The 72089-nt window shown below is 38.2% G+C and overlaps 4 protein-coding genes across 5 annotated transcripts in view; 2 read left to right on the forward strand and 2 right to left on the reverse strand.

Annotated features, from left to right (window-relative positions):
* Positions 1 to 15024: 15024 nt before the first annotated feature.
* Positions 15025 to 27958, forward strand: tspan1 (tetraspanin 1). The gene is made up of 7 exons (XM_028443853.1): positions 15025 to 15070; positions 16338 to 16544; positions 19696 to 19770; positions 25906 to 26004; positions 26783 to 26923; positions 27719 to 27802; positions 27878 to 27958. The coding sequence occupies exons 1-7, from the start codon at positions 15044 to 15046 to the stop codon at positions 27956 to 27958; spliced, it is 714 nt and encodes a 237-aa protein (XP_028299654.1). The 5' UTR covers positions 15025 to 15043.
* Positions 27959 to 31522: 3564 nt separating this feature from the next.
* On the reverse strand, positions 31523 to 53615 carry pomgnt1 (protein O-linked mannose N-acetylglucosaminyltransferase 1 (beta 1,2-)). Of its 2 annotated transcripts, XM_028445116.1 has the most exons (21): positions 53368 to 53615; positions 51380 to 51482; positions 51113 to 51228; positions 50958 to 51023; positions 46096 to 46209; positions 45473 to 45590; positions 44907 to 45005; positions 44679 to 44806; positions 44540 to 44610; positions 42873 to 42948; positions 42693 to 42776; positions 42474 to 42515; positions 42209 to 42267; positions 39805 to 39877; positions 38889 to 39017; positions 36549 to 36674; positions 36109 to 36173; positions 35902 to 35946; positions 35700 to 35835; positions 33787 to 33896; positions 31523 to 32235 (listed from the first exon to the last, which is right to left on the reverse strand). In XM_028445116.1, the coding sequence occupies exons 1-21, from the start codon at positions 53485 to 53487 to the stop codon at positions 32154 to 32156; spliced, it is 1962 nt and encodes a 653-aa protein (XP_028300917.1). In that variant the 5' UTR covers positions 53488 to 53615; the 3' UTR covers positions 31523 to 32153. The 2 variants fall into 2 exon arrangements, with proteins under 2 accessions (XP_028300917.1, XP_028300918.1); XM_028445117.1 differs by lacking the exon at positions 36549 to 36674.
* Positions 53616 to 55999: 2384 nt separating this feature from the next.
* On the forward strand, positions 56000 to 59204 carry LOC114462095 (interferon-induced protein with tetratricopeptide repeats 2-like). The gene is made up of 2 exons (XM_028444711.1): positions 56000 to 56057; positions 57390 to 59204. Exons 1-2 carry the CDS (start codon positions 56020 to 56022, stop codon positions 58642 to 58644), a joined length of 1293 nt encoding a protein of 430 aa, XP_028300512.1. The 5' UTR covers positions 56000 to 56019; the 3' UTR covers positions 58645 to 59204.
* An 11714-nt stretch (positions 59205 to 70918) lies between these two features.
* LOC114461622 (uncharacterized PE-PGRS family protein PE_PGRS3-like) overlaps positions 70919 to 72089 on the reverse strand; it is a 4997-nt gene continuing 3826 nt past the window's right edge. Inside the window, exon 5 of the mRNA XM_028443854.1 lies at positions 70919 to 71532. Within this exon, the coding sequence (XP_028299655.1) occupies positions 70919 to 71532 (614 nt within the window). The remainder of the gene's footprint in view (positions 71533 to 72089) is intronic.

Consider the following 72089-nt stretch of genomic DNA (forward strand, 5'->3'; position numbering starts at 1 on the left):
GGTATCACCCCACTGCTACATCTGAGGGGGGATTCTGTGGGAAATGTGCCTCTGGGCTTCTCTGCTGAGGATCTAACCACCGACCACGACCAGCAGCGCCCCGTGACCTCCTGATCTAGGCTCAGCGGTAGAACTCGTTTACGTTTGGTAAAAATCAGAAATTTAGCATCTCGTTCTTCATTTATAGTTTCTTTTTTTTTTTTTTTTAGCTCAAAACATAAAAAAGTGAAAAAGGTGGAGATAAAATCATTTTTCCAACCTTTACCTTTTCATTTCCGTTCCTTTTCTCCCTCACGTGCTGGTTTCCTTCCAGTCTGCTGTGGTTTGATCAGTGTGAGGCCCAGCGTTTCTCGCCCTGAAACTGCTCCGCTGGGTTTCAACTTCTCCTCTTCATACTTTCATCTGCTTTTTGGGTCCAGGACCTCCTGCTGTGCCTTTGATCTCTGATCCACTCCATCACTGACTCAGGCTTCTTCACAGCAGCTCCACCACTGAGGCTCCAGTAGTGCTAAACATCTGTTCAAACGGTTACAGTCATCTTAAAGATGGAAATCATGGTTTTAATCACAAATAAAATGAGCTCAAAGTGACCAAAAATGCATATTTATTTTAGACAGATTTTATCATTTGTTTATTTTATTAATTTGTTTTCGACGTAAAAGTGTCATTAATTAGTTTTAGACAGACTTTTTATTTTATTTAATTATTATGTTTTCATATTTATTGATTTAATTCTTATGAAAATGTTTGATTTACTTTAGATGTATTTTTATTTGTATATTTATTTATTTATTTTTTAAATATTCACTTTCTTTTGGTAAGTTTTTTTTTTTTTTATCATTTAGAATATTTTATCTATTTAATTAAAAAATATGTATTTGATTTATGTTTAGATGGATTTTTGAAATATGTATTCATTCTAGATTGATTAACTTTTTATCTATTAGATTTCTATCACAGTGACATTTATAAAATATTTATTTTTTTTCTAGAAAGATTTATTTTAGACAGATTTTACAATTTGTTTATTTTATTAATTTATTTTAGACTTAAAAATGCTTCAGTTTTGGACAGAAATTATCATTTTTTGAAAACCTTTTATTTATGCAATATTTATGTATTTCTTATCTTGCACTGCTAATGAGCCAGATGTTGAGCATCATTTTGCTCCGTCCACAGCAGTTGTTTGTGGCGCTGATTGCTGAGTCAGCAGATGAAGTGATGGGTTCCTTATGGTTCTCATTAGATGCACAGATGATGCACGTGAGCAGCGTGGGAAGATGTTTGTTAAGCAGATCTTTTAAATTAAAATAATAATACAATAATACGCAAATAATATGCTAACAAAAAATGTAACGTGGATCTAGTGTAAAAATAATGATTTACGTTTTCAATATCTCACTTTAAAAATTAATATGTGATTTTTTTTCTTAATGCACATGTTCGCTCTCGGGCAGACCAGACCTTTCCGCTGACACCTCGTTTGACCAGATCCAAGCATTTTTTGATTATATAATAAAAATGGCCGCCATTTTGAATTTTTTAGTGGGCCACGCTTTTTTCCAAAATAGTGTCAGTGAGAGAATATCTGTGCCAAATGTCATGCTTTTATACCAAAGTCAGCGGTTATTTTACTAATCTGCTGCACTATTATAAATTATGTTATTTACTGTTAGTTCATAAACATTGAAAATGTGTTATTTGTCAGAATTATCAGTATTTTATTTATCCCAGGGGGAAATTACAGACATTACAGACGCTCAAATAAAAGAATAAACACTAAACAAGGAGAAAAAAAGAGAAGAAACATTTGCATAATTAAGTAAAAGACTGTTAATTAAATAATGACTAAATAGCGCACACATTACAGTTGTAAAAAACAAAAAATAAGATAAATAATAATAATAATACAAAAACAATCAGTTATTTGAGGGACAATGGGTGCAGATAAATGTTCATCTTCGTCCAAAGTTTGAGACCCACTGACATGAACAGAAATGTTTATAGAACAGATGAAGTGAAACCACAACAAAGGAAGAATGAACAGAATCAGAGAATTACACGTCCTTTAAATATTAAATATATGTGTGATATTTATTGAACACACAGAGACAGATGAGGGCTGTATATATCTATATCTATATATAGCTGCCATACATAGAGCCATAGATGTGAAATATGAAGGCCATAAAAAAGGATGTAAGACTTATGGGAGCACGAGAACAACAGGGAGGGAGGAGGAGGAGGAGGAGGAGGGAGGAGAGAGGAGGAGGAGGAGGGAGGAGAGAGGAGGAGGGAGGAGGAGGAGGGAGGAGGAGGAGGGAGGAGAGAGGAGGAGGAGGGAGGAGAGAGGAGGAGGAGGAGGGAGGAGAGAGGAGGAGGGAGGAGGAGGAGGGAGGAGGAGGAGGGAGGAGAGAGGAGGAGGAGGAGGGAGGAGAGAGGAGGAGGAGGAGGGAGGAGAGAGGAGGAGGAGGGGTCTTTGTCTGCTCGCTGTGTGTTTCCTCCTGTGTGAGCTCCTCCACAGATGGAGACCGCCTCATTAGTTTAAATAAATCCAACATCAATTAAATCAGGTGATTGGAAGCTAGCAGCTGCTAATGAACGAGGGTCATATAGAACACTAACGGAACCAGTGGAACCAGAGCTGACCTTCATGGATTCATACGTTCATCTGGGACGTCACACACGCACACGCACAAAGTTCCTCATACATCTATAACATACATCTATAACATACATCTATAACATACATCTATAACATACATCTATAACATACATCTATAACATACATCTATAACATACATCTACTACATACAGCTATAACATATATCTATTACATATCTATTACATATATCTATAACATTCTTCTTGCTTCTCTCGACGAGGACAGTCGCACTCTCTGTTTCTCCCTCCCTTCCATTCTTATCTCTCTCCCAGCTGCTGCCTTGTCTGGAGTTGTTTGACTGTGTCATGCTTACATTATGTTTGCAGAGGCAGTTTTTTTTCCTGGTTTCACACTTCTTTCTCTGTTTAAGGAAATCAGTTTCAAACTGGCAGTTTTTTTTCCCCTCACCCCTCCTCTCCTCCTGTTATTGATCCCTTCTTCACCTAAATATGTGGGCGCCGCAAATGGCTGCTCCGGTGTGTTGATGTGTCTTCTCTCACTGTAACTACCAAGTCAAATTCCTCATATTGTTCTAAACTGTACCTGGTCAATAAAGCTGATTCTGAACACATCTATTACATATATCTATTAACATAGCTGACACAGATAAGTCACCATGGTCTGGATGTGAGGCTGCTTTAATCATCGTCATTATTTTATGAATTACTTTCTACTCTTTACATTTTGTAAACATTAATGTAATTAACTATGAGAGAAATGTAATGTGACCTGAAGTAAATACTAATTATTAATTTTTGCTGTATTTTGAACCATTTTAGGTAAAACTATAAAACTGTATCTATGTGTGAGTTTCTACAGAAACACAGAGGGTTCATGTAGCGCTCCACGTTAGCTTAGCGTGTTTGAAATGCTTTGATAGCTTCATTAGCACAGGCTACGTAGCCTAGCTAAATGTTTTGCTGTGTCGACAGAATCACATTTGATTGTTCACGTGAAGGATTAAAAACCTCAGAGTTGTTCTAGTGACGTTCATGTGTTTGTTCTGCAGCACTGATCATTGATCTGATTATTGTTCTCTGTATAACTACTGAAGCTCATTTATTTACAGAAGCCTGACAAACACCAAAATAAATCCAAAGTGTTTATGAAACACGTCACACAAGATGAAATTAACGAGTCATCAGAATCTCAGACCCACATGTTTATTAGATCATTTGGGACAGCACGTGTGAGTGAGTTGTGTAGCGTTGGACATAGGAACTGATTTTTAGCAATTTGTAACACAAACCTGTCATCTGTGTCTAACAACCAAAATAAACCACATAAAATGACTCTGAAACCACAAAAACACACAAAATAACTTCAAAAATACACTAAACGAGAACAAAACTACAACAAAATTACACAAAAAGACAAAAACACACAGCAAACAGTAAATATACAAAATGACTCCACACAAAAACTCACTAACACAACAAAAACAAACAAAACAAGGACAAAAATACACAAAATTTGGACAAAGCTATACAACAAAATTACATAAAAAAAACTACAAAAACATATTTGTATAAAATGACAACACAAAAAAACAAAAACATACCAAACGATGAAATAATACAAAATGGCTCAGAAAGCACAAAAAACCAAACAAAAACATACAAACACAAAAAATGACAAAATTCAATACTTTTTAAGACTTGAATTTCAACTTCACCGTTAACACAATGGGGGAAAAAATGCCACATTAATTACACAGGGTTACAGAATGTTTTTTTAGTGTCTAGCAACTGGCAGCGACCAAAGTAAACACACAAATACACAAAATGAGTGTAAAATACACACAAAAAACCACACACTAAAATAATCAAAATCTCTCCAAAAAACACTCGACAAAAAATAGCTAGAAATCTATAAAACAACAAAAATGTACATTATCCCATGTTGTTTAAACATTTTAAAAAACAAATGTTACCATTTATTTTGAAATGTGAGACTAATTACAATCATAAAATCATACTTATTATGTGTGAAAATGTAAGACTTTTGAAACAATGATTTAAGACATTTTAATGAAAATTAAGGCTTTATTTTTAGATTTATAAATTTTGTCGCCTTTTAAGACTTTTTAAGGATCCGTGGGAACCCTGGTAATTGAACATGGATAATTGAAGATGTAATTGTAATTGACCTCAACCCTGATATAGGAAACCAACCGTCTGGATGGGAGTGTGGTGTGATAGTTGAAGGATAAGTAGGTGTTAAGCTGGAACGATAAGAGAAAACTAACCCTGCGGTGAAACGGCCTCATTGTTCACAGACGACACGTGGACGCTGGGCTTCACGACAACCACGCGAGCACATGCTACGTCAGGCTGTTCAAAGCGATTCCTCCCACGCTGTAAATTGTGGTCAAAGGTACAAAGACTAAAAGAGGCGATATTGTCTCTAATGCGTGACAAAGACGGGCTGAGGGAGGAAGAAATGAAGATAAGGTGAGGAGAGGGAAAGAGGACAACAAAGAGAGGAAATGGAAATAAGAGTGATTGAGGGAGGTGACTGAGAGACGCCAACAATCACATTTTATGCTCGAGTTCTTCCTTTCACTGCGGCTGGAAACAGCCAAACAATTTACAATCACCAGCAGCATTAACCTTTGTCCACCATCACAGCCTCACACACTTTGAATGGCTGATGAAATAACTCATCCAGCAGAATAAACAAAGAGCCACAACGTACGAACACAGCAGAGCAGAAATAATGCGTGGAGATAGTTTTACCTTCACCATAAATGAAGTGCACGCTGCGCTTCCTTCAGACAAAGACGTCTGTCACATCAGAAATGTCCAATAGCATTAAGAAAGAAACATTCAGTAAATCAATATGTTGTCATTGGTCGAATGGCCACAATTAAATGTTTATTGGAAAGAAAAACATCCAACATGTAAAAAACAACCGCTACGTGAGAAACGTTTACTACATAAAACAATGTTTGCTACGTAAAAAACATTTGCTACGTAAAAAACATTTGCTACATGAAACACATTTTCTACGTTAAAAACATTTGCTACGTGAAACACATTTGCTACGTGAAACATATTCTCTACGTGAAACACTTTCTACGATAAAAAACATTTGCCATGTAAAAAACTTCCGCTGTGTGAGAAACGTTTGCTACATAAAAAATATTTGCTCTGTGAAAAACATCCAATATGTGAAAAATGTCCACTTCACGAAAAACATTTTCCACGAGAAAAATTTTTGCTACGTGAAAAACATCCAATATGTGAAAAATATCTGCTAGGTTAAAAACATCCGCTACATGAAAAACATTTTCTACGTGAAAAACGTTTGCTACATAAACATTTTTTACGTGATTGACATGTTTAATGTGATAAATGTTTGCTACATTCAAAAACATTTTTTACGTGATAAACATTTTTCATGAAAAAAAACGTTTGCTTTGTGAAAAACATCCTATATTTGATGGCAGGATTTTAAAACAACGTTTGCCGGCAACTCGCTCAGAGATCATTTAGTGTGTGAATGGTATTTGAACAAGAAACGCAAAAACTCAATCATTTTTGATGAAAATAACCATAAATGTTTTTATGCTATGTTGAAAATGAATAAGCTAGTGGACAAACATCATATTTGTTTCTTATCGCCATGGTGAGAAGTGGGTTGGGCTACAAATATCAGAGGTGGGAGGAGGAGGATTGAGGAAGAGGTAAAGGAAAAGGAAAACCCTAGATTCCCATCTCGTGGCAGGGAGACGATGTCCAGCCTATTTACTGCATGACAGCTTCTCCAATCTCCATCAATCCACGACACAAGCCAGAGACAGGAGGTAGAGGAAGGAAAGGAAGTGTGTGTGTGTGTGTGTGTGCAAAAAAGGCAGAGAAACAAAGGAATATTTTTATAATTCAAGGAACACAAAATAAATCATACCAGTTATGACAACTATACAGTAACTACTATGGGAAAGAAAAGAAATGTCCTTTTGATAAATTAAAGTTTGTTAGATAAAAGAATTATACATTACAGCAAAAATTGGAAAATATGTCCATGGTATAGGAAATAATGTCAGTTTGACAAAACTGAGAAAGTGGGAAAATTGTCCAAGAGGACAAAAACGTTCTTCACAATAAAAGGTTCTTTACGATGTTAAAAATAAAAGTGTAAAACAATTTTGTTATGATGTGGTAAAAAAAGGTCCTTTATGAAAAAAGGGTCACGGGGGTCTGCCGGTGCCTACCTCACGCTGGGCCTTAGAGAGGGGGTACACCCTGGACAGGGCACCACAGACACCCACACCCACACCTAATGTAGAAACTCCAATCAACCATACAGTCATGTTTTTGGATTGTGGGAGAAAGTCGGAGTACCAGAGGAAACCCAGGCAGCACAAGGAGAACATGCAAACTCCACAGTGTCTACCCCAGGGCTTGAACCCTGGACCTTCGTGCTGTGAGGCAGACGTGCAAACCATGAAGCCACTGTTCGCCGCAAAAAGTTCCCTTTTACCGTATTTTTCGGTATATATAAGGCGCACCAGTTTATTATTATTATTATTATTATTATTATTAAGACGCATTAAGAGAAACAAAATAGTCTGATAAGTCAAACTTTATTCAACTCATTAACAATAACTCAACATTGTTCAGGTTTAACACATAAAATACAGAACATTACACTGACTTTTTCAGGTCAGTATGTTGAAGCACAGTACAGGTAAATATCACTCCACGAGGCGTCTGACTACAGTAGCCCTGAAGTGCCAAAAATCCATCAAGCAGTGCAGCTTCATAGTTTACTAAAGTTGTACTAAAACATTTTGACATATTAATTTCATACATAAGACGCACTGTTGATTTTTGAGAAAACAAAAGGATTTTAAGCGCGCCTTATAGTCCGAAAAATACGGTACAACAAATCCTCCACCATAGAAAAATGTTATAACAATAAGGTCCATGATTCTGATTCCAACATGACAAAGTGCCAAAGAAATCTACAAAAATGTCTCTCAATGGAAAATGTCTTCTTACAGTGTTGTGGAAAAACATCTGTTATGAGGGACAGATGTGGGAATATTTCAAAATGATAAGTTATTTTTTTTAAAACACAATTTGTTTTAGCTTTCTTCCTGTTTCCCCTCAGGTGTTCCCAATCTTCCTGAATACAGACGTTAGCTATCATTGTATATAAATCCTAGAAAGAAGGAAATGTGAATGCGTTCGAGGGAATGAAAGTTTGTGAACTGGAATCACTTACAGCCAACGGTGGAATTATTAGACCAGAGTGGTGCTAATTCTTATTAGAACAGATACGATTACCCAGGCAGAGACTAATGGAGATAAGGACAAGAGGGATACCAGTTTACAACAGAGAGAGACAGAGAAGGAGCAGCATACAAATGAGGCCTTTAGCTAATTAGCCGCGGCGCTCTGGTCCCCGTGAGGATTGGCTGGTGCGTATGTGTATGTGCTGCTATAGGTGGAAGGATCGCTCACGCCCGTGGCCACAGCGAGAGAAGTGTGTCACCACCAGTCAGAGAACAAAGGAGGAAACGCAGGTCACGATTCCTCCTCCAGACAAAGAGTCACGTCCAAAAACCAGAGAAAATGTTCTGTGAGACTGAAGGAGATTATATTATAGAACATTTTATATATATATATATAAAAAACATTAGGATGTTAAATATGTAACGGAAGACAAAGAGAAAAATAATAATTATAATGTCAGTTTTACATCAAGGACGATTTTTAGAAACTTCAAAATGAGTCTTTACTGTTGTTTGTTTCCTTTGACGAATGTCCATCATAACATAAATAATAAACATTACAACTGTCTGAAAGATCTGTTGCAACTAAATCTGTGCACTGCAAAAGTATTTTAAAAATGTCAGTTACGAAAAGAATGTTGTGTATGACAAAATGATCCTTTACAATTATAATTAGTATGACAAAAATATCCTTAATGGGAAAAATGCAATTAACGCAAAACATTTATGTTTAGATAAAATAATGCCAAAGTCAAACAACAACAAAAATACCAATATACCATGATAAAACCTCAGTTACAACAAAAATACCTGTTGTGAATGACCCTATGTACAAGAAAAATACCAAAAGTTGTCAGGGACGAGAAAAATGTTTATTTCTACAAAAATGTCTGTGACAGAAAAAAAATGACCATTACTGGCAAAATTCCAGCTAGGATCAAATTTACATCACAATAAAAAGGGGAAAAATGCCCACTAATACCCCAAAAATGTCCGTTATTTAAAAAAATTCCATTACGGAATAAAAAGTTTGTTACAACAAAAACGTCTGTTATGGGAAAAATGTAAACAAAAGAGTAAATTACAAAATGTAAAAATAGTTCTAGTAATAATTATTTATTTGAATAAATAAATAATAAAAATAAATGCTCTGAATGTCAAATGAATTTCTGTGAATGCGACCATGTCGGAAATGAACTGAATAAATAAATAATAGGAATAAACGTCCACTCCATGAAGGATATTGGCAGAGCAAAATGTTGGCCACGTTAAAAACATTTTGTACGTTAAAAACAGTTGCTACGTGATAAAATGTACATCACAATAAAAAGGGAAAAATACTCTGTCAAAAATGTTTGCTACGCTAAAAACTGTTGGTTCGTTACAGAGTAAAACGTTTGTTACAAAAAAAAGTAAATTCCGAAAATTTTTAAAAAGTCCTTGTGTTTTTCTCGTGTTCTTACTTTAAACTCCGTCTTGCAAGAGTCTTTGCTACTTGAAAACATCCAACATGTGAAAAAAAGCTACATGAAGAATACTTGCATCGTTAAAAACACTTGCATCGTGATAAAATGTACATCATAATAAAAAGGTGGAAAAATGCCCCCTTTGTCAAAAATGTCAGTTACAGCTGGAAAAAATGTCATGTAATTAAAAAAAAATATATTTTACAGAATAAACCAGCTGTTGCAACAAAAACGTCTGTTTCGTGAAAAATGAAGATAAAAAAGTTAATTCCAAAAATGTAAAAAGAAAAAGGTATTTTATGGTAATAAATGTTCTGTTAATAGCCTGAGACTTAATTTATTTTTCTTACTTTAAACTCTAAGAATATTACTCTCCTGATGAGTGTCTCGCACTTCCTCATCCTTCGGTTTACCTCCCATTAACCCTTTCTTCCCGTCCTCTCCACAGTCCTGCGCTCCCTTCGTGCGAGGGTCAATTAGCTGGCCCTTTAGTTTTGATTTATTGAGTGCGAGCCTCCTGTGGCCTAATGGATTGCTATGAATTAATATGCAGTGCTTATGTGTGTGTGTGTGTGTGTGTGTGTGTGTGTGTGTGTGTGTGTGTGTGTGTGTGTGTGATAAATGAAAGAGTAGTAGACACAATAGAGGTCACAGAGGTAACACTTCCTACACCCTCCGCCCTTAAAACGCAGCTGATTTTCCTCTGTCGCTGGAAAAGAAAATGATCAATTCATAACGTCGTGCTAATGGATGATGAAGAATAACAGAGTGAAGATCTCCTGCCATGTGGAAATAATTAGGAGCTTCATAAAGATCGTTGGGTGCGATTGCTGTCGTGTGAACAAAAGATGTTATTGGATGTCAGTGGGACACGTTCACAGGCCATTCATCAGCTGGGATTTTTCATCGCTCCGTTAAAAGGAGCAGCAGAGATTAGAAAGACAAGGAAGGCCGGGGGCGGCCGTACAGATGAGAGGTCAGGATAGGTGCGAGGATACATCATCATCATCATCATCATCATCATCTGATTCTCCTGAAGCCCACAGGCCTCACCACGAGCCTCATATTTTCTGTGATCAAACAATGCTTATAAACAAAGAGATTAATAATTAATAATCTAATAATGGAGCTGAAGGGGATTCCAATAATAATTTCCACTAAAGAACAGATTTTAATGAGCATTAGGACCATTGAACGCATCACATGGAGCTTAAACTGTGTGAGGAGGAGCCAACATATAATATATAGAAGCATATATAGCTGTATAATATATAGAAACATATCTAGATGTATAATATATAGAACCTCATTAGGACACCTTCTCCATCTCACCCCAGATCTGGGCGACCCGTCACGGTTTCCATCAGAGGTGATGAAAAAGCACCAGGATCATCATTTCTGTGCACGTGCATGCCGTGTGTGAGTGTGTGTGTGTGCGTGTGTGTGTGTGTGTATGTGGGCAGAGATTATTAAGGCTTTAATGGCTAACGAAGCCTGACAGGTGTTTCTCTGGCCATGATTGAGGAGCGAAGGGTTAATGACGACGTGGGTGAGATTGTCATAACTCACAAAAAGGCCATTAAAGAGATATTACAGAGAAAAGACTTCAGCAACAGGACGGGAAACTTTCACTGTCATTTCTCATCGTTTTACCTCCTGCAGCGTCACTAACATCCAGAGGACAAACCTTGGCTCTTTGTTTGATCAAAAACTTTATTTGTTATCTGTTATTTTAGTCTCATGCAAACTCTATAAAAACAGAGGCTTTGACATAAAACTTCATTTTTAGACCGAGCTACCGAACTCTAAACGCCTTCAGGTTGTTTTTGTTGTTGTTGTTGTGTACACTAGTTAAAATCACTCCTCTGTTATTCGTGAACGGATCGGGCTGAAAGTTAGTAGCTATAATCTATGGATGTGTACGCATCGACACTCAGAGCCTGATTTTCGATTTGGGACCCAGGGGGCCCCCAATAGGCCCCAAAAGTAAAAAGTACAAAAATCTATTTCTCAATTATTTGTGAGTCAAATATTACGACAGTTAGTGGTACGGAATCATTGGCACATACCAATATAGAAATAGGGCAAATTACCCCGTACGTGTCACGGTGACCCCATTTTTCAAATGACTACTCCTTAGATCAGAATGCAGTTTGGTAAGAACACTCTATGAATGAATATGATGAGACGCTCTGAGCCCTTTTTTTGAAATGGGGCTCGGGGGCCGATCCCCGATTTCTGGTCATTTCCAAATTCATGGCAACATAGTCGCGTGATATATCATTTCAAAGGTAATTTAACGTAGATTACGATTATGTCTTGCACAATTTGATTAGGAGCCTCCTTTTTTTTGCAATTTCCATTAAAGTAGTTTTCTCTTGTGAGACAAATATTGCGACAGTTGGTGGCACCAAATCATTGACACATACCAATATATGAATGGGGCCCATTACTCCGTATGTGTGTATCCACGGGGGCACCTCTCTGACACCTTTTTGAAAGAGGGGGGGAATGTGGAATGTGCTATTCGGCACGGAGACGTTTTACGGGTGCGTCCAAAGTTCATCAGAACTTGTTTATCAAGCACATTCTTTCTTTGTCGCAAAAGCAGATTTTTGATGCAAAGTAATTTTTATTTGTAAAGTACAATGTGTCATAAAATTATTTTTTGTCAAAAAAGTACATTTTAGTCTTCATGCAAACTTAATTTCGCTTTGGTCGTAAAACTACATATTTGATTGGAAATACATTGTAACCGGAATTGCATATTTTGTTGTAACAGAAGTTTTATTTTATCGTAACAAATTTTTGTTGTACTTCTTTTCTTTTTTTATTAAAGACACATGTTTGTTGTAAATGATATGATTATTGTAATGCATACTTTTAGTGGTTACGCACACTTTGACATTATGCACATTTTTTGTCGTAAAGTAAATTTTTGGCGTACAGTACTTTTTGTTATGACAGATACTTTTTGTTGCAATGTAAATTCTTTATTGTATCTGAAGCTTTTGCTGTATCACACACTTTTTGTGCACAGACACTTAACGTATACATTTGTACTACTACACACTAGTTGTATTGCACATTTTCTGTCCTAAAATAATCAATAAGTTTATTGATTAATATTTACCTGATCATTATGTCACGTTTGTTTTATTAGACGCTATTTTTACCTCCTCACTTGCTCTAATAATTCTACTATTATGTGAATATTATTGACTATATTATATTATTATGATCACTTGTTGATTTGTGTAATAATAATAATAATAATAATAATTAAAGCTGCGAGCGGTGTCGTAGGGTCCGAAGGAGTGGCCAGGGTCGGTAACCCGTGTGTATCAAATATGAGACTGTTTGAACTTTGTATATGAGAGTTATTGTGGGTTTCTATTATGCCGTGCAAAATGGCGCCAGTTGAAGAACCCAGTATGAAAGAGAAAACAGTTAAAAAACACTTTCAGTGAATTTGATGAAAATCCATTGAAAAATAGCCAAGATACAGCATTTACAATGTGATGGCAAACATTTTCCGGTGACATTATAGGCCCCTCCCACTGATCACAGAATGTTTCGTCTTCATAAGCGACCTGCTCCCATCTTATAAGATTCATCAACACTATTTTGAAATCAACACAACATCTCGTCTTTCCGCTAAAGCTTCAGAAATTAGCATTTCAACTTTGCAGCGGCGCCACGACCAAACCGTTGGAGATACACAAACTCTTTGAATGATTTTTAATCTTCAGTGGGTTCTAAGTGTTCTGGTTGAGTTTGAAGTGAATGGGATGAAGCCCCTCAGACTAGTTCATGCAAATGCCTTTTGCCTTTTTAAGACCTTTGAATCAAGATGGCTGACTTCCTGTTTGGTTTTGGGCGTGGGTCATCTGTAACTTTATGTTCATCTAGGGGTCAAGAATACATGTGGTGAATTTTGTATGAATTGGGTAAACCTGCCAGTCGTGCGGTTCCATCGTATGTTTGGAGTCTATAATTTTTTTTTTTTTTTAGCAATTTTGTTCATTGCACCAAAATATGTAATTGTTCAGCAGGCCTGAGGTGTGTGAACATTTTGGTGAGACTTTGGGAATTCTAAGGGGAAAAACCAAAAAATCATAAGAAAAGCAAGAACAATAGGTTCCTCCTACCAGTATGGCCTTAGAACCCTAATAATACATATATTCATAAACACAGGTGACGAGACACAGAAAGGCAGAGGCTGTAATTACAGATTATTTCACAGCCTTTGGGGGGGGGGGGGGGGGTGGGGTCTAATTGACCTCTGGGGGTAAAAGCTGAGCATGAAAAGCACAGCGAGGACAAAGAGACTCTCATCACATTCCTCCACACATGGAACCACAGAGAGAACAATAAAGTGAGGAGGACTCTGAACCACTAGCTCCCTCTGGTGGTAAAGATGAGGTACAGCAGCAGTGAGAGGGACAAAGAGAACAATAGAGGAAAAGATGCTCGTGAAGGACTTTACACAACATAACATCTAATCATCTGCTTTATATCACAGCTCTGATCATCCATATCCTAAAGAAGTGAACTTTACATTGTTAAAGTCCTGATGTCAGCTTTTTTCCTCCTTAACATACGTTTAGCATTTAGATTAAAGATATCACACTTTTAAAATGATCACATATGGATTGTGAGCAGGCTTCAATTCCTACTGTATTTAGCTTCTTACATTTATCTTATTACAGTCAGCTTTTTACATTTAACATTTAGCATCTTACATTTAGTATTTAGCATCTTACATTTAGCAGCTTACATTTAGTATTTAGCAGCTTACATTTAGCTTCTTACAACAACCACGTGCACGTCACAGTGGCAGATGAAGCTGATTAGGTTCCAGGTTCCAACGTTTTTCAACGTTTCAAATACAATAATGTGACATGTTATCAAACATCCTGACCTGATTCCTCCATGTTTCTGGACATTCCCTCTGAGTCCTGATTGGGTTGTCCTGCTGCAGAGGCCACGCCCCCTCACCTGTGCACTGTCTCACACACACGCACGCACGCACACAGAGCGACGGATGCTTTAGTTTTTTCGCTTTCTTTAAAAGCACAAACAGGAGGTAAGAGGCAGTGTGCGCTTTATTTTGAAAATCTCAGAAATAATTTTCTTTAAAAAACTGAAAAACAAAATTCTTTACATTGGGTTGCCAATGTTGAGGAAATCTTGGGAATATTGAATATTGAAAATTAATTTTTTAATGGTAATTTTTTATTGAAATTAACCAGAAATGTTAAATAACTGATGCTGATATTAAAATATATTTTCCCAACAATATTTAATGTTGTTGTTCAGGTCCAACCTTCACTTTTGAAAATTTGCCATTATTTCCCATAGAAATATTCTGATTTTATAAATTTCTGAAATTTTGCAACCCTAGTGTAAATGTGATGTTTTTAATGGTTTTACTTAATATTAATTCTGCCTCTCAGTGCAGAGGCTGTGGGTTCAATTCCCACTTGTTGTTCACAATATCATTTTTAAAGCCAAACAGTTCTGTGGGAATATTCGATGTTCTAATCCAGGATTTAATTAACCTAAGCCTAATTGTGTGTAATGATGATGACGATGATGAAGAAAAGCTGTAAATGTGCTGCTTTGTTCCAGAATAAAATGGGCTGCTTCCCATTGGTCAGAGTGACGATGCTTGTGTCCAACGTGCTGATCGCGGTGAGTGCGTACGTAGATATTTGTTCGTAACCGATAATGTTTTAGTTAATGAAATTGCTGTTCTAATGAACAGAAGATGATTAGGATCAACTTTGATGGATAAATAATTTTGGGCAAATGAAGAATAATGTTTAAATGTCTAAAAGAACTCAAAATAGAATATTGTGATAAAAGTCGAAAGTTCTATTCAACTTTAATCTCAACATTTTGACTTTAATCTTGATTTGTCCAAAATTATTTTCTCCATCAAAATTGGCCCTAATCCTCTTCCTATTGGACCTTTGTTGCATTATAGACATTATTATGATGGACATTATATTCTACCCAATGTTTCCCCCAATTAAGATTTTTTTCTTGTAACTGTTTTTTTCTTGTGAACAGGGAGTTTTTCCCGTAGGAGACTTTACAGTTGTACTGGACACATTGTTGTAAAGGGCCTTTTTGAAATCGTAATGTAAAGTTTTTCCTCATATCCAACAAATTATTTGTCACTTTTGTTGTGAAATGACAGTTTAGGGGCTTTTTTTGTTATATTGTAATGTATCGTTTTTCAATTTTGTCACGACAAACATTTTTTCTCCCTGGGAGTTTTTTCTTTAATGTGTGATGGAGATCCATGGATTCTCACTGGGTCAAAGAACAGGAGGAATAATGTGAGCAGGAGGAAAGGGTTGCCAGGCGTGATTAGTCGTGCTGAGGGATGATGGAGGCACACTTTGAGTTAGAGGGAGAGCGTGCACGTCCAATCACATTTCACCATGCGAGTGTGATGACGGTACGAGACGGGGAAATAAACCCTGCAGCCAAAAGGTGAAAGATGGAGGAAGGAGAGAAAGAGGGAATAAAAGATTGATATCAGGGACGTTAAAGGAGAGTTAAAGGTCGTGACAGGTGAGCTCAGCTTTACACGCTACAATCAGCAGAAACACTATTTCAATATTTGTTTTTTTTTTTCTGTTTGGGGCTGTTTTCAGTTTGTCATAATAGTCTTTATATCATTTTCATGGAGTCATTTTGTGTTTTTGTGTTGATATTTTGTGTCTATTTAGAATTTGTGTGTGTGTGTGTGTGTGGGGGGCACTGGGAACGTTGGGAACACTGGGAACGAAGGATGAAGTTGGAGTGTTTATTATGATTGTGATGTAACGTCCTCTTATTTCCAAAAGCTCTTATTGTTTAACGAGCGGTGGACGTGACCCCGTGAGGGCGGCTGACAGTCTGACAGCTACACAAACTGTATGTGTGTGTTTGTGTGTGTGTTCCTCAGCTGGCCGGTCTGGCCCTGATGGCCGTGGGAATCTGGGTGAGCGTGGATAGCGGGTCCTTCCTGACCCTCCTGGGGCCGTTCTCTAAACAGGGGGTGCAGTTTGTTAACGTGGGCTACCTGTGCATCGCGCTGGGGGCTGTGCTGGTTCTACTGGGTCTGCTGGGGTCCTGTGGGGCCCACGGGGAGAACAAGTGTCTGCTGCTCTCAGTAAGTGGTCCACTCTACCTTTACACTCTCCCAGCATGCTAATGGTTTCAAACTGGTGGAAAGAATACGGTTAGAACAAACGTTTAAAACTATTTTGGAAGAAATTCACAACTTAGTGCGACTTATATAATAATGACACTTGTTTCGCACTTATTTTGCAATGAAACCTCTGAAACACCATTTATTGCATTTTGATGCCACATTTTGTGAAGTAAAGCTAAAGTTTGTTTAGATGATGAAGCACACTGTAGCTGCAGGGGTCCTCAGGGATAGACGGGAGCATCAGAGCAGATCGCCTGTAGTAAATATACGGTGAGGCTGATGTATGTGTTTCTGGGTTATTCAGATTAAAATGAGTTAAAACAACCTATGAACACATGGAAGTCCCTTTGAGTGTGCAACAATTATTACAACGATACCAATTAAAGAAGGAAAAAGCAACAGAAAAGCTCCCTACGCTGGTTGGAACACAGCGTATGGGGCTAAAATCACAGCGTATGGGGTTAAAATCACAGCGTATGGGGTTAAAATCACAGCGTATGGGGTTAAAATCACAAGGAGTTAAAATCACAGCGTAGGAGGCTAAAATGACAGCGTAGAAGGTTAAAATCACACTGTAGGGGGTTAAAATCACAGGATGGGGTTAAAATTTCAGCGTAGGGGGTTAAAATCACAGCGTAGGGGGTTAAAATCACAAGGGGTTAAAATCACAGCGTAGGAGGCTAAAATGACAGCGTAGAAGGTTAAAATCACAGCGTAGGAGGTTAAAATCACACTGTAGGGGGTTAAAATCACAGCATAGGGGGTTAAAATCACAGCGTAGGAGGTTAAAATCACAGCATAGGGGGTTAAAATCACAGCGTAGGGGGTTAAAATCACACTGTAGGGGGTTAAAATCACACTGTAGGGGGTTAAAATCACAGGATAGGGGTTAAAATTTCAGCGTAGGGGGTTAAAATCACAGCGTAGGGGGTTAAAATCACAAGGGGTTAAAATCACAGCGTAGGAGGCTAAAATGACAGCGTAGAAGGTTAAAATGACAGCGTAGGAGGTTAAAATCACACTGTAGGGGGTTAAAATCACACTGTAGGGGGTTAAAATCACAGCGTAGGGGGTTAAAATCACAGCGTAGAGGGTTAAAATCACAGTGTGGGGGGTTAAAATCACAGTTTAGGGGGTCCTACGCTCAACCTTGCTGGTGAGAACCCTGGATAGAGCTAATGAGTTTGAGTAGATTCTACAGCTAGTTTTTTACAGTGTAAAGATGGCTTTTATGTCACATGCTGTTAAATCAGCTTCTTCTTAATTTAAACGTAAGTGTGGATTATGAAAGGGCCTGATTGCTCAGGTTGGTTTTCTGACGTGTATTGAAGCATTTCCATCTCCCAGCTGGTCCACACAGTGAGCATTAGCATGCTCATTAACCAGGGCTAACGACAGCACAGCGTTTAATGGACTGAGGACAAATAACGGACAAAGCGTGGGAACTGTATCTGTGTGAAGCTAACGTAGCTTTAGCTCAACACGTGGACAACAGAAGGATTTCTCCTGAAAATCGTAGAGGGACATTGAGATGGACAGATAGATATATAGAGATAGAGAGATATCAGGTTATATAATGATAATGAGATGTAGAGCGGGGGTGCTCAATCTTTTTAGCCCACGTCCCCCAAAATAAAGGAGAGAAGTTTTTGGGTTAATATGGTTAAATCTGATGAAAAGAGGTTAAAAGTGACAATAATGGTCAACATATGTGACATTAGGTGTAAAAGTGACATTAAAAGACATTAAAATGTGATGTAGATGTGTCAGAAATGGGAGAAATGTAGCAAAAATACATTAAAAGGAGCCAAAATATGGCAAGAAAAAGTGATGAAAATTTGTTAAAATATGGTGAGTTTGGTTTATTTGTAAAAAAAATGGTTAAAATAAGAGAAAATGAGCTCAAGGTGTTAAAAAATAAATATCCTGGGGTCCTGACCCCAAAGTTGAGAACTCCTGATGTAGACAAGATATAGGGAGATAAGGAGAGATTTATAGAAATATCAAAGTTAAGTTCAAAGCTTTTCTCTTCTGCTTATGACTGAGATGCAGATTTTTCATTTCATGTTTTAATTACTGCTGGGACTTGAATGCGTTTATTGCTATTATTTACAATTAATTAATTACAGAAAAATAACACACTGAAAAAAAAAAATAACACGCAGAACCTCTCATTTCCAGAATTCCCGGTACACCCATAATACTGATGCACAGAGCACAACACGAGAAACAGGAGAACCAGAGCAGAAGTTGTTGCTCTGTCGTACGAAAATTCATTTAAAGTAGAAAAACATCACTTTTCATGTCAAACATTGTTATTCCATTCATTTAGATTCATTAATTACAAATTAGATTTAATGTTTTTATGAATTTTTAAACGGTTTAATTTTCCATTGTGTAAAAACAATAAATTGCCTTGTGAATTAAATGTGTTTTGATAAATGTTTAAATCAGTGGTTCTTTAGTTCCTCTTTGTCTGACGACGACATTTTACTGTAAATACTGTGAAAAACATCTATAGATCATAATGATGGAATGAATGAGTGATAACAACACATTTTAAAGAATCTTATTTTGTAAATAAGTGAATGAAACAGTATTTATTTCCTCCTGAATAGATTTATTTATATAGATCTTACCATTTACAGTCATCTCCCTCCTGATGTGGAACCAACACTGATCCTTGTATTTTCAGTTAATGTTCTAATAAACATAATTTCTATCATCATTTTGTGTATTTTGTTGGTTTGTCTGTTTTTTTATTGTTCAGTATATTTTTCTCTTTTTTTTGTAGTTTTGTGAGTTGCTGGAAATAATTATCATTTTTAATTAAAGATAAATATTATAAAACCCCATATTTTTAATGCTTTCATTTGTTAATTTTCCTCTCTCTCTCAAGTACCCCCTGTAGTGCCACCGCGTACCCCCATTTGAGAAACACTGGTTTAAAGAACTAGTGTGATATAGAAATATAGAGACATATAGAGACAATAAGATATGAAATAGTGAGATACAGTGACTGTGTGACTATCACCAGATACTTTGATATTTGCATGTTTTCTAGGATGTAATTGTGTATTTTCATGTGTAAATGTTTGTGTTTCTGCAGTTTTTCTCCATCATTCTGGTGATATATGTGGCTGAGGTGGCGGCTGCAGTGGTGGCGTTGGCCTACTCTTATTTTGTAAGTCCTGAACCCTTCTATCATTGAATGATCTGCTTTGTGTCCTCCTCACCACACAGAGCTAAAGCATTTTATATGCAAAACAGCCTATTTACATATGTGTCCTCCTCTGTCTCACACACACACGCACAGGCACACACACACGTAATAATTATAAAGGCTTCCAATGAGCTCAAAGCGAGCTGGCCTCATAAAGGAAGTGGAGCTTTAGTATTTTGTGAGCAGAGCTGCAGGTTTAATGCACATTAGCATTAGCTTGGGTTAGCTTTACGACGACTGACGGCCAGGTTGGATGGAGGGAAAAGTGTTCCAACAGAGGCTGGTTTCTGCGGAAAAGGATGTAATCACACACCATGGTGGGAAAGGTTGGACATTAAAGGGGCAGCATTATGAAAAAAATCACTTTCTAATGGTGTAGCTACAGTGATATACATTCATTTAGCCTCATTCAGAGGGACAAAGTGTAAAAAGTTCTGTTTCCTCCCTTGTTATTCCACATTTTGTTAAAAGTCAGCTTTAAAATGGACATTTGGATTTTTCTCACGTTATGACGTCACATTGCAGAAACTCCTCCTCCTGACAATGCTGACTCCTCCCAACCCATAAGAACGTAAGCTCCTCCCCCTCAAACTACCTCACAAGTTAAACAAACATAGCGACGTCAGATTAATATCACAGTTAATATCTTATTACGTTGAGTTTATAGATAATGCAGTATATAGATAAACCGAAGAGAGCTCACGATCAGTTCCACTTTTAGTATCCGTTACACCACCTTTATGGGATGATCTGACCAATGCAACACGGCGGTCGGACAAACAATGGACTAACATCTTAAATGTAATATTACTGTGGTCAGATGAGGAGAAGAAAAACTGTTAATGATTTACTGCTGCTGAAGCAGCGTGTGTTTACTTCTATCTATAAAAATATTTAAAGTATGTCAGACACCAACAACATGCAACAATAAATGACAGATATTGTGACCTATTTTTTTTTAATTTGGGGGAATTTGTGGGGGAACAATTTGAGGATAATTGCAGGATTTTAGAAAATGACTGCCAACATGTGATATAATCATGGAAAACATGTGTAGTTTCATTGAAACATGTGTATTTGGAGGTACTGATATATCTAAACCTGAATTAGTTTGTGATTTACACAGTCATTTTTTTTTCTCCACTTTTTCCTGCGGGCCGATATGGGAGCTTTAAAGGGCTAGATTTGGGCCCCCGGGCCTTTAGTTTGACAAGTGTGGTTTAAAGGAAACACCGTCTAGTTTGAAATAAATAATGACGTTTGCAGGAAATGAGGCGCTGCACGTTTCACGAAGAGAAATCAAGGTAATAACGATGCTACATTACAGCAACGTTATGATTTCCTCCATCAGCACCAGCATTTTGTCTGTTTATTTATTATTATTATTGTTTGTTTATGGAAAGGTCAGAGCACAATGTCCTCAGAAAATGATTAATGTAGCAAAAATGAATTAAAAGGATCAAAAATATGGCAGAAAGAGTGATGAAAATATGGAAAGTTTGGTGTAGTTGCAGAAAAATGATTTAAAAAAAATGAGCAAAAATTGACTCAAATTGTTAAAAAAAAATCCACAGATAGGTCACTTTAGACTATAAGTCACTGAATTTCAAGTTTGGAATTTATGTTAAATTTAAAAAGGACGAAGGCAATGTACATAGAGTGAAAACTAGTGCCCGCCATCGTCTCCGTTCTACAGACGAGAAACAGAACGCTGCTAGTTTTTATCTGTAGAAACCTGATGCATTTGTTTAGTTGGATTGATTTCTGAGCACGTTTGTTAGCGTTAGCTTCATCTGCTCATTACAAACACAGAGATATGAGCGTCTCTCCCCCTCTCTGATCATAACAGTAAACACAATGAATGTGGCTAATGCTAACACTCATATGCATTTATATAGTCAATAAGTAAGAGGCGTATCGCTGACATAAATCTGCTCCAGGCCCGTGAGTCGCGTCTAATCAAAGAGCCAATAACTTTCTGCTTGGTCCCAGTAACGGAGATGAAATCAGCGATTCCAGCAGGCGTTACGGCGGTCGTCAGTGAGCACGCTGGAGATTTATGAAGCGTGGATTAATGAACTGAGCTGTAATGATCCAACATCAGTGGTTGAAGTCCAGTCCACACGGCATCTTCAACCTCTGATCAACAGAGAAAGGGATTAGAACCAAGTCTGAAAGGTAACATCGATCTGGCCTCGTTGGAGCCGATCAATAAGTTCACATCAGCAACGGCGGGAAAATGACTTCATGTCTTAGAGCGAGTGCACAGCAAAGAGGAGCCGGCTCACGTTTACAGAGCATTAAACACCAGATGGAACGAGTTGAGTCTAATGAGTCAGGACTCATGGATCCTCTGAAAAAACTTAATTAACCACCAGGAACACTCAGAACTCAAACGAGCCGGTTAAAGGACTCAGGACTCACAGTGAGGATTCAAACCCTTCAGCTAGAACAGCGTTTCTCAAATGGGGGTACGTGTACCCCTAGGGGTACGTGATGATACTACAGTGGGTACTAGAGACTGCTTTTTGCAGATGATGTGATTCTGTTGGTTCCATCAGACCGAGACCTTCAACACTCTGCTGTGAACTGATCCAGTGAGTGGTCAGGATAAGAATCAGCACCTCCACATCTGGGTTGGGGGTGAGATCCTGACCCAAGTGGAGGAGTTCTAGTACCTCAGAGTCTGGTTCACGAGTGATGGAAGGATGGAGCGAGAGGTGGATTGGTGTGGAGTATGTACCGATGTGTTGTGGTGAAGAAGGAGCTGAGCTGAAAGGCAAAGCTCTGGATCTATGTTCCTACCCTCACATATGGTCATGAGCTTTGGGTCATGAACCAAGGAACCAAATCATCAGGTACAAACGGCTGAAATGAGTTTCCTCCGTAGCGTGGCTGGACTCTTCCTTAGAGATAGCGTGAGAAGCTCAGTCATCAGGGAGGAGCTCAGAGTAGAGCTGACACGTGAAACTGCCAGACTCACAACATCACCAACAAAAATCAATGGAGGCCAAATGTTTCCTCTGTGTGTGAGTTGATGACTACGCTGTGATGATTCTCTGAACCAATCGGTGTCTGCTTTGAGCTTACGTCACATTTTCAGACCAGGGCTGTTTTTTATGGAACCTCAACAAAGGAGGAACTAAAAAAAGCAGCACCAGGAACCACGGAGGAGGAACTTTTTCCCAGTGGAAACACACAAAAAGAGAGTAAAGCCGATACTGCCAGTGGAGACTCAACTGGTCTGGGAACGCCGCAGGAAGAGCTGGAAGAAGTGGGCGGGGCTATGGAAGGTTCCCACAACACCACTATGGATAAGTGGAAGAAGATGGATGGCTGGATGGATGGATGGATGGATAGACTTTCAAGAACCAATGAGGACACAAAAGGTCTGTTCATAAAACCAAGAGAATAATTCAGTTACAGGAGTCGCTCAGAGGCTCCATGTGAAGGTTCAGAAAACCAGACCTTGAACCATATAGTTGTCATTGTTTCATCATATTAAGTCCTAAACTAATGAGTGACTCAGATTAACCTGAATGCATTAAATTAATTAAAACTAGCAGATATATGAAGGACACATTTCCATGTCATCATGTCGTGTTTGTTGACACATTTATGTTAAGTTTCCATTTCCTCGTCTTTCTCTAATCAGACTTAACTTCCTGGAATCATTCACGTTTAATACGGTTGATAGAGTTAGCTAATAAATGATTCATTTCATAGTTAAAACACAGAAATGAACTAAAACACTGAGATTGAGCAGTTAGCTACACATGCTAAGGCTAACATTAGCCCACCTGTTTTACAGTTAAAAAAATGGAGGAAACGTGTGATATTGTCCCAAAACATGTCATAGAGATATTTACATAGAAGGTCAAGTTTTGCTTTATATTACGTCAGAAATTTGCAATGGATGTAGCCCTAGTTAATTACACTACGGGAACACCTAAAGCTAAAATATCGGTTACACTGTGGTCCTCATAAGTCCCTAAAACCTGACACCGTAAAAAGCCACAGAGAATCCTGGTGCTACCTGTGTGTGTGTGTGTGTGTGTGTGTGTGTGTGTGTGGTGACATTGATGAATTAGCTATGTGGTAATTACCCATGCGGTTGCTCTCTCTTTGCTTGTTGGGGGCACTTTTAATTGTGGCGTGTACCCCAGCATTCCCTGAGGCGCCACCGATCCACCCACACACACACACACACACCACATCAAACTGGTCTGTGTGTGAACGTTCACAACGGGACTATTAATCAAAGCAGAGAAAAGAAGGAGTGCCAGAGGAAGAAAAGCAGAGCGATGCCAAAAATTCCTTCTTTCGTTCTTTCTTTGGATAAAAATATGAATATGAGACAAAACGTGAGCGTCCACAGACGTCAGAAACGTCAATATATATGGAAATGCCTCTGAGTTTACGGACACAGGAAGGAGAAAAGCAGCGCAGAATAATGGGGCGCCCACTTTCTGATTTATTCCCATTTTCTGCAGGCACGGTGGTGCCTCTTTATTTCCCAGGTGCTTTGTGTGTGTGTGTGTGTGTGTGTGTGTGTGTAGATTTATTTAATTTGTGATGAGCGGGTGACTCCCACTGAATTATAATCCCCTGCCTGTGTTTTAACTCTAGAGCTGTGGACGCAGCCAATAGGAGGCCTCGCTGGTGCTTTTTCCACACAAACACATTTCCATACAAAGGCCTGACATTTACATAAAGAGCTGATCCAGCACTTTACATCATTAAAATGCAACTTCATATTTATTTTTAAAACACAAATGTAGAGTTTTATAATAAATAATTCATGAATGTCATTTTAGAAAATGTTTAGAATTAATTTACAACAAATGATATATATGTATTTCTTTTAAATTGTTTAACAAAGGTAGATATAAAGGTTTAATGGTGCGTCAACGAGGGTTTTAAAATCTATTAAATAGTCCAAGGTGACATCATTAGTTTATGAATACTTTTTAATTAATCTTGAAGCTTTATTTTACATTGTTACCAACATTTTTTCATATGCAGACGACATGTGACTATACACTCAACAATAACACAGACAGTTTTACATAGTGCATACTGTATGTGTAGTTATTAAAATTTATAGGTGCATATATGTTGTTATTACACGATTATTGTGGCTCAGATTTTACAGAAACTGATGCAAATATAAAATTGACTTCCTAAGAAAGGAAATGGTAATATTGATATTGTTATTATTATTATTATTATTATAAATTAAAACAAAACAAACAAAAAAAAAAACAATCTGACACTGAACGTAGCCTCACATGCATGTTTTGGTAAAATTTCACACATTCACACACAATTCTCTTGGTAAACATGAGGACAGGGAGACGGAAATATGAGCCCTAACCCTAACCCTAAAAGCAAACAAAACAAAGATGTGTAAACAGAGACAAAAATGACGAGAAAATATTAAACTGAAACAGAATTGGGAACATTAAGAAAGGGAGAATCACACGTTAATCCCAAATACCTGCTTTAGGTACTACCATTCACTCATTCCCCCTGTTCACAGCCACCACCATTACAGCTAAGCTTCACACTTGTCACCATACTGGCTGGATTACACAACATAATAAACACAATATAATCTACAACTTCACATCTCACCCTCACTGTAAAATAATCTATTCTTCCTCACCCTTTTTATTTCCTATCTTCAGTCTCTCCTCCCTGCTCCCTTTCCCCTCCCCTTCCCCCTCCCCCTCCACTTAGGTGTAACACTGCTCTCCCTTTTTATATCCTCCCTATAATAAAATATTTCTTACCCTTCCTTAGGGAGGGCTGGTGATGGTCACAATCAAGCAATAAAATAAATAAATTTATTTTATTGCAATAACAAAACATGCATTGCTGTCTCATAATGATTGCACTTCCTGTGGTGTTGACCTTTGACAGCATGTGCAGACATGGAAGAAAAAAAAAAAAAGGGAGAATCTTTACTCGTCTCTATTTCACAGATACAGTATGTGTTACGGTCACAATAATAAAGAGTGAGTCGTTGAGATTAGAGTGACAGACTGTCAGAACTAACCGTGTGTGTGTGTGTGTGTGTGTGTGTTCCAACAGGCTGAAGACATCCTCAAAGCGTGGGCAACTGAAAGCTTACAAAACGGGTACAGCAGCGATGTGGTGGCGACTACGACCTGGAACAGCACAATGACTGAGGTGCGACATTGTTTCAGTTAATACTTCATTTAATTTGATCAGCAAAAATAAAAATAAAAATACTTTATAAATCACTGATTGTTGAAGGACTCCCACCCTAAAGTCCCTCTATCCTCAGGGTTTGTGTCTTCAACAGTCTGTGATTTACTCTCTAACTTCACCAGAGCGCGTCAGCGCACTGTTTAAGGGAGAGTAAAGGTCCCTTAGGAGAGCTCTTCTTCTCTGCTTTATTGTCTACTACCAAACCTCAGAGTTGGAACTTTCGCTCCTTGTGGTCATAGACAATTTTTCAGGTCACAACTGTTTTTATCCTCTTTCTATAAACAAGAGGTTTATATCGACTTCTTTAACTTTCCCTGATTATTTAGATCAACTAACAGCAACATAAGTTGACATTGGAACTGAAAAAGTTGCTAAATGATCTAAAAATCTACTAAATAATCTATAAAGCTGCTAAATGATCTATAAATCAGGCTGAATGTTTCACTCCAATAGAAAACAATGGGATGTTTACAGTCAGTGTGACATCATCAATCACATGGTTTCAAGATGGAGGAACACAGGCTCTAAAACTGTAAAGTAGTCCAGTTTTTAAAATGTCATTAAATAAATATGTAGCATAATGTTTTTTGTTAGCAGCTCAGACACAAGGTCACGGGAACAAAGCAAAGCAGGCGATTCATCTGAATATTTTAGGTCACAGTGACGTGCTAGCTAACGCGCTAACGGAGGCCGACAACCTTCAGCGAGAATAAACATTGTTTCCTTTGTGTTTCAGCTGAAATGCTGTGGTTTCTCCAACTACACTGACTTATTGGGCTCTAAGTTTGAGGAGAACGAAGGAAGTCTGCCTGTGGTTTGTTGTTGGACCAACATCGCCCCCTGTAGCCCGGCGGAGGCAGAACGCAGTGCCGTGCAGGTCAGTACCAACACATATGCTAACATGTTACATTTTATACGTAAGGCTGACATTACACTGTCATTAACATGAATAAGGTGTTATGAAGGCTGTCATTAAGTGTCATTCACTACATTATGACACCTTTGGAGCTATGTTGGCATTTTTTGGGTTAGGTGGAGGGATCGAGTGGGGTTTGGTAGGGTGTTTGTGTGTATGTGCAGTGTTTGTGTGTGCGTTTGCACGAGTGTTCGTGTGTGACTTACGTGCACGTTGTGCATGAGAGACACTTTCATTTCAGTTTCATCAGCTTGAGCAGGGTTTAAATCTGCTTTATAGATAAACTGTCTGTTTAAAAAAAATCTCATTCATTGATTAATGTATTATAAAAATAATCGTTAGTTGCAGCTCAACATTAAAATAACAATCAGAGCATTAACACAGGAAACAACAAAACTGTTTTTCTGTAATTTTATTCATTTAGGTGTTTGTGTGTTATTTGCATTTGCTGTGTGTTTCGATAGTGTTTTTGTGCATTTTAATTGCTATTTTGTATTTTTTTGCTCATTTTGTGTATTTCTGTCTTTTTAAACAATTTAGTGTATTTTTGTTTTCCCTTAGTGCAATTTATGTAATTGTGTTTTCTGTTATTTGTGTGTTTTGATCATAATTTTGTGTATTTATGTAATGTTAGTTATATTTTTTAACTCATATTTTGTGTATCTTTGTGTGATTTTTGGATTTATAAATCATTTAGTGTATTTTTATTGTCATTTTTTGTGCTTTGATATCTGCGTCTCACACTGACCTCCCCAGGGCTGTTCCCGACACATCCTGGAGTCGCTCCGTAAACACGCCTACATCCTGGGGGCCATCACCACCGCCATCGGAGCACTGGAGGTAAGATGGAGGGGGCGGAGCTCCCTGTGGTTGGTTGATTGGTTGGTTGTGAATACTGTTGTGCTGCTCCTTCAGGTCGTCGCCATGACGGTGTCCATGTACCTGTACTGTCGCCTTGACAACGAGACCAGCCGAGTCATCTCTGAGAAACATTGATGTTCACTTTTCTCTATGAATTTAAAAATATCACGTCAATAAATCATTCTCACACAATCAGTGATACCCACACTTATGTATCCATCTGAATAATATCCACTGCAGGAAGTTTACTATTATTATTATAGTCATGTTAAAGATGGAAATCCTGGTTTTAATCAGAAACAATAAGACAGTCATCAACATCCCCCACCAGATTGGTTGTCTTTATAACTCCCAACGTTTTCCTAAATGTCCGAAATCTAACTTACACATAAGAAAATATTATCACATCAAAATATAAAATGACTCTCTTAAACAGTTTCTAATGAAAGCTGTCTCCTTTGAAGATACATCAAACAGAGCAAAAAAAAACCCGTAACAAGGGCAATAACTGATTGCACACTTTTGATTTTCAAACTCCAACAAGGTATCAATACCCTGAAGCCACACACCACATGTAGTTGTTGTATCTTAAACAGTTTCTGAGAAAAGCTATAACAGTTAACTCAAACCTATGTCCTCCTTCACACTTTGTGGTGGGGAAAATAAAATGGGTTCAAAGTCAAAGTTGAAATAGGATTTTAAAAACCACAGATATGAGTTAAAAGTTGTAAATTAGAGTGAGCAAAAACAGACATAAAAAGTGCTAAAAAGGTTCAAAGTGTCAATATTGGAACAATTAGTTTAAACTGGTAAATAACGGACATGACTAATAGTGACTAATGGAGAATGTGGTTGAATTGTCAACATATGTGACATTAGGTGTAAAATGATTATAATAGAGCTGCAACTAACGATTATTTTCATAATCAATTATCAGTCAATAAATTAAACGATTAATCACATTTTTTTTAAACAGTTAATCTATAAAGCACATTAAAACCCTGCTTAAACTGAAATAAAAGTGTCTCACACAAACACACACACGAACACTCGCGCACACACAGGTTGTTGTTATTGTACCTTCTCCATCGTGGACAGACCATTCAGAGGTTCAGTGACGTATCTTATTACGTGTTTGCAGATGACGTACAGCTCTACTGCTCGTTTAACATCTCGTACCTGTTTAATGTAAAGCAGTGGCTGAGTGAGAACAGACTAATTCAACTCAGTGTCATCACTGGTTTTAAGCAACACCTGGAGATCTGAGCATGTCAGTCAAAATCTCAGAGTTCTCTTTGATGAAGACATGTCTCAAGTGCAATATTTAAGACAGTATAAAAGACTGAATAATATCTCCAAGCTGAGTCAGATGGTCTCACAAAAAAAGCTAGAGATTATTATTATTCATGCTTTTGTGACGTTGTCGTTGGACTGTAACCACCTGTTGACCTGCCTAAATAGGAAGGAGCTGACCCGCCTACAGTAGGTTCTAAACCCTGCAGTGAGGTTCCTGACCCCCACCAACAGCACAGACCATATTACTGCTGGTCTGAAGCCTCTCCATTGACTTCCTGTTGCCTTCAGAGTGAACTTTCATGGAGCTTCGTGGACAGGCTCCACATGATATCAAAGATCTGATCCAGCTCTACACTAAAGCTCAGAGTCTGAGGTCTTCAGACCAAAACCTGCTAATGGTTCCTGGAACCAGTCACAAAACCAGAGGAGACGGATCTTTAAAGCTGTTGTGCCTCATCTCTGGAATAAACTTCCTCTGTCCTTTTGCTCCATTGACTCTGTGGAGACTTAAAAAAAATAAGTCTTTAGCTGTTTTTAAACAGGTTTTCCAGAGTCAATAGATATTTACACACAAACACTCTATACACGCGCGCGCGCACACACACACAAAGACTCTATACGCGCGCGCACACACACACACAAACACTCTATACGCGCGCGCGCGCACACACACACAAACACTCTATACGCGTGCGCACACACACACACAAACACTCTATCCGCGCGCGCACGCGCACACACACAAACACTCTATACGCGCGCGCGCACACACACAAACACTCTATACGCGCGCGCACACACACACAAACACACTATATATACGCGCGCGCACACACACACAAACACTCTATACGCGCGTGCACACACACACACAAACACTCTATACGCGCGCGCGCACACACACACAAACTCTCTATACGCGCGCGCGCACACACACAAACACTCTATACGCGCGCGCACACACACAAACACTCTATACGCGCGCGCGCACACACAAACACTCTATACGCGCGCGCGCACACACAAACACTCTATACGCGCACACACGCAAACGCACTATACGCGCACACACACAAACAGTATACGCGCACACACACACAGTATACGCGCACACACACACAGTATACGCGCACACACACAAACACTATACGCGCACACACACAAACACACTATACGCGCACACACACAAACACACTATACGCGCACACACACAAACACTCTATACGCGCACACACACAAACACACTATACGCGCACACACACAAACACTCTATACGTGCACACACACAAACTTGTGCACGCACACACAATTCTCTGCAGGTGAATCAAATATCTCTGCGTCACGGCCAGTGACATAAATCCCAATGAAGATGCAACGAATCAATAATTACATTTGTTGCACACGCTTTTAATAGTCAATTTTTATCGATTTGTTGTTGCCTTAATTTATAAATACTGAAAATACATTGAAATGTGACGAAGTGTCAGAAAAAACAGGTGAGTTTGGTGTCGTTGCAGAAAAAAGGTAAAAAATAAATTGTTACGAAAATATTCTTTGTATTTCGCAACCGCAAATGGGGTCCTGACCCCAAGGTTGAGAACATCTGAAAGCCCAAGCTGAGCAGAGTGGAGTACTGTGGCTTCTCTGCTCTCACGCGTTTCCCACAAACAAACAAAACAAGGGTGAGAGACGAACCACAGGAGGAGGAAGTGGATGCAAACGTCTGTAACCGAGGGCGACCGTGGTTTCCTGTCCTTTAGGGGTCACGCTCAGGGAAACACCGAGTAAAAAGTTCCCGCTGTGACACCGACACGGAGGAGAAAGTCTGTTCACTGGGTGATAAAAGCATGACATCATCAGCATAAAAATCAACAACATCAAAGGAAGAGAAGGAATGGCAGTAAAAAACTTTTATTTCATTTTCATAATAAAAGATCAAAGGACACACACACACACACACAATCAAAATAACACAAAATAAATTATTTTGTGTTCCCTTCGTTCTTTAGTCATTTTATTTCAAAACCAAATTAAGAAAAATAAACATTTTCCTTATTATAACGTGCAAAATTAATATTTTTAATTTACATCTATTGTTCCTCACAGTAAACAGTCAGTCACTAGTTTATCTGGATACTGTTTGGACCGTAACACCACTAAACTAAACATAAGCGTGAGCTGCTTTTTACTAAAACATTCACAGACTGAATGAAAACATGATCAGAAAACTGATGAAATACTGTAAATGCTAAACAGTCCTACAGTGTGAGTAGACCTGGACAAGGACCTGTGGAGGGAAACCAGGTGTAGTGGACTTCAGTCTCGCTCTAATTTCCCCGTAAATATCCAAATATCTCTCAAACAGAACAAGATTTTTTCTAAAACAGAAAAACGCTGCTCATCTGGTTTTTTATTTTTCTGTATTTCTGTTTAGGTTTTAAGTCACTAAAACAAAATAACCACAGTGTTTATTTGTTATTTTGATTTAGTTTTGAAACAGAATAACCAAAGAACAAAGGGTACACGGATTTATCACTGACAGTCCTGCTCATCATTTCTAATGTTCACTAATCAGCACCGTCTGATATAAAGCACTCACTCACATCTCAACTATTTACTTCTATATTCTCATTTTTTATTCTTTATTTTTAACTCATTGTACATTTCAAAATATATTTTATCGTCATATTATTGTGTAGTTTTCCCCCTTTATCTATTTATTTTTTATAATATATTTATTAGCCATTTCTCAGATTTCAGGCTTGCAGTGTGTGTGAGCTCAGATGTCTGACTGTCCCTGAATGCATCACACATCTCATATCCAGTGGTTTTTCCACAGCAGGTTCACTTCATTCTTTAAAACCTACTTTTGTTTCCAAAAATATAAACGTGCTCATGAGGAGCTGTTAGAAAAGTAGTGGATAAAAATAAAAACCGCTGCGTGTCTAAATAAATACTTTAAATATATTCTGTACAGGCAGTCACAGTTGGTAGCACATACTGGTGCTTTAAGGCCTGCGTGTGTCGGACCAAGTTAAATGGGCTCCACCGGCGCCGCTTCGTCTCTGGGCGGAGCCTCCAGGTGGATGGGGGTCACGCCCACTGGTTTCCTCCCCCTGTGGGAAACACACACACACTTTGGATCAGACACAGACACACACAACAACAACATACAACAAAAACACACTAAATGACAACAAGTACACGAAATGGCACAAAAATACACAAAACAACAAATGAAAGACATCAAATTCCCTGAGTTCATGCTCAGATCAGACGACCACATGTTTGTAGCATCGCTGGGAATAAAAGCTGCTGCTCTGCTTTAAATGAACTTTATGAACTGTAGCTTCACCTGTAGATCAATGGCTCAAATCCCGATTTTTTTCTTACTTTTGGATCCAAGAACCCCCTTTGTACGACTAGACAACACAGTCTCACTCCAAACTCGTCACATATTGACGATCCGTCAGAAACCTTTAGCGTTAGTATTCGTTGCACGGGGAACCACTTTGATGTTCATTTTTGATGCTGAGGGTCCGTAAGATGCTTTTTAACGAGCTGACGTCAGATCACGTGATCGCTGACTCCTCAATGAAAAATATGATGGACATTTTCTATATTTTAGTGGAAAATTGCTTTATTTCAAGATAGATTGTGGCTTTAGAAATGTTTTGATGACATTTCTCATGAGAAATGTACCCTTAAATTTAATAGTATCCATTCGGTTTATGTAAACAATCTGTATTTTTTCTGGTACAACGGACATTCTTCTGTGGTTGCTAAGACAACCTATGGATGCCATATGAGACTGTGACCGGCCAATCAAGCTCGTAGTAGCCTGATGATTGATACGGAAAAAGAAAACAAGATAAAATTGTAAGCCTTTATTCTTCAGTGAGTTGAGATGTGATTTCATTTTATTCTATTTATAATTATCATTATAATCTATAAAATGCCCGTCTGTGTGTCTTCACCACTAACCAGCTGAGCGGTGTCCAGGGAGGCGTAGTGGACCGATATGTATGCTGTCAGACTCTAAAAGCTGTGCAGAAATAACAGGTGGAGCTTTTTCTATGTTTTTGTTTGTTTATCAAAGACCTGGCAACAAGACGCGCATGCGCACTTGGGTGGGCTACCATACACGTTCCAACAAAATGCAATGAAAAATACTACGTTGACTGTATCAGATACGTTATTTTATCTATAGATTTACCATTTTACAACTCAATATAACCCCAATAATCCCACTTTGAAAAACACAACATCTCCCTACCAATGTTCCCCTTTCTAGAATAACAGTGAAAATATATGAAATGACCCTCTATTTTTAATTTATTTTAACGTTGATCAGAACATTGTTATTCATCAGCTGATAATTAACAACTATGCAACTATGACGTCATATTTAAGCTGGATGATGCCTCCAGAGAAATGTAGTTCATTATAAACTTTTAGTCTTAAGTTATAGATTTATTTGATTTATCATTATTCTTGTTTAAAGCTTTTATTTTGAACTCTAAACTGTTCACATATTGTTTGTTAAAAGCAGTCAAATAAAAACACAGATATTTTCACTGACAGGATGAATATAAAAATATTGATCCCAAATAATGGTAATTATCATGTTGGCCATAATCGTGCAGCCCTACTATGTAGTGACTTACGAGTACGGTGAGATGGGGACAGCCACCACCAGGATGTGGTTCTTCCTCCTGAAGAGGCGCCACAGGCCTTTGTGGTTCCCACGGACGTCCAGATCCCACACGTGTAGACACTGAGTGACAGGACAGAGGGAGGAGTCAGTTTAGCTGAGCTCCAAAAAGATCAGAGCACACACTAAGGCCCCGCCCACACGGAGACAACACAAAAACGTTTTCCCCTAAAATAGGTAATTATGTGTGCGTCCACACAAAAAAGCAGAAAATGCTGTAGTTACCATACCAGGCCTCTACATGGCGCTGTAATGCTGGGCAGTAATACGCCTTTTGGCGTCCACTCTGCCGTAGAAGAAACGAGGAGGAGAAGAAAAAGAAAAAGGAGGAGATTTGATTGTGGACTGACAACGAGGTTGAGCTTATGCTTTGTTGCCATGGTTACTGTTGTTGAGTGGGCGTTGCGCAGGTGGCGTTCTCAGACTTTCACACTATAAAAAACAGGCCCGTTTAGATCAGTGGTTCTTAGAAGTTCTAGGCTCTAATCCCCTTATGTCTGACTGCAACAATTTACTATTTAACATCTATAGATCATAATGATGGAATGAATGATTAATAACAGAATCTAATTTTGTAAATAAGTGAATGAAACAGTATTTAATGCTTCCTGAATAGATTTATGTATATAGACATACTCATGTCATCTCCCTCCTGATGTGGGACCAGAGGAATATTCCATAAAGTAGGTTATGTTCAAACTCTGAGTATCTCATTCCTAAACGCAAGGTATGTTCTTCTGAGTGTTACCATGGCAACATTGTCCGTGAACTAGACCTGGTCGCTGGCAGGTTTTATCAAAGAAACCCTGGGTTTCTACCTGGCTCCGCCCACCTGAACACCGTTTCTCATGGAACACTTTTTTTTTACTTTATCTTGACACTTTTCTCTGAAATACATTGCTTTATGTTTTTTTTTTTTGTGCAAAGAGTAGTTTTCTTTATAACACTTTAGATGTAAATCATTAAGTGAAAGACACAGAGGTTGATCTACATTAAAACATCTACTGACGTCTGTAGTAAAGTTCTCTAGATACAAACCTGTGGATAATATAAAGGAGATGATAATTTAAATTAATGCACTTTTGAGGCTCGATTGCTGTTTTATATTGTTATACAGTCACTGAATCAATAAAGTGACAAAGTGACCAAAAAGTGTGACTAATTATGGGTGATTTAAGCCACTATAATCACTGAAGACTGAACACACCTTTAGAACAGGATCATATTCCTCAAACACCGGCTTATTTCACCATCAGGGTGAATAAATCGCTCTCTTCTTGATGATTACCATGGTAGTTTGTGTAACCTTAGATCCATTGATGATGGCTTTCTATCGTGCACGTAAGTAACCCAAGGTTTACATACTCAGGGTTGATTGATCCACTTCATATAAGCTGTAATGAATCAGATACCCAGAGTTTGTTAACCCTCCATTATGGAATACACCTCAAGACTGACTTTTAGTATTTTTAGTTCATTTTTTCATTTCAATCATCATTTTGTGTGTTGTTGGTATTATTTAAATTATTCTCTGTCAGTGTGTGTGTTTGGTTGTTTCTTGTGTCTATTTTGTAGTGATCTATGTGTTTGTTGTGTTTTGTGTGTTGCTGGTAATGGCAAGGATTTTTCTCTTGTGTTTTCATGTCATTTTGTGTATTTTGTTGTTGTTTGTCTATTATTTATTATTCGGTATATGTGTCTCTTGTTTGGTGTTTTTGTTGATCATTTTTAACTAAAACATGACAAAACCCTGAATTTTTAATGCTTTCATTTGTTAATTTCCTCTCTCTCTCTCTAGTACCCCCATTTGAGAAACACTGGTTTAGACTACAACCCGTTTCTGTGTGGGCGGGGCCTAAGGCTAACCTTAGCTAGCTCCGTCCACGTGGACGTGTCCGTCTCCGTTTCCATCCTGATGAACATCACGTAGCTTTTTCCCTCAGAGTCTGGAACGAAGGAGTCCTCACACGGGTTCTTAGAGTGATCCAGAACCTCTGCCTCCCTGACGCACATGCACACGCACACGTTAGACATTAGACGTGTAAAGGTCTTTGGTTCTTTCCCTCACCTCAGCAGGTTCTGGATCTGAGCCTCGTACGCGTCTCTCTTCAGGCTGTAAACACACACACATCAGGATGGTCACACGGCGTCATGTGACCACAAACACACACTAACTCTGTGATGTATATCTGCTGCAGAGGGCTTGGCATGAATCAGCAGTTACACAGCTGTGCTGCAGCGGTTAGGCATGCGGTAGATATTGGAGGACACACACCTGTCCACGTTCCTCAGCTGCACGTTGGGCACCGTGTTGAACTTGTGCTTCTTGAAATAAACCTCCTGTGTAGAGAAGAACAGATAACAGAACACAAGGAAAGGTGCTCAGTGTCGTCTCTCCTCGTCCCAAAGTCACTACTTTTTAGGCGGGGCTACTGGACTCACTTTGCTCTTCTTCTTCTTGCTGTGTACACTAGTTAAAATCACTCCTCTGTTATTCGTGAATGGATCAGGCTGAAATTTGGTAACTATAATCTATGGATGTGTACTTATCGACGCTCGGAGCCTGATTGTAAATTTGGGGCCCAGGGGGCATATGTCAAATTGACCATTGTGGTCGCAGTCTCGAGCCCTGTAAAGTGGTTCAAGGCCCCAGTGGACACATGAGGCATTGCAGCTGGTTTTCATTCACTGATAATAATCAGAGACGAGGCTTACGTGGAAGTATCCGTTCATGTTGAGGCCAATGATCCCAAAGTGGTACGATCGAGACACGTCGGGAATGATACACTCTCTGCCTTTCCTCTGCTCCGGCATCCTCATCCACATGTCCCAGTCCCACAGCTGGAACACACACAGTCCTATGAGACAGATGCACGCACGCATGCACGCACGCACGCACGCACGCACACACAGGGTGTACTCTCACTGTTAACCAGGGCCGTTCCTAACCAGTTCTGTGCATGTGTGAAACCATGGGGGGCCATTGTCTGGCCTGCGTAGGTGTGAACTCCACCACAGGGGGGGTAACGGCCCTATGGTCCTGCTGGAAGAGGTGGTCCAAACAACGGTCGGCCGCGCATGCGCACACACAACTCGACCCGCGCGCAAAACATGATGATGTTGGTACCGCGTGACACTTTACGGCACATAAACATCAGCATTCCGTAACGATAGCAGTGTCAGAAGTGCTTGTTTGCCGATGAAAAGGTCAGAGATGGCGTTACCTGAGGATATATGAACAACACCACAGAGAACTCATGAAGGCAGAGGACAACGTGACCGTCAGCACTTCTCTTTGATCAGAGTGTAGCAGCTCATCAACAGGTTCGGGTATTTCTGAGGATATAAATACATATTAATGGTATATTAACCAATATATGTCCTGTTCTGAAAACACCAGTATTATGTTTGCAGCAGTAAAATGTCCCATTTCCATATTTTTTGGTTTATAGGGGTTAATATACCAGTAATATGTGTTTATATGTATATTTGTACTCTCGGAAATACCTCGGAATTCTGGGTTTTACTCAAACCCCTCATCATCACGTCTCTGCAGAAGAAGAACCTCTGCTGCACCTCAGCACTTTAACAACTCACCAATTTCATAATTTAAATAAACTATTTCTACCTTTGTTTTTCTGTTTGCAAGTCCTTTGCTTTGTATTTAATAAAATAGTTTCTCCAACAGTTAAATCTACACATTTATACTGTATATAATACACATACAGGATGATGTGTAACAATAATCAGTAAAATTAGCTGTAAACACATGGTTTAGAATTAAATATAAAGTTATGCTGTGAACAGAAAGAAAGGAAGACGAGCCAGATAATTCTAAACTTTAGAATATAATACAATCATAACTTTTAATCATAAATATGATTCTTCAAAACAACAACCTTTGATATCTTTGTTGTCAAAATATCTCAATGTCACCATCAGTGAACTTTTTTTAATTTGTAAAATATTCACTGGAGGTTTCTCTGGTGGCGTGTGCAGTGGTTCTTATTATTATTATTATTATTATTATTATTATTATTATCATTGTATGAAGCCAACATTACTGCAGCTCTGCACATCATTGTTGTCCTGTTAAAGTCTGTTTAAACAAAGACTGAAAAACAATCTAAAATTAGTGCTGACTCAAGTAAATCACCTTTATTATGCATTATAACAATCTGTCTTTGAAACATATAATATAAACCTTCCTTAAGGCTCTAAATTATTGAAACAATGAAAAACGTCTCCTAATAATCATTTAATATACATTTGAATAAAGTGCATCTCATCTCTAAACTGTCTCACACATTAAAAGCATCTATTTAATCTTATATTAATGTACACAAAAACTAGCTCCACAAAAGCATTTATTGATCTAGAAATTAAACTGATCTTACCTTTATAGGCTCAGTTTCCTCCTTTGTTTTCAAATCCCTTTGAACCTCCATCAATGACAGTTTTTATCATCCAGGAGTCTTTCATTTTCAATTAAATCCACCGTTATTTGGTCTGTTTTAATCTCCTTCTCACTCCTTTCTCTCTCTGTTCCTTGTGTCGATTTCGACAAAACAAAGCGGCATCTTTAAAGTTTCAATCACGTGTGAGTAAAATTCAATTTACCAACACTGGATGCAAAGAGCAACTTCTTATCTTTCATAAACTGGTGGAATTTCTCCGATAGAGCAAATATGAGCAGAGTTACGGTCATTTAAATTAACACGATGCGTTCAGGGGCCCTGGGAAACCCAGTCCATTCGTATAATCCAGCTGTGAAAAGAGCACGTCTGGGCAAATCTTGACTTATAGTTACCCTACGCAACAGAAGATATGAAATTAACAGCATATACTGTCAACAACAAACCCAGAGTTGCTTAATGATGACGTAATGCCACGTGTGTCGTCGTGAATTAACGTGATGACGTGTTTGTCTGTGGGAACCGAGTTGAGCTGGTGATCACGTCTGTTCTACCGTGCCAGAAAAGAAACAGGGGGGGTTCCTGCTGTGATCTTGAAACGGCCCGAGCTGGCGTTATGAGTGCACACACACGCACACACCTTCTCTGGCGTGGGCCACTTGGGCTCCAGCTCGTCCTTGTAGAGGCTCTTCTTCAGTAACCAACCGAGTCCAGGCATGCTCTCCACCCTGTAGAGGAGGGCTGGGTCCTCAGCCGTGTGCTCATAGCCCTGAAACACACACACACATAATGAGAACTGCTACACAGGCTAAAGTTCTCCTAAGGGACCTTTACTCTCCCTTAAACAGTGCGCTGACACGCTCTGGTGGCTGAAGTTAGAGAGTAAATCACAGACTGTTGAAGACACACAAACCCTGAGGATAGAGGGACTTTTGGGTGGGAGTCCTTCAACAGTCTGTGATTTACTCTCTGACTTCAGCCACCAAAGCATGTCAGCGCACTGTTTAAAGGAGAGTAAAGGTGCCTTAGGAGAGCTCTTCTTCTCTGCTTCATTGTCTACTACCAAACATCAAAGTTGAAATCACAGATGATTTTTTTGGGTCACAACGGTTTACATTGACATCTTTAACTTTTCATGGTTTTTAGAGCAACTAAAAGCAGCACAAATTGTTATTTTGATCTAACAAATCTATAAATCAGGCTGAATGTTTCACTAAAATAGAAAACAATGGGATGTTTACAGGCAGTGAGTCCATGTGACATCATCAATCACGTGATTTCAAGATGGAGGAACACAGGATCTAAAACTGTAAAGTAGTCCTATTTTTTAAAAGGAAATTAAATAAATATAGTGCATAACAATGTGTTTTGTTAGACATAAATCTACTAATAAGGACATTTGAGAACCATACCATATTTATTCTCTGTGACGTCACGGCGTCTGAACCACTGTTTGCTAACCGATCTGACGGCGTTTCCACAGTTGATGAGGTTCTATCTACTTATTCCTACTCATGCAACGAGGAAACAGTAACGTGCTGCTTGGCCACGCCCACCTGGTCGTTCCACGCTGAGATGCAGTACAGACTGTCGTCCTGGTCCAACAGGTGGATGGTCTGACTCAGGAAGCTGTGGGAACATCACAAACTATCATGTGACTCTACTGCCCCCTGGTGGACAAACAACATGGTGGTTTCTGTTGCTGTGATTGGCTGTTAGAAGCTTTAAACCACAGCCAATCCTACGCAGCGTCTACAAACCACTGACAGTGAGCAATTGAACATTATTGATACCACCTGATCTGAACAGACTCAGACAGAAAATGCAGGATTGATGTTCTGAAACTGTTTATTTAAAATCAAGTCTTGAAAAGACACAGAAATGCCTCACGTGCACGTTTTGGGACAAAATATCACACATTCACACGCTATTGAAAAGCTACTAAAAAACTATTTGATTGCAGGGTTCTCACCATGAATGTTTAACAGCGTAGGGGGATTGCATGGTGATGAGCAAATGTCTCATCCCCCCTGCAAAGTCATTCATTTAGAGATTCTGAAGCTACACTGTTTATAATGACAGTGATTATGAGTTACCGAGCAGAGGATGCACACAGGCATCATCGGGGGCAGTTAAGTGGCTGCAGGGGTCCTCAGGTGAAGACGGCAGCAGCGTTGAGGATCAAATCACAGTGATGGTGAGAACCCTGTTTTACTGTTGTCACTAGGTTTGGGCGCTATCCGAATTTTGATACCGCTATACCGGCTTCCTATTCTACAGTGGTATACGGTATTACTGTGACTAATTAAAAATATGACGTAAGGCTCAGAGTGCGTTCACACTGAACACGTGTGTGTGTGTGTGTGTCTATCAGAGTCAAATGACAGCAAATTTTTGTTTGTTTGTTCAAACGACTATTTAAAATGTGACCTGTATCAGACTCCAGTGTGAACGGTTTGTAGCTCCAATATGACCCGTATGCGCATTGTCGCGTTTGTCTCAAAGTTTTAGTTCAGCGGAGCCGGAGAATAAATGAGCAGGTGGAGGAAGACGAAGAGAAACAAAAAGAGACACGTACATTTTTGGGTGTTTTGTGGTGTAGATTTGCTTTTAAACACAGAACATTTATAATATGAACCTTATTCAAGTTTTGACCAGAACCCAACAAAGTAAAAGTGAAACCTACAGGTCTGACAGACATTAGGTATTTATATCAGAGCCTGACCTGAAACACACAATTAAAACATATTTTTTCCTCATACAAATGACATATTCATGTTAGTTTTAGTGGTAAACCTGCTTTTATTAACTCATTCACTGCCAGTCATTTTCAGAGCAGCCAACCCCATATTGCCAGGTGTTTTAGATGATTTTCACTGATTTTTTTAAGACCCACAGAATATTTTGTACTATGAAAATCTAAAACCAAAGATTAGACTTTACTTTCATCAGAAAAAATAATTTAGTTTCTAGCTTGTTTCATTCTCCTGTAATCATCAGTTGAATAGAGGATAATTTCACACAAATCACTAGTTTGTGACAAAAAACTGAGCAAACGTCTTTTTCTGGAAAAATCTATTAGTGACTTTGAAGGAATTTTTTTTGCTTTAGTGACACCTCAACATTAGTTTCCTTTTATAAACTACAAAAACAACACTGAGACCAGGCTTTTGATGACAACATTATTATTATTTTACTATCTATGTCAGAGTTCAATGATTTCTTTCTGTATTTTGGCGTTCCTCCAAGTCTCTCCCCCCCGTCAGTTTCCACCCACGCAACTACCTCCTCCTCCCAGACATGCTGAGTGTCACCACTTGCCCCGTTTTTTGATGGTTTTCTCTCACCATAACCACACTCTCAGTAGTCCACTTAGTTCCACACATGCTGTGGTTGAGTGTGAGCTGCTGTGAACTTCAGCATCAACTCTCGTAGCGCCATTTTCTGTCTCATAAACTCCTTTCTTCTCCCTCTGAGCTCTGCCTATCACAGGTGATCTCAATCATAGGTGCTCTGCTGCCACCTACAGGTCACCAGTTGGTCACTACATCATTGTACTAGTTAAGATATTCACCGGAGAGCTTTGTCACACTGTCTCCTAGCAACCCCAGCCGAAAAACACAATTAACGTCTTTAGACGTCTTTGGCAGTCAATGAGTTAACAGAAAACTGTCAACATTGGTTCAGCGCACGGAGAGACTGGATATACTGACATAATCCATGTATCAAATAGAAATATGAAAAAGGATTGATTTAATAGCGCAAGCATGTGCTTCAAGCCCGTCTTAAGTCATTCCCTCTGCTCTGAGGAGAGCGCACTGACAGGTGAAGCATAACACTTTTATTTATGATACTGATACCGTTGCTATTTCATGACACCGTGGTAAACGGTAATACCGTATTACCGCCCAAGCCTAGTGGTCACATGACTGTGTTCACTGCTTCTGTTGTGAGACGTACCTGAAGAAGTCGATGGAGATGTCCAGGTCCTCCTCCAGCACAATGGCAAAGTTAGCCTCCTTCACACACACACACACACACACACACACACACACACACACACACACACACACACACACACACACACACACACACACACACACACACACACACACACACACACACACACACACACACACACACACACACACACACACACACACACACACACACACGTTAGTGAAGCACACTCAGCAAGAGTTAAACAGGAAGTTGTGATACCCACAGGGTGAAGGTTGAAGGTGGCGGTCAGACTGGCCTTGTAGTGCTGCATGGGACACACACACACACACACAATCTTTCAATTGTAGTTCACACATGGTTTAGATGTTTTTACATACATTTTTGTTTCATTATATTGAATTGTTTATTTTGTTTCTTCACAGGAGTTAAAAAGTGATATTTCTAAGGCCCTAAACTGGTAACAGAGGACGTGTTAAAGTACCTGAGACACTCGGGCGTTCTTGATGCTGATTGGCGTGTGTTGAACACCTTTCAGTCCAAACAACTCTACCACATCCATCGGCTCCTGCAGCGAGAAGCACACACACACACACACACACACGCACACACATGAGTGAACAACCTGTGAGAGGAAGTGGCGTGGTAAACCGTGAGTAGCTACCTCGTAATAACCATCAATGAAGACGGTGATGAGCTGTGGATTCACGCCGTGAGCCGACAGCAGCGACCTCAGCATCCTGAAAAGCAGCGCCCACAACTGCTCAATACACCATAGCTCCGCCCCTTTACCCTCTGACCCTGCTCACAGGGTGACTACAGGTAGGCAGAAGTTATATTTAAGACCTTTTTAATGCCACCTTAAAGTTTGAGACCAAACATACAATGGAAACACAGACTAAAGGGAAAATATATTATTTTACAATTAAAGGCACTGATGTCAGTTAGTAATGCACAATTAGAAAAATTTAAATAATCAGTTGTTCAAGAACATTCTTTAAATGTGTTTATTAATGTGGAAAGAAACAAAAATATTGACATTGTCCTAAATTATATTTATTGTAACAATTCTTACAACATTTAATATCAGTGGACAATAAACTAGAAATGAAAATTGACTGGAACCTATGAGCAAACCTAACACCGAAAAGCTTTTATCAGATCCTCAGCAGTGAGACACAGTTTACTGTTTGTGTTCATTACATTCTTCACTTCCTTTAAAGTCACTTCATATTTTCTATCCATAAGCTGTGGAAAATGTAAAATGTAAAATGTGTGAGTGAGGGCAGAATGTGACCTGGATTCAAGCACCCGGGTGTTTTTTTTTCATTTTAACATATTTATCACGGCAAATTACACCTTTAAAAATACAAATCTGACAAAAATAAACATTGTAGGGTTAGGGATTGGGTTTCAGTAACAGTTAGGGATAGAGTTACGGTTATGGCAAAAATAAAAGGGTTAACAGGATAGCTAAAAATAAATATGAGCTACACGGAACTTTAACTCACGTGGTGCACCTAAGCACCCATGTGGCCTAAACTGGCCAATGGCAGCGCTGCGTATCCATAGAGCGGTAGGCTACGAATACGTTTAATGTACCCGTAGCCACAGCCTTTTTTTTTTTTAAAAAAACAAAAACTTTATTGACTAAGCTCTGCAGGTGAAGCAAAAGGCTGCGCGTCACAGTCAGTGACACATAATCTCACTACGGAGCCAGCACATGAGAAGAGCGTTCAGTTGAGCACGAGCTCATTGATCAAAGTTGAAAAATCGGAACTTTTTAAGCTACTTCAAGCGACAAATCACTCGTTCGTCACTGTGTGTAGAGCGGAGGCTGCAGACTCTCCCACTTCAGTGCAGACGGCTGCAGCGGAGGCTGTACAACTCCCTCAATTTATCGGGGCAAAATTAAAGCAGTTAACTTCTGGAAAACCACAGTAACTACTGATCATAACACATTCTGAGTGAACTCGTCCTTTAATATCTCTGTAAGTTGATCATTTAACCGTAAAGGCGGCGCAACAAGGAAAAGAAGTGATCAACTGCAGTGCATCGGTTGTGTTCGGTGTGAACGCACCTTAAGACCTGATGCCATGCATGTTGTTTGTTGTTCTATGCTCATGTATATACTGTATGTAGAAAATATAAAATTCTAAAGTGGAAAAACATCACTTTCAACAAAAAATGATTCCAAAGACAAACAAAAAGACACACAATGACAACAGATAGTGAGAAAAGATCAACCAGAAGATTCCCAAAGAAGGTTGGTAATGTTTTCTTAAAGTGACTGAGGATAAGCCACGCCCCCCACGCCGTGTGCAGTCGTACCGGTACAGATAGTTGGGTCTGTTTCCCGCGATGACGGCCACGGGAACGTTAAAGACGTTGTTCTTGGGAAGCTGGAAGAAGAAAAACAAATGTTATCAAAGGGAAGTCACTGAGTCCTTTCACAATAAGAGTGTCCGACCGGCTCGGGGTTGAACTCAATGGGGGCGGGGTCTTTGCAGCTGCAGATGCTTCCGTATCCTTCCACTTTGCTGCAGAACAGCTTCCTCCTCCTGTTCAGCTCCGTGTCAGCCCACTGACACTCGGCCTCTGTGGAGAAAAGAGCCGACTCAGCGGTACGCTAGGCTACGCTACGCTACGCACGCCCGAAAGAGACGTCGGGATGTTAAGAAAGCTGGGGGTCGCGAACCTTCAGAGGCCGTGAGCTGCACCTCGGTCTTTAGTAGCACCGGGTCGCCCCATGTGGACAGAGCCGGAGACTTGGCGTGTTTCTCTCCGTACACCTGACCTACACACACGCACACACTCAAATTTTATGCAGCCCCCAAAGTACAAAATGACAGAAAAACACACAAAACAAAAGCACATTAAAAAACACAAAGGACAGCAACGTAGCAGAGAAATACAGTAAAAGACAAACACACAAATCTACTACAAAAATGAACAAACTAACAGTAATACACAAAGTTACTCCAAAACCACAGCAAAAATCCACAAAATGACTCAAAAATATACAAAATTACAGAAAAAGGCAACAAAAATACACATTGTGACAACAAAAGCTTACATTGTAAAGGAAAAATACACAAAACAAAAGCAAGAATACATAAAAAATAAAAATAAAAAAACTATAAAACTAAACATAAAACATGCTAAATGAGGATCAAAACGATTTCCAGAGGAGGAAGAAGACATTTCCGTGACCAGTAAAATTTGAAGGAATATGAAAGGACTTGAAACGTGTGCGTCTCTCACCTCCTTTCTTCACCACTAACGTCCACATGTCTCTCCAGCTCAGGTTGACGGACACTTGGCTGCCGTAGCTCTTCAGGAGGTTCTTGGCGGCGTCCTTCAGGTGGAACGTGCCTTCGTCCTGCAGAGAACATATATTAAAAAAGTTCATTAAAAACCTTATTTCACTTTGTGTATTTTGTTAAAACAGGTCAAGGAGGGTGTGAATCTCACAGTCATGTTTTCATTTAAGTCAAAAGTTGCACAAACTGTTGCATGAAATAAAAAGCATTAAATGTTTTGTTTTTCAAAAAACTTCAAAATATGTTTTGCTGTGATTTACTGTACTTTTGCTGTCTTTTATTGTGAATTGCATTGTCAGATTCACAGCTGTACACTGAACCATCAGTAGGTGTGTGTGTGTGTGTGTCACTGATGCTTTGTTGGTTTTTACAGTGCCATCATTGCTGGGATGCTTTCACATTCAGACACTTTTTTAATTCTTGTACATAAAGATACAAAACGATCTCAACTTTTATCGTTTTTTTAATTACAAGATTGTTGAAAACTAACGCGTAAAAAAACCCCTGAATAAAGCTGTTCTTAAAAGAAAAGTAAATACGTTCCACTGCAGAGACAACACTGACCTTAACGGTGAAGATGAGGATTCGTCCTCGCGTCACCATGTTGAGGAACAGAATCATGGCTTCATCCTCGTGTGGCGAGTACGTGTCAAAAATCCTCTTAGCCATGACGTGACCCTGAAAACACAACGATAAGCTAACTCATTCATTTCATGTTTAACACAGCACAAATGCACTCTAACAAAACATGCACGCAAGAATGATCAATTAATTACAGAAAAATAATGCACAAAAAAAGTTATTATTTATTAATTAATTTGTTATTAATTAAATCTTTTTTTTTTTGCACTCCAAACAGCATGGACCCTTTCTCATTTCGAGAGTTCCCAGGAAAACCATTAATACTGATGCACAGACTACAATACATGACAGGACACGACTGTGCTTCAGAGGCATTCATTTTAGTTTAAAAAAAACACCAGATGGAAAACTAAAAACCATTGTGTGAAAACAGAGGATCCGACCATCGAAGACGAAAAATCGATTGAAGAACAGGTGATTGATTACCTGGACTCGAAAGGTATTGAAGTGAACCCAGACAACATCAACTACTGCCAGCTGCTGCCAAAACGCAAAGACACCAGAGATGTGAAAATTACATTTACCAACGTGAAATATAAAGCTGAAATAATGAAACAAGGAAAAAAACTTGTGGGAACGATTGTGTTTATGAACGAGAACCTGACGAAGCAGAATGCAAGTATCGCATGGAAAGCACGACAACTGAAGAAAGGAGGGAAAATTGTGAAAACTTGGACCAGAGGCTGCAGGATTTACGTTACACCCCTAGGAGGAGAAAATGGAAAACCCGTTCTACTCCAAAGGATGGAAGACCTGGAAAAATACGAATGAGGTACCTAAAAGCCAAGAACACTGATAAAAATCATGGATATGGACAGAATCGCTAAAAATCATCCACAACATCATCAACATCAACAACGGGAGATTAATCAAGTAGACGAAGTGGACCCAAACAACTTTTCACATTGGAAACAATACACTAACAGCCATTACTACACAGAGAATGACTTCAAAGTGGAAAATAAGAAGGAAAAAGGTCTGTCACTTGTTCACTGTAATTGTCGCAGTATGTATGCAAATTTTGAAGACATTAAGGATTACATCTCTACTTTGTATAGATTTGATATAATAGCACTATCAGAAACTTGGATGACAGAAAAAAAAGGCATGGATTTTATGATAAAAGGATATAAATTTGTCTATAAGAACAGATTACATAAACCAGGAGGAGGGGTAGCACTATTCATAAAAGAAAATATAGAGATGGAGATTATAGAGTCTTTGAGTTTAACTGTGGAAGAAGTAATGGAATGTATAACAGTGAAAATTACAAGTCCAGAGGGACGTAAGATAATAATCTGTTGTTTATATCGTGCACCTGACTGTAAAATAGACATATTTAATGAGACACTAACTAAAATGATAGAAGAAATTAAAAATAAGAGATTACTGATATGTGGAGACTTCAATATAAACATTTTAAATCCTTTAAAAAATACACACATTGAAGACTTTACAAATTACATGTACACAAATGGATTAAAACCTCTCATAACGCAACCAACCAGAATTAATAAACACAGCTCAACACTGATAGACAACATCTTCACAAACATACAAAACACAGATGTAAAGAGTGGTATATTAATAAATGACATCTCTGATCATTTACCAATATTTATGATACTAAACACAAAACAGAAGAAGAACCGTGAAAATCATAACACACAGACATACAGGAGACTGGAAGGAGAAAAACAACTAGAAAACTTTAAACAACAGATAAAAAGAGAGACGTGGGAAACTGTCTTCAAGGAAGGAGATGTATATACAGCATATGACACATTTACAGACACAATAACGACAATATACGATAAATGCTGCCCTTTGAAACAAATAACAACCAAAAGTAAAATAAACAATGTACCATGGATTAATAAAAAAATAGCCAACGTATGCAAAAAGAAAAACATATTATATAAAAAATATATAACAGAAAAAACATTAAAAGCAGAAGTACGTTACAAAAATACAGAAACAAAGTTAATAATTTACTAAGAGAAAAAAAAAGAGAATATTATGAAAAACAATTAAAAGAGAATAAAAACAAAAACAAAAAATTGTGGGAAATAATAAACAACATAACCATGCGCAAATGCAAAGAAAAAAATTCAGACCATTTTATAATAAACAATGTAAAAGAATACAATAAAAACATAATAGCACAAGAACTCAACAGTTTTTTCATAAATACTGGAAAAAACACAGATAAAGGAATAAATAAACACCCAACACTTAAATGGAACCATTATGACAATGAGAAGAAAGACATTGATAAGTACCTTGTACTCGAAGAAGTAACAGAAGCAGAGGTGGACAGAATAATCACTACCTGTACCTCAACAAAATCCAGAGACGTTAATAATCTAACTATGAGTCTAATAAAAACCATAACAGCTGAAATAACCCCGCCATTAACACATATAAGTAATCTATCATTCAAGAATGGTGTTTTCCCAGAAAAGATGAAAATTGCAAAAATCAGACCAATTTACAAGGGTGGAGAAAAATGGAATTTCACTAATTATTGACCTATATCAATATTACCACAATTATCAAAAATTCTGGAAAAACTGTTCATGAACAGACTCGACAAATTTATAGAAGATAATAATATACTACATGAAGGACAATATGGATTTAGAAAAGGACGTTCAACAGCAATGGCTATAATTGACATCACGGAGAATATAAGAGAAGCATTAGAAAAAAAACTATTTGTATTCGGAATTTTTATGGACCTAAAAAAAGCATTTGACACAATTAATCATGATGTTCTTGAACAAAAACTTCAAAATTACAGAATAAAGTACAACGCCTTAAAATGGATTAAAAGCTATATGACAAATAGGAAACAATATGTTGACTTTGAAGAACACACATCAAAATGCCAAACCATACAATGTGGTGTTCCACAGGGTTCAATTTTAGGGCCAAAACTGTTCATTCTATACATAAACGACATTTTCAAAGTCTCAAATTGCCTCAAACTAACGTTGTTTGCAGATGACACAACCATCCTATGCACAGGCAAAGACATTAAAACTCTAATAGAGTCAACAAATGAGGAACTATTAAAAATTCAAACATGGTTAGATGTAAACAAATTAGCCCTAAACGTCAGTAAAACAAAATTCATTAATTTCGGAAAGAGAAAAAAAACGGTAGATATAATAATGAAACTAAACATGGAAATAATAGAAGAAGTAAAAGAATATAGGGCACTCGGAGTGTGGATGGACGACCGTGGCTCAGGTGGTAGAGGGTCGTCTTCTGATCGAAAGGTTGGGGGTTCGATCCCAGTACCTGACTATGTGTCAAAGTGTCCTTGGGCAAGACACTGAACCCTAAGTTGCTCCCAGTGGTTGACTAGCGCCTTGCATGGCAGTCCTGTCCCACTGGTGTGTGAATGTGAGAGTGATTGGGTGAATGAGCTGATATGTAAAGCGCTTTGGGACTGCGTCAGTGTGGTTATAAAGCGCTATATAAATCAAGTCCATTTACCATTTACCATTTACGACAAGCTGACCTGGAATAAACATATACAAATAGTCAAAAACAAAGTTGCCAAAAGCAGTTACATCCTATGGAAGCTTCAACAAATCCTACATACCAAATCACTTAAAACAATCTATTCTTCACTCATAGCATCGCATTTAAATTACTGCTCCGAAATATGGGGTAATAACTACAAAACGTATCTTGAACCACTATTTAAACAATAAAAAAAAGCTATAAGAATTTTACATAAAGTACCACACAACACAAACGATTTATTTGAGAAGGCAAAATACCTAAAACTGCAAGAAATAATACACTACAACACACAAATACACGCATTTAGGGCTTCATCAAAAAAACTACCACATCAAATACAAAAACGTTTCACATACAATCAAATTCCCTATGAATTCAGACATAATAATGTGTTTAGACCAAACAGGGTCATATCAAACGTTGGCAAACATAGTACTGTGTATAGAGCCATGAACCTCTGGAACAGCCTTGACGAAAAGACACAACAGTCAGATAATCTGAAACAATTTAAGGAGAAAACGAGGAGTACATTTCTACATGCGTACAGATCTCAAGTCAACTCTCCATTGAACGCTACAGCGACGACATGGAACTCCCGAGGAAATACGGAGGAAAAAGACAGTGAAGAGGAGTAACAACAGGAACAATGACTGCAGACGAGAACACATCACAAAAAAAAGGACAAAAAAAAAAAAAAAAAAAAGGGAAGAAACGAGGTTGGATGTAAAATTATCTGTGTTCAAATTAGGGGACAAATCTGGATAAGCATAATGCTTTTTTCCGTCGCACTTTCCGGCATGAAAAAGGACAAAAAAAAAAGGACAAAAAAAAAAAAAAAAAAAATGATGTGATTTTGCTCTGAATGTCAAATGAATTTCTGTGAATGCAACCATGTCGGAAATGAACTGAATAAATAAAATAAATAAAATAAAAATTGTGCAAGAAAGAGTTTGTGGTTCAGTGGAGCTCTGCTAGCCTTAGCTAGCACCTCAATGCTAAGCATATAGCAGCTTGCACCTCAATGCTAAACATGCAGCAGCTAGCACCTCAATGCTAGCCATGTAGCAGCTAGCATCTCGATGCTAAACATATAGCAGCTAGCAACATCTTTTTTCCCCAAAACATGCATGTGAGGATACATTCAGTGTCACAAATTTGAGCTTGATTTTTGTTTAAAAATAATGTTCTGTTTCAGGAAGTGAGCTGTGTATTTCCTGAAAAACCAGGAAGTGTGAGAGGATACTCACGGTGGCTTGGTTGAGAACGATCACGTGGATTCCTCGACCTTGTTCACGCATGTCGTCCTCCAGCACCTATAAACACACGCACACACGCACACACACACACACACACAAGGCCAGTCGGTGATGTGAGGCGTGGTCACATGGTGTCAGTAACTCACTGTGGTTCCGTCCACAGCCACGTAGACTTTGGAGCGGCTTGAGTAAACCTCGATGTCCAGAACCTTCCGTCTGTTGGCTGGTCGCCGTGGGGTCTCCATGTTGGGTAGAACGTCTTCTGAAAGGTCACAGAGCAGAGCTTCATTTGGGTCAGATCTTGACAGAGCAAGATCCGCTGTGAAAACCTCCTGGTGAGAACCCTGTGAAAGTTCATTTCTCGTCTAGCCACGCCCCTTTCTGCAGTGAGGACCACCAATCACGTTCCTCACCGTACTCCTGAGGCTCCGCCTCTTCACCCGCCGCTCGCCGTGTGTCCAGGATGAGTTTGATATTGACAATGACGGTGATGAGCAGAAACAGAACAGCACCGGCCTGTGAAACGCACACACGCACACAAACACACACCAGATTTTAGTCAAAATGACACCTGAAAAACCCACTACAGTAAAAGTACAGTAACTAAGTATTTGTACTGCATTACTTCAAACCCTCAGAGCTGAGAGTTAGTGAATGATTCGGGCTAAAGAGTCGAGTCTTAGTCCTGAATCAGGACTCATGAATCCATTCAGATCACCGATACGCACTCGCACGGATGCAACCAGATAAAATTTTCACTCGCATACATTGAAAATATACTCGCATATGCGACAATTTTGGTCGCAGTCTCGAGCCGTGATATGGGTCACTCCTAGGGATGTAACGATTCACTCAACTCCCAATACGATTCGATTCACAATACTGGGTTCATGGTACGATTCTCTCGGTTTATTTTACAAAATGGGACTGGAGACAAATGTTTTACTTTTTTCGGAAAAAAAAGGAGAAAATACTGTACTATTTTTCATTGTCAAAATAATCCCTTGACAAACTATTCAAAACAGTGCAATTTAACTAAAATAAATCCTGAATGAAATAAATAAAGGAATAATACAAATGAAGAAGCCTATTAATATAAATTCTATTTCTATAGTAAACAATGCAAAACTGCATAATAATTATTTTTCTTTTTAAAAGTGCAACTGAAAATCTATTTTGTGCCTTAACAATTGGACTTTAAATAAAAACAGTCTGCACTGTATTTACATCAGATATTTGTTTTGACCAGCAGAGGGCGCTGGTAACCCAGTGGTCGGTTGGGATGCAGTTATTCTTGCAGTGAAGAAGAGATGCAAAGCGCTAGAAGACAGAGCTAATAGAAAAACGTGACTTTTACAGATATTCACATAATATTACAGATATTCTTTAGGTGCTAAAGGGGTAAAGAATCATTTATGAACATGTTTAAGAATAGAAGCGATTCCACCCGCCGACTACGCTTCTGGACAACAGAAGGATAAATAGATAAATATATATAAAAAAGTACTGCAATTCAATTTTCAGAGTATCAATATGAACCGTGATATCCATGAAACGATTTTTAACTGCCTTACGATTGATTAATCGTTACATCCCTAGTCACTCCATTAGTGTTATTGTAAGCAATTCATTTATTTTAAATTATTTTCTAAAAATAAAAAGCACATGAAAATCAAAAATAACTCCATTTGTGTTTTTATTTATATTATTTATTTATTTTATTTGAAAATGAGTTACATAATGTTATGGTTGATAAATATCTCTGTGATTTCCTATAATTAAACTAGATCAGACTTGATGATATGTTATAGTCACAATATTTAACATTACGGTTCTACACCAGTACCACATCAGTTCTACACCAGTGTTACACCGGTGCTACATCAGTTCTACACCAGTACTACATCAGTTCTACACCGGTTCTACATCAGTTCTACACCGGTTCTACATCAGTGCAACATCGGTACCTCATCAGTTCTACACCGGTACCACATCAGTTCTACACCGGTACCACATCAGTTCTACACCGGTACCACATCAGTTCTACACCGGTACCACATCAGTACTGCACCGGTACCACATCAGTTCTACACCAGTACCACATCAGTTCTACACCAGTACCACATCAGTTCTACACCAGTACCACATCAGTTCTACACCAGTACTACATCAGTTCTACACCAGTACCACATCAGTTCTACACCAGTACCACATCAGTACTACACCAGTACCACATCAGTTCTACACCAGTACCACATTAGTTCTACACCAGTACCACATCAGTTCTACACCAGTACCACATTAGTTCTACACCAGTACCACATCAGTTCTACACCAGTACCACATCAGTACTACACCAGTACCACATCAGTTCTACACCAGTACTACATTAGTTCTATACCTGGCAAAGCCGGCGCAGCGCCCTCTTGTTGCCTAGCTTGTACTTCCAGGCCAGGTACAGGCTCCTCTGCTGCCGGGGGATGAAGGGTTTGGCTCGGGGGTTCGGGGTCCAGCTCTCCATTCCGGACCGCGGCCCTACTCCTTCTCACCGCAAACAGAGCAACTACAACAACAGCAACGCATCACATCGCCGTGTTTCGCTTCCACTGATGCTAATAGATGCTAACCGCTACATGTGCGTTCTTCTTCGTCGCTGGATTTAATGGTGCTTGGAGCTCATTTTCGCCCCCTGGTGGACCACTGGTGGTGTGTTCTAATACAGCTCGGAAAAGTCGCAAATGGACGATCGTCATGTTTTTGTGTTTTGTTTTCTTTTAAACGTTGCTCGTACAAACATTTTGTCTTTGTCTTATGTCTTTACTGCTTTATTGTGTTTTATTACGATATTTACATTTTCCAAATACTATTAGTGTTTCTCATCTCACACTAGAATCAGTATAATAATAATAATAATAATAATAATAATAATAATAATAATAATAAAGCAGTTATGAAAGGGGGCCAAGCCTTCCCGAGCGACTTGGCCCCCAGGTTTCACGGAGGATGACAGGCCAACGTGCCATTTGCTGTGAACAGGTGAATATGAAGTTTTGGAAGATGTGATTTAAAGTGTGAAAGTTACAGGCCAAAATGCATTTGCACCCACTTTTTGGTATGGGTGATCTCTGTGCTCTTCTATAGTTAACCTGTAAATTTCACAGCCCTCAACATAATACTTCAGCTGAAATAAATGTCTGTTTATTTATATGTCATGCAGTAATAAGCCATGCCCACTTTGACCAATCGCGATTAACTTCGAGATACAGTCCCAGGAGCGACCCAAGGTCATACCCACCAAATTTGGTAAAAATCGGTTGTGCCATTTAGGAGATATAAATTTCTCATAATTGCAGCGCCCCCTAGAGGCCTAATTTATTCAAATCTGGCTTATACACACACAGTCACATGCCAACCAAGGATCTCAGTTTTGGTGTTGTTAGCAATTATTTTGACCGAGACATGCAACAGTTTGCGTTTATATAGCAAGCTAGAAAACTATACTCGTTAATATTTTGCACATATTTTGCCCAAACAAATTTTTTTGCTGAACTGTAAATCAGGTCCAAATGAAGACTCGACGTGCAAAGTTTCACACTGATTGGACAAAACCCCAAAGAGGAATTTGAAAGAGTAGTTTTTTGATATGTAGTGACTTACAAAGAGCAATGTGCTGTGGGAGTGGGCGTGGCCTATGTCAGAAAATGCGACTCTATGTCGGGAACATGTGGTTATGACTTTTATGAAGATGTGAATTAAATTGTGAAAGTTAAAGGCCAAAATGTTTTTGCAATTATAGCGCCACCTAGTGGCGCAATTTTTGGTATGGGTGGTCTGTGTGGTCTTCTATATCTACCCTGTAGATTTCACTGCCCTCAACATAATAATTCAACAGAAATAAATGTTTGTTTACTTATGTGTTATTATGTCATTAGCCACGCCCACTTTGACCAATCGTGAATAACTTTGAGATATCGCCTCAGGAGGGACCCAAGATCATACCCTCCAAATTTGGTAACAATTGGTCATGCCAATTAAGAGCTATAAATATTCATTATTTGTAGCGCCCCCTAGTGGTCTACATCATTCAAATTTGGCGCATATACTCACAGTTACATGCCAACTAAGGATCTCAGATTTGGTGTTGTTAGCATTTATTTTGAAAGAGGTATGCGCCAGTTTGCATTTTTATAGCTAGCTAGAAAACTTTACTCTCTAATAATTTGCGCATAATTTACCCGAACAAACTCATAGGGTTAACTGGAGATCACGTCCAACTGAAGACTCTACGTGCCAAGTTTCACGCTGATTGGATAAAACCCCAAGGAGGAGTTAGTAAAAGTAGGTTTTACAGGTTTTGCGATTTTGCTCCAAGAAAAGTTAAGGCGGAAATGGGCGTGGCCTAGCCCATGTGATTCGGTGCTATTCAAGGAATCTGGGGATATGAACGTTTTAAATTTGCAACAAACGGTGTGGGAGTTATTGGCCAAAACGCGTTGACCTTTGTTATAGCGCCACCTGCTGGCGGACATATATGAATTTTTGCGTCCAAGGTACACGGGGTGGTCTGGACCCAACCACCAAAGGACACCGCCCTACCTTGTATGGTTTAGCCTGCAGCACCACTTTTACCGGGGGAAAAATAAAAGGTAACAATAATCCTTACGATTACAATAGGGTTCCTAGCACCGCTGGATAGAAAAATTACACAACGACAACAAAAACGCAAAAAATGAACACACAAAAAATATCTCCAAAAAAACAACAACAAAAATACGCAAAAATGACTTATCAAGAACATATTATTGCATGCCTTTTTATTTTATTTTAATCTGTTCTATTTTTTGCTATTTTAGGCCAAAGCAAATTCCTCGTTGTGAATTCTGTTAATCAATGGCAATGAAACATTCTGATTTGATTCTGATAAACAGCTTTGAAAACTCAGTTTTTTTCTGCTGACGTGTAATTTGCTGTATTTTCTTCGCTCTGCTGTGGGTCATACGTAGTGATTTATGATGCAGAAGTTGAACATTACCAACGTTTATTATGGTGTCACATGCAGAGGAAGAGTCCAGGAAACCACAGAATAATGGAGTGAGTACCTGCCTCAGCTCTTATATATATATATATATTCATTTATACATAAAAAACTATCTCTGAGTGAATTTCTTTGGTAATAATTTTATTTTGACTTTCTACGTTCTGTAACTGTAAAGTTACTGATTAACGTTGGTCTTTCTTTTTTAAAATGCAGCTCAGTAGAGACTAAAGGTTTCTAGACATTTCAGGCTTCATGTTCATGTTAAAACATTCAACTTAATAACACACTGTAAAAACAAAACAAAACAACCAATAGAATATTATCAATCAAACTGATTTCACCCAGATATGTATATAAATCCTAAAGTTATTTGTATGTACTTTATTTTCACCTTCAACACCTTTGTGTGTTATCGGAGTCATTTTGTGCTCTTTTGTTGTCTCTTTGTATATATGTCTTTACATTCTGTGTATTTTTGCTCATAATTTTGTAAACTCTAGTAATTTATTGCTACTTTTATTTATTTTTCTGTTATTTTGGAATATTTTTATAGTTGTGATTTTTTTAAGTAATACACTTGTTTTTTCAGTTTTTAATAATAATAATAATAATAATAAGTTAAAAACATGGTCAACACATTCAATTTACAGTGAAAAAAAGTGGGCAGAATCAATGGGTTGTTGATTAGAGTGAGGGGAAAAAAGAAGTTTTGGGATCATTTTGTTTACAAAGACTTAAAAAAAAAGACTGTTCAATCACCTTTATTATGATTATGACAATCTGTCCTTGAAAAATATCATTAAAAGCTTCTTAAACTCTCTCAATCATTGAAACAATGAGAAACTGAAACTATAAAAAAACCTCAAGGTGTACAGAACAATAAATAATCATTAAATATACACTTTAATAAATAACTGTGACCATAACTTTGTATAAGTTTTTCTGCACCTTATACTTTATCATCAAGAGTAAAGCTCCTTTATTCTGAAACTGGTGGAATTTCCCCGATAGAGCAAATATTAGCTGAGTTAGGGTCTTTTAAAGGGGCGGTATTATGAACAAGTTCTGATGAACTATGGCCGGGCCTGAGGAACTTCGCCCCCCCTGGGCCCCCAATCGAAAATTGGGCTCTGAGCATCGATGCGTACACATCCATAGATTTGATCTACCACAGAATACTGGACCTTTAAATGAACTGTGTTCAGGGTCCCTGAAAAACCCACACATTTCAATCTATTTACAAAATTTGGCCGTACAGTACGGACAAGACGTGAAAAGAGGACATATGGTCACCTTATACATGTGGCCCCATGTCTGTTTGACAGCGTTGACTTCTTTGAATTGTCTCCTTTTTGTAAAGTTCTCTCTCTCTCTCTCTCTCTCAGTCATTTGATGCTGAGGTCCAAACTGGACGCCCTCCAGTGCCATTACACCTGGGACCTGGACTCCTGCAGATCCAGGCTGTTCCACCTCAGGGACCAACTGGAGGACATCGGCACAGAGGAGGGGTACAGCTGGCTGGGTCACATCTACAACCTGCAGGGCTTCGTTTACCACAGGCTGGGCTTGGTCCGGGAGGCCCTGCGGTTCCTCCGCATGGCCACAGAAGCCTTCCGCCAGATGAGGAACACAGTGTCTGACGAGGGTCCCTGGTTGGTGGTGAACTATGGAAACCTAGCCTGGATGCACCATGACTTAGGGGAGCAGGCGGAGAGCGCTGCTTACCTGACCAAGGTGGACACCCTGATGAGTGACCACCCGTCGCCTTCCCCGGACAGCCTTCATCCTGAGATCTGTGCTGAGAAAGCCTGGAGCCTGATGAAGTTCAGCACAGAGAAGAAGCTGCAGGCCGTGGACCTGTTCCAGAAAGCCCTCAGAATGCAGCCCCACATGGTGGAATGGCAGAGCAGTTATGTCTTAGTGTTGGAGAACACCTCTGAACATCACCACCAGAGCCAGCACATCCTAGAGAAGATGAGAGTTGCCAGAGAGCACGATCCGGAGAACCTGTACCTGGCTGCGGTCTACCTGGAGACTCGTGCTCAGGAGAGAGTCAAAATCGGAGAAGAAGCTCGGGAGCTGGCCAGTCGGGTTTTAAGGAAGCCTATCAGCAGCTATAGTGGACTGGAGCCCATTCTGAGGCTGTACAGAAACTACATCTCCATGGATGAGGCCATTGACTTGGCAGAGGAGGCCTTGGAACGACATCCTGATAACCGCTACCTAAAGAAGTGCGCCGCAGTCTGCTATAAGATAAAGATCTTCTCCCAGAGCGACAATCCTCTGCTGCACAGTATGATGAAGAGGGCCATTAGCCTGCATGAGGAGGTGGTGTCTTTATACCCACACTCCTCCCTGAGGACCCTCATAACTCTCACTAACTTGTACGCACGCTCAAACCAGTCCATCAAAGCTGACCACATATTTGAGAAACTAATCAATAGTGAGCAGGAGCCTGAAGAAGCACAAATGCTCTGTAACAGATACGCCAGACACCTCCTGTCCAGTCTGAGGGACTCCCAGGCGCTAAAGTACCACATGAAGGCGGCAGTGATACCGATACAATCCGTCTATCGCCAGGACAGCCTCAGATATCTGGACAAGATTAGAGAGAAGAACAGTGGAGACGCTCTACTTTAAAGTGCTCACTACAGACGTATCAGAGGAATGAGGACCGAGTGGTGGATGATTATTCATGGTAACATACTATCATTAAATGGCTTTATATTCAATATTTCATAAAATATATTCAGGTCAACTTGTTAGCTGTTATTTTCAGGGACAAGGTCAAGAACAAGGTCAGAACATCTAATTTCAACTTAATCACAACAACACAACCATGTACGTGAGGCAAAGAGACCAATCAGATATAAATAACTGGGACTCTCAGATTAACACTAAAAAAGTTTTAGTTTTAGAGCAAAATGCACAAAATCTAAATGGTTAACAAATTATATTTTTAATACTAAACTTATCACACATTAAACTCATACACATATACCAAATAAATCAAATAAGCAGTCACAATATATTCCTAAATGATAAATAATCAATCAATATTCTTGTAGATTATTTATGTTGCTTTAAAGGGGACATTTCATGGTTTTAAATCCTTCCTTTTTACATATAAATCATACAGTTATGGTCTATATAAAGCAGAACTGCAATGCTTGGGTCTGAATTCCTCATTATTATAGCTCCACCCCTTTTCTATCCCTTTTCTGATGTACTTCTGAGAGCAACTCGTTTTGGTGCTGTCTCTTTAAATGCAAATGAGACACTTCATACCCCGCCCCCTCTCCAGGTGACACTCGGTTCAACTCCACCCTGCTCGGCCATTTTTGTAGTTTGATAGAAGAGATACGGCTATGTAGCAGTGCAGAAAAAGTTTATTCACACGTTATTTACACAATGTCAACAACGTTAGACTTGTCCATCCAGCCTTACATGTTCCAGCCAGAGTCTGACCCAGTGGAGCGAGATGAAAATGAAGATGATGAACCTGCAGAACTCTAACAAGTGAGCTAACACAAGCACCGAGCTAACGCTAGCGCCGAGCTAACGTCACGAAATGCATTTTAATACAGTCTTTTCAAAGACAAAAACGTCAAAATGAAATGACTAATGAAAACTTTAGACTTAAATTAAACCACGTAGGCCATATCATCAAGGATCTAAAACGAGCACACAGCGCTAACATATGAAGACGGTGCAACTGCTAATGCTAACAAAACAATGACAGGGACGTCTTATCATCATCACTTTTTAGCGTTATTTACAGTTTACCGAAGTGCTCTGTTCATCGTCTCCAAAGATAGAAGGAATTGAACCCTCAATCAGACAAAGTCTTTCTGTAAATCCTTCTTTATACTGGTGGAGGTTGATGAAGCAGTCATCATTGAAGTGCTTCACACACACAAAAATGACCTTATCCACAGATGTGGTACATTTCTATAAAAAATAAAACTCAACCAGACACTTTGAAAAGGTTCTGATGCTGGGAGACGGTGTAATGAAGCGTGTGGGTTACTACATCCAACAACCCAACATTTTGACTTATCCTCTCGTAACTTCAGCATCCTGGAGCTTGGACTACAAAATAAAAGCCAGAAATAAAAATGGTGGATTGCTCAAAGTGTTGGGCCTGTAGTCGATGTCCTAATTAGTTCTGCTGCAAATACTGTGATGTAATAGTTCAAAAAACGTAATAGAGAATAGAAAAATCTAAACATATTGAAAATATGAGCAAAACAGAATATAAAGATATCAATGGAGCACCTGAAGAGACTAATTTGATTTTTTCTGTACTTCTAAACACTAAATATACAACAAAATGTATTTAAGGGCTAAAAAAGTGGATTTAACATGATATGTCCCCTTTAAATCAACAGTAAATGTCAACTTTAACAAACTACAATAAACTTTGTAAATATAAAACATCTTCTAATTAAAGATATGAACTTTTTATATATAATGTGTGTATGTCTTTATCTTTGATGAGTTCATGTTTGACCCTGACAATACGTATCATAACGGAAGAACACACATGACCCAGCCATGTGCCAGGCAAAGGAGGAGATACCAGATAACATGGAAAAAAAATGCTGAGAAAAACTTGGTTCGGGGCCCAGGAGTGAGTCGGCCCTGAGGTCCACAGCTGTGTGTCAGATGAGTGCCTGTTATATCATATTGACTTGATATTGTTTGATTCATTTCTGTTCATCTCTAATAAAATGATTGATTGATTCAGCAAAACAAAACCTCTGACTGTGTCTCTCTGTATGTAATCTCAGGTACTGTCTCACGCTATTCATGAGTATTTCACCTAAAAACAAGTTTATTTTAACAGGAAAGTGATTAAAACACCAGCAACTGATTTAGTGCTAATGAGTCTGTAATGTAAATAAAATATTAGGAGGAGGAGACGTAAACAGATCATGTGATTTAGCAGAAAGGTCAGATGTATGTGGACTCATTTACAGTAGGTCACATGCACGTTGTTGAAAGTATCAGTAGATCTGAAGGAGTGAGCTAAAAAATAATAGCAGAACATCTGTCTGAATGCATACACACACACACACACACACACACACACACACACACACACACACACACACACACACACACACACACACACACAGTCTTCTGTCTATCTATCTAAACATAGAAAAATAAAAAATAATAATTGAATAAAATACAGTTAATTTAATATTGATTAAATACAGGCGCACGCCTCCAGGAAAATAAAGTACAAATGTACAAATATACAAATATAATACATAATCTAAAGGTTTGTCATAATGTACATCTGACAGAGTTTTGATTTATTTTTGGAAGTTTGAGAAACCAAAATATTTGGAGAAAGTTTCTCCGTTTTTAATGTGAATAAAGGTCTCAGAGATTGTTGTAGCCACTAGAGGGCGCTGTTCTCTACAAGTAACGACAGAAGAGATGATCCTAAACCCTAAACCATAGACCAGAGGTAGGCAACTATTATCACAGCAGGGCCACAAAAATGTGTTTGTTTGATCAGAGGGTCACATGATCAACATTTAGCATTAGCAATAGAATAACGAGCGATCTGAGCATTAATACGGGAAAGAACAGAGAGATTTTCTGTCATTCTGTGTGTGTTTGTTGTTGTTTCTCGTTGTGAGGCATTTTATGCATTTCTGTAGTTCTTTCTGTAGTGTATTTTTTCTTGTAAAATATATGTTTTTTGAAGTCATATTATACATTTGTGCTGTTATTTTGTGTTTTTTTGGCATAATTTTTGTGTATTTCTGTTGTTGTTGACAACAGTAGTGAACATTGAACATAAAGGGCTGTAGTTTAGTCGTGTATTCAGTTGTGAAGCATCAAGGCTAATAATTATCAGTCCACATGTAATGTTGACAAACCAGCTCTCATGAGACACGTGAGAAAAAAGACTCAACATCAAGGTTAAAGTAAGAAGTTCAGTCACATAAAAACTAAAATTATATCATCAATTAAAGCTTGATTTTAAATATGCAACAGAAAATAAAAGATTACTTAATATGATCAACCAACTTGTGTTTTTAAGAAGAAAAATACCTTGTTTTAAAACTTTTTATTTTTGTTCCAGTCATTAATAATACACTGTAGAGACACACACACACACACACACACACACACACACACACACACACACACACACCTGACCCTAGAGAACATGAGCTGACCTGTCAATGTCTCTTTAAGATCAACACATTTCAACCAGGCCGTGTTCACATCCATGTGTGTGCGTGTACAATGATCCATTGTGAGTTATAAACATGACGAGCAGCTTCACGTGTCGCTACACGCTACGTCTGGTTTATTTTGAACAGTGATTATGTGAAGGATGTACATAAAGAGCATCTAGGGCAGCCAGCTAACTGCCTGCAGGGGTCCTCTAAATAAACGATGTGGTGGTTTCTCAGTTATGCTGAACAAAAATTATTTAAACAATCCGTGCATGTCTGGAGGTACCTTTGGTGTCCAAATGTGCAACAATTATTACGGTACCGTAGTGTTGTGTTCAAGACCACACTATCCGAGACCAAGACTTGCCCGAGACCAGAATGCACCGAGACCAAGACTTTCGGGAGCCGAGACCGAGTCCAAGACCAAGACCAAGACCAAGACCATAAACATTTTTTTTTTCAATTTAAAAAAATATATAAATAAATAAAATTGTGACAAGGTTCAACAGTTAAATAACATTCTCTCTTTAATTTTAGTTTATTTTAAATACATTTGACGGAGAAAAAAGGTGCCTGCAAAAAATATTAAAACTACTACTGATAAATTCACAATTATTCTACATATTTGAAAAGAAGATTTCTATGTCAGCTGAATGTACAGCAAGTGTTTAAAAGTATTTCTGCCAAGAAATAAAAATTATTGATTCTGATTCTTTCAGTTGTGCAGGTCAACAGGTCACAGATTTCTCAAGATCATTTTTTAGTTTGAAAAAGCCTTTAAACAGGTTATTTTTATTAATTCACTTAGTTGATATAGTTTAATGTGGTTGCTGTAATGTAACTAGAATATTCAATTAACAAAGGTTCCTAACTGTAACTGTAAAGGTGAAACTTTCTGAAATAAAACTACAAACAAGTTGTCAGCAGTGTAAAAAACATAGATCTACAGGTAGATGTGAAACTAAATAAAACAAACTCAAACCCTGGAACAGTCATGTGACAAATTAATCAATATTATTATTATTCTGGATACAGTGGAAACAGAAACTATAAAAAAATAATTAAATTGTGAACATGTTTATATTGTAGGGAACATATTATATACATAAATGTAATTAGAGTGTAAAGACACAAAAAACACCACTTTATGAATAAAATAGACTAATATTAGACCTCTTTACAGTTATTTGACTCATTCTGCGCATGTGCAACTCTGCGGCGATGACAACATATTGATGGTGACGACATAATCCAAGATGGCGGCGGCCTGGACTACAGCTGATATTATGTAATAAAGCCTTAAAAGACATGAATATAATGAAAAGAGTGAATGGACAGAGACATAAACATGTAGACTTTAACACACACAGACTTATTAAACACACACAGACTTATTAAACACACACAGACTTATTAAACACACACACAGACTTATTAAACACACACGGACTTATTAAACACACACAGACTTATTAAACACACACAGACTTATTAAAAACACACACAGACTTATTAAACACACACAGACTTATTAAACACACACAGACTTATTAAACACACACACAGACTTATTAAACACACACAGACTTATTAAAACACACACTTATTAAACACACACAGACTTATTAAACACACACACAGACTTATAAACACACACAGACTTATTAAACACACACACACATATTAAACACACACAGACTTATTAAACACACACACAGACTTATTAAAAACACACACAGACTTATTAAACACACACAGACTTATTAAACACACACAGACTTATTAAACACACACAGACTTATTAAACACACACACAGACTTATTAAACACACACAGACTTATTAAACACACACAGACTTATTAAACACACACACAGACTTATTAAACACACACAAACTTATTAAACACACACAGACTTATTAAACACACACACAGACTTATTAAACACACACAGACTTATTAAACACACACAGACTTATTAAACACACACACAGACTTATTAAACACACACAGACTTATTAAACACACACAGACTTATTAAACACACACAGACTTATTAAACACACACAAACTTATTAAACACACACACACAGACTTATTAAACACACACAGACATATTAAACACACACAGACTTATTAAACACACACACAAACTTATTAAACACACACAGACTTATTAAACACACACACAGACTTATTAAACACACACAGACTTATTAAACACACACAGACTTATTAAACACACACACGGACTTATTAAACACACACGGACTTATTAAACACACACAGACTTATTAAACACACACACAGACTTATTAAACACACACAGACTTATTAAACACACACACAGACTTATTAAACACACACAGACTTATTAAACACACACAGACTTATTAAACACACACAGACTTATTAAACACACACAGACTTATTAAACACACACACAGACTTATTAAACACACACAGACTTATTAAACACACACACAGACTTATTAAACACACACAGACTTATTAAACACACACAGACTTATTAAACACACACAGACTTATTAAACACACACAGACTTATTAAACACACACACAGACTTATTAAACACACACAGACTTATTAAACACACACAAACTTATTAAACACACACAAACTTATTAAACACACACAGACTTATTAAACACACACAGACTTATTAAACACACACAGACTTATTAAACACACACAGACTTATTAAACACACACACGGACTTATTAAACACACACACGGACTTATTAAACACACACGGACTTATTAAACACACACAAACTTATTAAACACACACAGACTTATTAAACACACACACAGACTTATTAAACACACACACAGACTTATTAAAACACACACAGAACTATTAAACACACACAGACTTATTAAACACACACAGACTTATTAAAACACACACACAGACTTATTAAAACACACACGGACTTATTAAACACACACAGACTTATTAAACACACACAGACTATTAAACACACACACAGACTTATTAAACACACACGACTTATTAAAACACACACAGACTTATTAAACACACACACAGACTTATTAAACACACACGGACTTATTAAACACACACACAGACTTATTAAACACACACGGACTTATTAAACACACACAGACTTATTAAACACTCACAACATTATTAAACACACACAGACTTATTAAACACACACAGACTTATTAAACACACACAGACTTATTAAACACACACGGACTTATTAAACACACACAGACTTATTAAACACACACAGACTTATTAAACACACACACAGACTTATTAAACACACACGGACTTATTAAACACACACAGACTGATTAAACACACACAGACTTATTAAACACACACACGGACTTATTAAACACCAACAGACTTATTAAACACACCACAAACTTATTAAACACACACAGACTTATTAAACACACACAAATTATTAAACACACACAGACTTATTAAACACACACAGACTTATTAAACACACACAGACTTATTAAACACACACAGACTATTAAACACACACAAACTTATTAAACACACACAGACTTATTAAACACACACAAACTTATTAAACACACAGACTTATTAAACACACACACGGACTTATTAAACACACACAGACTTATTAAACACACACAAACTTATTAAACACACACAGACTTATTAAACACACACAGACTTATTAAACACACACAGACTTATTAAACACACACACAGACTTATTAACACACACACAGACTTATTAAACACACACAGACTTATTAAACACACACAGACTTATTAAACACACACAGACTTATTAAACACACACAGACTTATTAAACACACACACAAACTAATTAAACATACACAGACTTATTAAACACACACAAACTTATTAAACACACACAGACGTATTAAACACACACACAGACTTATTAAACACACACACAAACTTATTAAACACACACAGACTTATTAAACACACACAGACTTATTAAACACACACAGACTTATTAAACACACACAGACTTATTAAACACACACAAACTTATTAAACACACACAGACTTATTAAACACACACAAACTTATTAAACACACACAGACATATAAACACACACAGACTTATTAAACACACACAGACTTATTAAACACACACAAACTTATTAAACACACAAACTTATTAAACACACACAGACTTATTAAACACACACAGACTTATTAAACACACAAACTTATAAACACACACAGACTTATTAAACACACACACAGACTTATTAAACACACACAGACTTATTAAACACACACAGACTTATTAAACACACACAGACTTATTAAACACACACAAACTTATTAAACACACACACAGACTTATTAAACACACACAAACTTATTAAACACACACAGACTTATAAAACACACACACACTTATTAAACACACACACAAACTTATTAAACACACACAGACTTATTAAACACACACACAGACTTATTAAACACACACAGACTTATTAAACACACAAACTTATTAAACACACACAGACTTATTAAACACACACAAACTTATTAAACACACACAGACATATTAAACACACACAGACTTATTAAACACACACAGACTTATTAAACACACACAAACTTATTAAACACACACACAAACTAATTAAACACACACAGACTTATTAAACACACACAAACTTATTAAACACACACAGACTTATTAAACACACACAGACTTATTAAACACACACACAAACTTATTAAACACACACAGACTTATTAAACACACACACAGACTTATTAAACACACACAGACTTATTAAACACACACAGACTTATTAAACACACACAGACTTATTAAACACACACACAAACTTATTAAACACACACAGACTTATTAAACACACACAGACTTATTAAACACACACAGACTTATTAAACACACACAGCCTTATTAAACACACAAACTTATTTAAACACACAAAAGACTTATTAAAACACACACAAACGGTATTAAACACACACAGACATATAAACACACACAAACTTATTAAACACACACAAACTTATAAAACACACACAACTTATTAAACACACACAGACTTAGTAAACACACACACAGACTTATTAAACACCCACAGACTTATTAAACACACACAGACTTCTTAAACACACACAGACTTATTAAACACACACAGACTTATTAAACACACACAGACTTATTAAACACACACACAGACGTATTAAACACACACAGACTTATTAAACACACACAGCATAATTAAACACACAGACTTATTAAACACACACACAGACTTATTAAACACACACAGACTTATTAACACACACACAGACTTATTAAACACACACAGACTTATTAAACACACACACAGACTTATTAAACACACACACAGACTTATTAAACACACACAGACTTATTAAACACACAGACTTATTAAACACACACAGACTTATTAAACACACACAGACTTATTAAACACACACACAGACTTATTAAACACACACAGACTTATTAACCACACATAAACTTATTAAACACACACAAACTTATTAAACACACACAGACTTATTAACACCACACACACTTATTAAACACACACAAACTTATTAAACACACACAGACTTATTAAACACACACAGACTTATTAAACACACACAAACTTATTAAACACACACAGACTTATTAAACACACACAGACTTATTAAACACACACAAACTTATTAAACACACACAAACTTATTAAACACACACAGACTTATTAAACACACAAACTTATTAAACACACACTGACTTATTAAACACACACACAAACTTATTAAACACACACAGACTTATTAAACACACACAGACTTATTAAACACACACAGACTTATTAAACACACAGACTTATTAAACACACACAGACTTATTAAACACACACAAACTTATTAAACACACACAGACTTATAAACACACAGACTTATTAAACACACACACAGACTTATTAAACACACACAGACTTATTAAACACACACAAACTTATTAAACACACACAGACTTATTAAACACACACACAGACTTATTAAACACACACACAGACTTATTAAACACACACAAACTTATTAAACACACACAGACTTATTAAACACACACAAACTTATTAAACACACACAGACTTATTAAACACACACAAACTTATTAAACACACACAGACTATTAAACACACACAGACTTATTAAACACACACACAGACTTATTAAACACACACAAACTTATTAAACACACACAAACTTATTAAACACACACACGGACTTATTAAACACACACAGACTTATTAAACACACACAAACTTATAAACACACACAGACTTATTAAACACACACAGACTTATTAAACACACACAGACTTATTAAACACACACAGACTTATTAAACACACACAAACTTATTAAACACACACACGGACTTATTAAACACACACACAAACTTATTAAACACACACAGACTTATTAAACACACACAAACTTATTAAACACACACACGGACTTATTAAACACACACAGACTTATTAAACACACACAAACTTATTAAACACACACAGACTTATTAAACACACACAGACTTATTAAACACACACAGACTTATTAAACACACACAGACTTATTAAACACACACACAGACTTATTAAACACACACAAACTTATTAAACACACACAAACTTATTAAACACACACAGACTTATTAAACACACACGGACTTATTAAACACACACGGACCTCGGTAAACAGAACAGGCTTTACCGACCGGCTGGCACTAGGACCCAGAGGCGGAGTAAGTGCCTCCCCTGTACTACATTCACAGGCTGTAAAATCATCAGTTTATCATTTTACCAGTTATTAGAGCTACTGTCTTTACCAGGGAGATAATATTTATTACTGGTGATTGTTTTCTGGAGTTTTACTGGGATTTTTTACCGGTGATTAGTTCATATCTCCCTTGCGCTCCGCGGTCCAAACTGACACCGTAGCCACACACACACGCACGCCCGCACGCACGCACGCTCACACACACACACACACACACACACACACACACACACACACACACACACACACACACACACACACACACACACCACACACACACACACACACACGTCACTCAGTGACATTAAGGAAGGTTGTGGTCATTATACGCGGTGGATTAAAGAATTATTAAAACATTGTTTTATCAAGTTTAAAAATAGCAGGAATTAGTTCTGGTCTCTAACGGTCTTGACGGAAGATCTCGAGTCCGGGACAAGACCGAGTCAAAATGCTTCAGAGTCCGAGACGAGACCGAAACCTTTAAAATTTGGTCAAGAGACCAAGACCGGTTTCAACTACCACAACACTACGGTACCGATTAAAAAAACAAAAAAATAACAGAAAATCCCCCTACGTTGCTGAAAACGGAGCGTAGGGGGCGCCATCACTCTGTAAGGGAGCTAAATGACGTTGGGGGCCCCTACGCTCAACAGCGCTGGAGAGAACCCTGCTTTGCAATAATCAGATGTTTGAAGTTGAAAGAAATAAAAGCAAATAAAATAAACTAGTGGGTAAACCTGTGGAACTCTGGACCCTTTCAACAGTAGATGTTTTACATTAAAGCGTATGCCACACACTTGTTCAATAGTATTTCACCATATCTCACATACTGTGCAGAAGTTTGGAGAAATAACTATAAAACAAGATTACAAGCTTTAGTTTAGCCTCAAAAACAAGCAACACGTTATGTTCATAATACAGGATATTTGGACCACAATGTGCCACTACTCAATAAATCAAAATTACTCACATTAGTAGATATTGTAGCTTTTTCAAACAAGTTATTTGAAGCACAACAAAAACTTCTCCCAAAGTGAACTTTTGGTCACTACACACACGGAAAACAAAAGAATCTTTAGCGTGTCAGAAAGCAGTACCAGGTTGTGAAACAGTTCGTGTGGAAATAAAACAAGTGTCTGAAATTAAAGCAATTTAAACATAAATACATAAAATGTATCTTCTCGAAGCATAAGTGTTAAAGGGGAAAAAATTACAAGTATGTGTGTATATACTTATGTATGTGTATGTTTGAATAGATTAATGTATATTAATTGTATAATTATATAGATATATAGCAATGAATTATGTCAGTTTTTATAGTGTGAATATGTGCATATTATAAGATTAAGGGGTTCACTGATTCTAGACATATCTGATGTCCCCCCCCCCCCCGTGGCCTGTCTGGGTGGGTGCTGCCTGGTTGGGAATGTTGTCTGGATTTTTAATCCCAGTCAAAAACGAAGACTAATATTAGAACAAAGGAACGTTGCAACCGTAGAGACAACTTTTATTTTTTTAAATAAATACTCAATTATGTCATTTTAACGGTCAGGAAAGAGAGCACATAGATCACACTTTATTTCTTTAATCAATGGCATTATTTGGAAAAACATTTCAATAGCATTAGATTTGAAAGGACACTTGAACGCGTGAATAAAACAAAAAAAAACAAGTCTTACGTTTTTTAGTCATAAACTCTTTCCTGAAAAGTACTTTTGATTGTTGTTTCTTATTTTGATGTATTTTACAACGTTTTATGTACAACGGTGTTGAATTCCTATCAACAGTTCATTTCATGCTTTTCACTGTTGATGCTTTTTCTTGAATAGAGATTAACCAAAGGTCGATATAAAGATCATTACTACGACCCCGACTGGCCCCGTTAATGCACATGTCAATACTGGTGAGGAACTCATGGTTACCCCACCAGAACCTCCGTCCCCACCCGACTCACTGGTTACCCCACCAGAACCTCCGTCCCCACCCGACTCACTGGTTACCCCACCAGAACCTCCGTCCCCACCCGACCCACTGGTTACCCCACCAGAACCTCCGTCCCCACCCGACCCACTGGTTACCCCACCAGAACCTCCGTCCCCACCCGACCCACTGGTTACCCCACCAGAACCTCCGTCCCCACCCGACCCACTGGTTACCCCACCAGAACCTCCGTCCCCACCCGACCCACTGGTTACCCCACCAGAACCTCCGTCCCCACCTGACCCACTTCCCGTGCTCCCATCCGACCCCCCTGTGACCGATGTTGGGGAGAGTGTTGTCATTGTTCCTGTTGATCTTTCATTACAGAACGGGGTGCTGCAGCAGGTTGGTCCACTGGTGATGGTTCCAAAGGTTTGAAAGAGCTGCGTCCCCAGGCTCATAGCACCATCACAAAGGTTTGTAGACGCACATCCAAGAATATCATCACCGATGGGACTGCCCGTCACTGGGAAGAAGAAGGAGGTTTGTTGTTATTAGGTTCCCGCGCTGACGGTATTAAACTGCGTTTGAAGAACTATTGGTTAAGAAGAGCCATTTATTGGTCTATTATGCACTAAGGGTCACATTGGATTGGTCTACTGGTGCCTATCTCCAGCCTTTCAACACTTTCACACTCCAGGCCGTCTTTGAGAAAAACCTGAAATGTCATTTTTGGTTTCATGGATCCTTGTTTTCAACTTTGGGTGGTGGAGTTTTTGTTGCGCACCCATTATTTAAACATAATTAAATCACCATTACAGCAACACATCAGCAGGCATAACTACATTATTGTTAGACTGGCCAAACCAGTCACATGCTTTATTCGTGACTAGTCGTTGATGACGAACAACTTTCTCAGTTCCAAGTCGATGCTGTCTTTGGGACTTTTTTTTCCCACTTCATTAAATCAAAAAACTGCTTTTAAGGTTTGGTGACGTTAGCCAATAATAGCAGCTAAAGCAGAGCTCGCAAACTTTATCAGTCAAAGAGCCAAAGAAAGCATTAGGAGCCACATTAGACGTT

The sequence above is a fragment of the Gouania willdenowi genome, chromosome 4, assembly GCF_900634775.1.
Source record: "Gouania willdenowi chromosome 4, fGouWil2.1, whole genome shotgun sequence".
In the NCBI taxonomy this organism is placed as follows: domain Eukaryota; kingdom Metazoa; phylum Chordata; class Actinopteri; order Blenniiformes; family Gobiesocidae; genus Gouania; species Gouania willdenowi.

Coding starts and splice junctions, on each gene's coding strand:
- tspan1 (XM_028443853.1), top strand. CDS start 15,044: ATGCTTGTGTCCAACGTGCTGATCGCG. Junction 19,771..25,905: donor CGTTGGCCTACTCTTATTTT/GTAAGTCCTGAA, acceptor GTGTTCCAACAG/GCTGAAGACATCCTCAAAGC. Junction 26,924..27,718: donor CAGAACGCAGTGCCGTGCAG/GTCAGTACCAAC, acceptor TGACCTCCCCAG/GGCTGTTCCCGACACATCCT.
- pomgnt1 (XM_028445116.1), bottom strand. CDS start 53,487: ATGGAGAGCTGGACCCCGAACCCCCGAGCCAAACCCTTCATCCCCCGG. Junction 51,229..51,379: donor GGCGGAGCCTCAGGAGTACG/GTGAGGAACGTG, acceptor GTGACCTTTCAG/AAGACGTTCTACCCAACATG. Junction 45,591..46,095: donor TCCTCATCTTCACCGTTAAG/GTCAGTGTTGTC, acceptor TGTTCTCTGCAG/GACGAAGGCACGTTCCACCT.
- LOC114462095 (XM_028444711.1), top strand. CDS start 56,020: ATGCAGAGGAAGAGTCCAGGAAACCACAGAATAATGGA. Junction 56,058..57,389: donor GGAAACCACAGAATAATGGA/GTGAGTACCTGC, acceptor TCTCTCTCTCAG/TCATTTGATGCTGAGGTCCA.